The sequence below is a fragment of the Ruditapes philippinarum genome, unplaced genomic scaffold, assembly GCF_026571515.1.
Source record: "Ruditapes philippinarum isolate M1 unplaced genomic scaffold, ASM2657151v2 ctg2258_1_1_1_1, whole genome shotgun sequence".
Taxonomy (NCBI): domain Eukaryota; kingdom Metazoa; phylum Mollusca; class Bivalvia; order Venerida; family Veneridae; genus Ruditapes; species Ruditapes philippinarum.
Genome location: NW_026854154.1, coordinates 9,963 through 82,051, shown reverse-complemented (window position 1 = coordinate 82,051; position 72,089 = coordinate 9,963). Strand labels below are relative to the sequence as shown.

The following is a 72,089-nucleotide window of genomic DNA, read 5'->3' as shown; positions in this document are numbered from 1 at the left end:
GTGTTTTCAAGTAGGTGGGTAGTATTTTGAGGACAAGAGTAATTTGAAATGATGAAAATGCTTTTAGAGTAGGAAAACAAAGGCAAATGACATTACTTTTAGAACACCCCTCGTATAACAATATGAGACAATTTTTCTGTTGTTTTTTCTTCTGTCTTAAATTAAAAATTGTTTCTTCACCCAGGAAGCGTGACACAATTGTGTAAACGTAGATGGTGTACCTGCAGCATTATTCAGCGCATGGACAGCTGTAAACAAACGTACCTGGTTAAGTCCCTTCAGTGTACAGAGGGTCCAGGGGCGTAACTCGGCTTATTTTGAGTATACGCCGAGTTCAGGTCTTTGGTCGCAGGGTAGCTGTAACCAGGTTTTAAGGGAAATGAAATTAAATTGTACTTCTTTTTTCTTTATTATAGTTATCAAAAAACATCATGTACATGTATTGAATGTTAGAGGAGTCTAAAGTCTATACTGTACTGTGTAATGTGTAAAGTTCGGTTTTATTTCCTTTTTAGAAGTTTATTTCCGTGCAATGGCATACCTACCGAAACTTATATTGTCGATAATGTCATTCGCAAATAGCATGAACAGCAGAGGAGGACTAGGGTCTCCCTACTTCAGGCCCACGTTCGAGTCGAATGATTCCGAAAATTTGCCATTATATCCTACACACGATGTAACAGTCTTTTACATTGAATTAATAGCCTGAACAAATTTATAACTCACGTTTTCCATTAATAATTTCTTCAATAAAAAAGACCTATCAATTTTGTCAAAGCAGTTTTCATAGTCAATAAATACACTATAAAGTTTCTCTCCATTTTCATCCAACTTTGAGAAGTTTCAGCACATTAAAATCAGTTTTGATGGAAAAATCAACGCAAAATAGTAATTTTTGGCAATTTTGAGATGTCCCTACGTAACCATGGTAACAGGAAATTTAAGATTAAGTATGCTGTTAAAAAGGTTAAGGCTTAGTCAATATTTGTGCCAAGTTTGAAAAGTATTGAAGCCTTTTGTATAGTTTCATAGCAATTTGAACTTGTAACAGGATGCTTTTCAATGAAAACAGCCATTTTTCACAAAATGTTGAACTTCATGAAGTAATGGGTTAAGTAACGCCTGCAAACCAAACAACGAATAAGAGACTCCGCAATTAACAACATAAAAACATTTTTCTCCATTTAATTTTTATTATAAAAGTAGAGAAGATAATGTTTCTCCTTGCTTTACGCCCGTATGACTTTCAAAATGAGCTGATAGATTAGATCTTACACACATTTTCACTGGTCGATACATAACTTTTAACATATTTATAAATTTAGATGACATCTGATAATTCAACAACGTTTCTATACACGAGGTCAAATGCCTTTTTGTGCCCCCACTTTAGTGGCGGGCATTTAGATTTACCCTCGTCCGTCCGTCCGTCCTTCCGTCCGTCCGTTCACTTTTGTGTCGCACGTAACTCAAAAAGTATTTGACCTAGAGTCATGAAATTTTACAGGAATGTTGATCAGCATGTGTAGTTGTGCACCTGGGTATTTTCGTATGGATATTTTTAGTATTTTTTGAGTTATTGCCCTTGACTTAGTAAAATTTTGCAATTTTCAACTTGTGTCTCATGTAACTCAAAAAGTATTTGACCTAGAGTCATGAAACTTTACAGGAATGTTGATCAGCATGTGTAGTTGTGCACCTGGGTATTTTTGTCCGGATATTTTTAGTATTTTTAGAGTTATTGCCATTGACTTAGTAAAATTTTGCAATTTTCAACTTGTGTCGCATGTAACTCAAAAAAGGTTTGACATAGAGTCATGAAACTTTACAGGAATGTTGATCAGCATGTGTTGTTGTGCACCTGGGTATTTTCGTTTGGATATTTTTAGTATTTTTAGAGTCATTGCCCTTAACTTAGAAAATGTTTGCAATTTTCAACTTGTGTCGCATGTAACTCAAAAAGGATTTGACATAGAGTCATTAAACCTTACGAGAAAGTTGCTCAGCATATTAAGTTTTGCACCTGTGGTTTCGCTTGTGGATTTATCCAGTATTTGTAGAGTTATTTCCCTTGACTTAGTAAAAACTGTTTCATTATGTTGTTATTTGTTCCTTGAGTGCTTGAGTTAGAATCAACCAACTTTACAGGAATAATGATCAACATCACTAAAATACAGGAATAATGATTCACATCACTGTGAAGCTATGCACCTGGGACTTTGCATGTGGATTTTTTCAGTTTTGTTAGAGTTATTGCCCTTGACTTACAGTAGTATAAATTTGCAATTTTCAACTTGTTCATGCATAGCTCAAAAAGTATTTCACTTGTAGGCCTGAAAGTTTACAAGAATGTTGGTCAGCATATGTACTTATGCACCTTGGGGTCCGCTTGTGGATTTATTCAGTTTTTGTTAAGATCTTGCCCTTTACTTAGTAAAAGATTTTTAGTTTTCAAAAAATATTTGACCAAGAGTCATAAGATTGACAGAACAGTGGCGCGGTGGGGGCACCCGTGTCCTATGGACACATTTCTTGTTAAAATATACAAATGCACAATATAGTTTCTGTTTTTCGTGATGTAAGATTCTATATATCAAACTTATATTTGGATCTCCTTTTTAAGTACAGGGACCAATATGCCTTTGGTCCATAAGTCTGGGTACGCACAATAACTATACATATAATTAAACAATTTACATAACAAATGTGTGATAATATATTTAGAGTCTAAAGATATTTCGGAAATTAACATATCCTCTGGCGTTTCAAATTAGATATAGCTTTAATCACTTCATCATCTGAACATTTACCATCTAACTGGTTATAACATGTACAAAACTTTCATGATTAACAGTATTTTCCATATTTTGATTGCTAGAAATGTTAGTATCTGAAAAGAGTGACTTAAAATGTTCATAAAGATCATTAGCTGACAAATCAGTATCAGAATTACAATTTTTCTTCTTGTATTTACGTAGAAGATCCCAAAATGTCTTTGGGCTACTTTTTGAAGCATTATGCAATTCATCTTTTTGCTTGCTCTCAGCTTTCCATTTTACCCTTCTATAATACCTCCGTTTAACATTAACCACAAGATAATTTTTATGTGTCCTTAAACGGCGATACTATTTAACTCATGTCTGGCAGTTTTGCAATCGCTCGTGAACAGATTATCATGCTTTTTGTATTACAGTACACATGTTTGTTTACACCACAGGACATTGACATTCTTTAAGCGAATGATTAAAAAATAACGGCATATATACCCATGATACTATTATTTTTAATTGTTTGCTTAAAGAATGTCAATTTCCTGTGTTTACACCAAATACATGATATTCAGCATTATACAGTACATTACCAACACCCTGACTAATTGTGTTATTTGAGGAAATAATTTGGTTAACAATATCATTTAGTTTACTAAAATCATCTAATAGAACATAATTATAGTCATTTTTTTCAACTTTTCCTTTATCCCGAATAGGTTTGGGTACATTATTTTATTTAACATGATATCTTTTTTATACAATTAACTTTGAAATTATATGTACAGGAACATGTTGTGAAAACTTTTAATAATAATGTACAATAAAGTGAGATATGATATGAAATAAATATGATGATGCAATAGCGTAATCAATGACACTTTTACCGTTACTGGACAAGTAACCTCATCATCACCAATTCGTCCATTTACAATTTTTAAATCAGAACTACGACATATATCAAGCAATTTCAATCCAGAAGCGTTACAAATGATATATTTTTTTTCCTATTACTTAAAAGTAATGGACACTCTTCCGTATTTTGGACAAGTGTGTGAACGTATTTATCAAACACACTATATAAAACTATTTCTATCTGTAGTTCCGGCATTAAAATCACCGATGACACACATTTTATAAAGATTGTTGTATTTTCAAATATAATGTTCAAAATGGCTCTTTTAAATCATGCAGTATAAAATAAGAAGAATAATTTGGTGGAATATATGCAAAACATATACAAATATCATTTTCAGGTTAAAAAAGTCTTACATAGTTTTACGACTATAAAAAACAGTAATGTTATTTTGTATGATTTTCTAATAAAAAGACAAACAGCACCGTGGCCTCTATAAATTCGTCTGTTTGAAGTTACACTTTCAGGCCTAAACACACATATCGAAACATAATCATCAATACAATATTCATCATTTATGCCACGCTTTACTTGAACCATCAAGTCGAAATTTCTGACAAAGTTTAAGAATTCATTGTCCGTTAAACAGTGCTTTAGTCCTTCAACATTCTAAGATAGGATTGATAAGTCACGCTCTTCTCGTCCGTCCTACGTAGTATGGTGGGGATCGGGGGAGTAAAACATTGTTAATGTACAGCTTATCTCTAACAAGTTAAGTAATAGAAAGAGCACCGAAACACGAGGCTATCTGATTTGTACGAGGGGGCGTAGCCCCCGAGTATTAATCAGATTGCCGAGTGTTTTGGTGTTCTTTCTCTTTTGTATCATAGTCAAACATAAAAGGACGTTCCCTGTTGTCACAATATGAAACCCCGGCAAAAATAAACCAATGAACGAACATCTGAATATGACATTTCTGTCGCTTTCTCTTTCTCTGCCGTCACAATATGTAAACCCAAGCAAAAATGAGCCAATCAATGGGCATGCTCTGGAGTGCGGGTAACTAATACCCGCACTCCAGTTAACGCACTGTGCATGTATATGTATACGATTTAACCCTGACTCATTTTCAACAGAAAGGTCTCCAAACTATGATACAAGCAGTATTTTCAGCTTCGCGCGCTTCCTTCATCTTTGGAATGAGTTGCTTCCTGCGTGCTTGGACTTCTTTCAAAAAGGGATGTCTTTGAGTTTAGCAGATTTAAGGGCATCCTTAACTAAGATTTTTGAGTCAAATGCAAATGCGGGATCTAGCATCTTTGATATTCAAAACTTTCTCACAAAATATACATTTTATCAGAGCAATTTTCGGAAGCAGCAGCCCCTGCATATGAGATGGAGTTGTGTCCATCATAGGTAGCAATGTTTTCATTCCACTTTTCTTCAACCTCGGTAGGTTCAGGTAGTGGGTGTATTAGGCCTAGAGGGGCTCCGCCAATGGAATCTTGCAGCAGTTTTAGATGTTCAGAGATACCCAAAATTACCATATTGTCTGTCATAGAACGGCATCGGAGATCAGTGATATCATCTTGAAGTTGTGCATTTTGTTTACTTAAAGTTATGTTCCTGCCTGTCAGCATGTATTCATTGGATATTTTTATCGTGTATGATCGAGTTTTTCATGACTGTGTCATATTTGTCATTGATGAGAGTTTGACCCGTAATAATGTCTTTGATTTGTGAATTTGCTTCGGAAATTTGGATTCTATTTGTGGAAATATCTGTTTCAATTTTCGTGAGTCTGGATAAAATCATAGATTGTTTGGTTTCAATATCATTAAGTTTGGATAATTTACTGACTACATAACCGAGTTTAGCAGGTATTTCGTTATGATAGATCTAATGCGGGTCTGTATGATGGGGATGCTGTGCTTGGGAACCAACGTGAGTAACCCCAAACGGGTTCGAAGTTATGCTCCTCGTAGGGAATACGAATGCTGTAGCAGTTACATTTAGGGGAAAATTTACACTAGGCACAGTTTAAACACTTGATGGAGTACTATTTGGTACTAAGGTTTGCACTTTATTCTTAGATTTAGCTCCTTTTTTATTGTTGGTCGCCATTTTTATTTCCATGTCTTCAGTTTCACTTGAATTTTAACCAACCTGTACCTTCAGACATTTTCGTTCGTCGCCGCTTTGTTGACATACATACTACCTCATTTATACAATAAACACTTACAAACTTTTTTGTACTAAAATGTCTGCAAGTTTATATTATATTATTTTTATAAATGTCCGGTCAAAAACGAATGCGTCGACAGCCATTGTTGTTGTTGTTGTCCAAAACCGTGTATAATCGACTGAGACACTTTAAATATGTTTGTAGATAACGATTCAGTTAGTTCATGTATCACGTGATCGATCGGTAAACAGCGATCAGCGCGAAACAGTTTCATTGTTTAATCGTTGAAGCAAATCATAACTATAAAACAAGTCCTAAATTCGGGTACTTTATCTTCATCCCAAACGACGTTTATTTTCAGCCGTATTTTCTCTATTCGAATGTCTTTTTAACGAAAATATACTGATGCATGATTAAAATCTTCATTAAAATCTTGAATGGCAAAATGTGGTACATATCTAAAATCAATATATTGTAACAATAAATCGTCAAAGGTGCTACTACCCTTACTGAAAAAAAAACGTAATTTCACCCCTTTTTTTGATCCTCATATAGGCGGCCGTTCGCTATGAAAAACCAATCGATTTACAATTTTACAAGTGTTTAATCGACCACGTGGTCTTGATTTGCACGTGCTGTGATATCATTTTGGAAAATATAGGACATATTTCGATCTAAATACTTATCGAATACAATGAAATCATCTAAATTTGAAGTACGACTATTGAAATCACCGGACAAAACACTTTTCCTAGTAAAGAGCACTTAAGAATATTAATTTCTTATTGATAAAAAAAAACGAAATCTATAGAACTAGATACTTTTGAGTTAGTTAGTGGTTTATTTTCGGAGCAGCTAATGTTTGTTTGTTCCCCCGGATTAGCTGGGAAAAGCCTTAAATATTCTTGATTACAGAGTAAGTCTTATCTTTTATTTTCGCTGACTTTAGATAACATCCTTTGTGCGTTAGGCTTTAGACTTTTCGGGATTTTTCATTTAGACATTTAGGCAAAATTAAAACTGTTCAATAGAATTTCTATTAACTTGGCTGTTGTTAGAATATGATAATAGAAATATTTTAAGCGAAACAAATTTGAGGTCGACGTTATGAGTTCTGAGCGAGCTTTCTGCCTTGAATCTTATTTGAGGTTTTTCAAAGACAGATAACTTATACGTACATGCGTACATGTATGTTTAAAACATTTTGTTTTTATATTTAAATCATGTTGTTTGTTTTTGTTTTATTTTGTTAATCACAATACGTACATAATAATAGGTTATTCCATATCTTATTTCTGTAAAACATTGCCAGTTTGAATAAAGTTCTTCAAGTTGTGTAAAAATAGGCCATTTTGTTTTTTTTAAAAAAAGGTCACAGGTTTAGAAAACAAGATGAAAGACGCCAATCCACTCTTTATTCTTTATTGAAATTTTGCACATTCACTCAAAAAGAAGTTAACTGTAGAAAATAAGCAAAAAACAAGGTATTGTATACCTTCATTTTGAATTGTTTGCCCTTGATTTAAGCAAAAGCCCATTTCAGGGGCAGTTAACTAAATAACGATGACGGTTACCACCGAATTTCGTTAAAAAGTTCCTATTATCATATTTAAGAACATGCTAGGTTTTAGAAAAATATATTGAACAGTTTTAATTTTGCCTACATGTTTTTATAAAAAAAATCCCGAAAACTTCTTAAATTACGTAATGAAATAACTTACTTAAATATTTCGAATGAAAATTGAAAAAGTACTGTTGAGTTGAGAAAAGAAACTGTTAAAGACAGAAATTATTTTTCGTTACATGGACGCATTATACTGATTTTAAGAGACCTAAATGATCGAGAGATTGTGGATACAATACAATGTATTTATTTTTTTTTTCTACTAAAATATTTTATCGACTTACAGATCACCATTTAAGCATATTTTCATCGATTATATTTCATGTTAAGCTATGATGAAACAAAAGTAAATAACAAGGAAAGAAACTTGTTAAAAAGGAAATAAAACCGAACTGTTTAAGACAGTACACAATTTAGACTTCGTGCGATTCCTGTTACATTCAATTTATGAACTTGATGTTTTTGTGTTGTTTTTTTTTCATAACTTTATTAACATGCCATAATTTTTAGGCTTGATTGCGGGACACTTTTCATTTGAATGGGGGGAGGGGAATTGATCAGCAACCAAATGAGCCGTGACATGACATTTCCAAAATAGTCGCCAAATTTGACATTTTCAAAGATTCTCAAAATACGTTCTTTTCTGATTTTTTTTTTTTGGATACTGAAAACTTGATTTATAACGTTTCTTTGGCGTTAGTGACTACATCATTCAAAAAAGCTACGCTTCATGGTTTAAACTAAATCCTCGTTTTGCTTGACGTATACTCCTACATGTATCTTAATACGTAAAACGCATGCAAAAATAAATTATTGACAAGGTAGCTCACATTTTTTTATAATGACTTTATTACACAAACTTTGTTCAAGAGTACCGTAACAATTGTAACCTATCTAAAGTTGCGTGATCATATACTGTATACATTTATAACATATTTACATAAAAACTTGAACAACAACAATTTTTAAGCATGATGAATATTTTAATTAAGTCATAGGAAACAGACCCACGTAAAGAAAATGAAGTGAGACGTTAATCGGTTATGCGTAAACAGCGCAAAACAAACGAAGTTTATTATTTTAGCGCAGTTATTGTTTTTTGAATCAAGACATATCCTCTAAAAAACAAGATACACAAAATATTTTAAGACATTTACGGAATCATGAAATTATACGTAGCCCACAAAAATAGTTCGACAAAGCTTTGTTCAAAACGCCATGAGTGATATACTCTGAGTCATATGGGTTTTATCTCACGAATAAAAAAAAACAGACTTTCTCTTATTAGCATAAACTATTGCAACGTCTTGACAGAGTACATCTCAAATAACAATGCAAAATATTAACAAAATAAAATATCACCGTATGTCTACTGCGTGACTTATGCAGTATAGGGGCTATTTTGCACAAAGTAATTTACGTGAATTGCAAGTGCTGTATGGAATGTGTAAATTTCTTCTTTGGTACACTTCACAATATTTTACTAAAATATACAATTCCCTATTTGTTATGAAAATAAATATGAATCTTGAAGCATGCTGCTTACATTAAATTCAAGGAAATTTATTTTCCATAAAACAGGATGATATTTCAACAACTTCAAGCGGCTTAAGCACACATCCACTACAATAAACAATTGTCTCTCAATTACATACTATTGTTATGAGAATCAGTTTTATAAAACAATGATATCCATTGATTTGATATCTTCCCTGTTCTATTATATTGTCCTTGCAATAGAAAACACTTTCAGGGATTAAATTAAGCAAAAATTACATGTATTTTTTTTATGATTGTTATTGTTTTTCAAGGGTCAAGATGTTTTCCAAGTATTTCCATTATTGAAACATGTCGTGACTGATATGTATACATGTGTATATAAATTGGAATCATATATATTCCTTGACATTTTCTTCCTTGTAAAAATGAGTCATGTCTACCCATTTCTTTAAACTGCGGAAACTTAAGTGACGATATCAACATCAGCATATTTCAGGCAGTTCAAATGTTTATCCGAGATTGCAAACGATTTCCATAGTCTATGCTTCACTGCTTCTCCAATTTACTCCCGGAATAGATCCTCCTCTTTTCTTCTACTTATGAAATTCAGTTGGTTTTTTGTGTATTTGAAATTATGAAATTCTGAAACTTTATACAGTTATTAACACGACAATTATTGTGTTTAATCTATTAACCAATTCCTTAATATTTCATCTTCTACTTAATGCCCCTTTTCGTTTTGTAGGTGGCTAATTTGACTTAGTAACGAATCTTTTTCATTTTTTGAATCCAATTAACAGTTACTTTTCTACTTAAAATTAAATATTTCAAAAATTTTCAAAAAAAAGTCTTATTTATGGTAGTTAATCCTATGTCAGGAAAAGGCCCCTATAAGCATTTTATTCTTTCGGATCTGATCCTATTTCTGCAATGTATTGTGTTATTTCACTATTGTATGAAAATCTTGTATGAAATAGCAGATGCATAAACTTAACTGCGTAAAAACGCCATCATTGTGGTGAAAAAAATATTATATTATTGCAGTAACGAATTGTTTTTTGTTGTTTTTTGCTTATATACAACAGATGCGCGCACTGTTTAAAGCTGCACAGTTCTGACTGGAAAATCGCGCGTCGTATGATTAAAATAAAAGTGGCGTCAACTTCGACGTAACGTTTCAACGATTACGTCATTTGATCACTATGTTGAAAATGTCATGTCATTGCTCATTCATAGTTTCTAAAATTTACATAGTAGCATACAATCTATATAACCCGTATTTAGAGAATAGAATTGAGAGAAAACAGAATTCCTAAAGAAAGCCCAACACGGCAATATTGAAAATGTTGCAGGCTCGGTTTGATTGGGCCTATTATCTTTTTTATAAAGTATTGAGGCTTCGTAAATTCAGTCAGTCACAGAATAGTATAAAGCTATGTAAAGTAAGTACAATTAGCCATGTCGTTTCGTAAAAATAGCGAATCATGTACTAGTAGACTATATAACCTCATATTTAGATGTAATTTCACGGTGTTTGAGCACGAAGTGGAGAATATGATTGTCTGCAGGCGGATTCAACTTACGTTTTGGTGATTTACGTGGGTTGTAATTGCCATTGATAATATGTACATTGTTTGCTTTTGGTTACTTCACAATATTACACATTTAAATACATTTTCAAAATTTTCATGAAAATAAGCATGAATCTGGAAGCGTGCTGCTTTAATTACAGTTTATGACACATTATGACACATTTGCTAAGGAAGCCACAGGTGGTAAACTATTGTATATTGCAAGGCTGTATGGGGTTGATCGTTTCGTTATTTGCGTTCTGGAATAATTAATAATAATTTGATAGTGAGATTAAAGTATTTAAAATGTAAAATTTCTGGCTGCATAGTAGATTATTTCAGATTTTGATTTTTACTGGGACATAAATCATCTCCGGGACGCCTCCAGAACAGACATCTTATTTCTGGAACAGCCCCGGACGTTCGGGCCGTTATGGCATGTCTTTAAAAGACAATAGAAGTGCAATTAAATTTCATTTCATCGCATAGATATGGTTATAGCTGATGCAATACACTGGTTACCCTGCGGCCAAAGACCTGAACCCGGCGTATTCTCAAAAATAAGCCGAGGTACGCCCCCTGGCAAAACACTGACCCCCACTTTAAAAAAAAGAAAGTTTGTTTTCACCTGGGCCACCGCGCGAATAATTTCCCCAGGTTTCCCCCCTAAAGGGTTTAAAAAACAAGTGAGTCACGCTTCCTGTGTTGAAAAAACTGTTTTCAATTTAAAAAAGAAGAAAAAAACAACAGAAAAATTGTCTTATAATGTTATATTTTCAAATGTTTAAGCCATAATTTTATTTGACAACAGAACACCATTTTCACCAGAAAGATCAATCGATGCCGCATCCATAAAGGGCGCCCAACGGGGTAAATGTATATTTCGCATTAAATACTCATTATTGAAATAATATACGAAGTTTATTGTGCGTTTAAACACACCGTGATTGTTCGACTGATTTGTGGAAATGTCATTTCGGATACTTGATTAAGGTATTAGCACCCTAATGCATTACCTACGCGTTGAAGAGTATTCAAATAGGCTAGAACTACTGTTAACTACATTGAAAATGAGGGCCATGGGTTCAATCCCTAGAAGGGTCAACTTTTTTTCTTTCTTTTTTTTCTTTTAACATTATTTATGTATCTCTCATGTCCCATTTGGAAAGAAAAAAAGTGTTTTATTTTGATTTTTTAATTTATATAGATATTTATTGGCTGAATTAGGCTAAATCTAGTAATAAATATGATACCTGATATTTTCAAAGTGTAATATAATCAAAACTAGACGGTAAAAGTATTTCATATTTTACAAAATCAACCAATATACTTTTTTAAAAATTTAGGGAAACTTTGAAAACAGGCACTCATTTGGGTAAATTTTGAGAATTTTTTAAATTAGGCTCCCTAAGTAGAAAAATGGTCAGACACATGGTAAAAATGGGTGGGGTAGGGTAACATTTTTATACAGATTTCATAAATTTTATGTAGGAACCATAATTTTGCTTATGTGGATTGTTAGCTGAATGGTACTGTTTGTTTCTTACCAAAAATTAATGGGAAAACATTTTTCATTAGAAAGTTATTGCAGATTATTTAAAGGTTCCTCATTTCTAAAAAAGGCCTTCATAACATCCTAGCTTGAGTTCAGAAAAGTGGCCATAACTTGATTTCCGTACGGTAAACTTTGTTTAAATTTTGCATACAGGTTTACTTTAAGGTATACATCTGACCTATGATGTCAATTTTTCAGTTCCTTATAGTGCCCATTAGGGTCCTCATACCTTAATTCAAACATTTATTTTTTTTCACATGTAACAGGTATTTTTACCTTCAATGTCCCCACGGAACCGTTCAACATAATTGGAATAATTGAACACATTTAGTCCGCCATTTTGAAGACAGCATAAGAAACGAAACTGGAAATTATTGTGTTTTGACGAATTCAAACTTATGTATGTTCTATTTACAGGTACATAGAAGTGTAAGCAATGGATACGTTGAGGAAAACATTAACAGTTTTGTTTTGGGGCTTGCTAGCTCTAACAATCGTGGATGCTGGACCCTTTTCCTGGATGAAAAAAGATAAATTTGATGAAATAATGGACAAAATGACTGCAGTTACAGCAGAAAACTGCCACTCAAAACCACGGTCAGAGCTAGAGTTACCCAAGGAGTCAGTGTCACATGTACCCGTATATAACAAACTGCTCAGTAATGTGTATTTTGCCAATAGATCTATGCTTCTACACATGCATAATTTGGCGTTCAATCGAGCCTTCTATTACAGTTTTATTTATCAAAGAATGAACACATCAGATGACTTTGAACATCAGCCCGGTTTGATGTACCTGTATATGTCGGCTGCTGCCGATGTCTCTGCATCTCCGGGATGGGTCAACGGCTCATCATTACTTTTTGACAATAATTGTACTTACCCAAATTGGTATACAACAGTCGATTTTAACACTACTCTCTCTTTATTTGGTCCAAGAGCGTGGAGAGCTGATGATTATAATGAACCACAAAATTACTTACGTGAATCCACAAATAGAACAATTAATGTTGAAGACTACGCAACAGGTACAGTTCCAAACTACACAGATGAATCATACAAATACGCACCTTATACTCGATATGAGTACGACCCAACAGATGCGCGACAAGAAAAGCCACTTTTCTGGTGGCCAGATAGTCGTGGCTACAAAGACTCTTTACGTAAATTCACATACTCGGTTGGAATAAAATTTTCCAATCAGACAGGCAAGTTTACAAGAGATGACTTTGAAGGAATTCCATTTTTTGGGCCGCCACAACCAGGTCAGACTGATACTGATATTACATTACCTGTGCTATTCACAAAACCATACTTTGATTGTGGACGATCAAATCGTTGGATTACTACCATGTCTGCTCCTGTGGTTGACTTCACGCCTAGATACTCATCATGGATCCATCTAAGAAGACCTAGGTAATGGTTGTTTAACTTTAAGAAACATTAATAGATTTCTGTAGGCTTAAAACTTCGAGCAATCTATATTCTGATCTACAGGAACAAAATAAATACATATTCAAATTATAACATTAATGTCATGTCTAAAAATATTATAAATTATTAAGCTATAAATGTTTGTTGGAAAGTAGATGCACTACTGGCAATGGACTTTAATGTTTGATTTTGTAAATGTCCTGTTCATAATAGTTATTTAATGGTTTTTACGAGTCAATATTTGGCAGGGACATCTCTTGTTCTGATATATCAAGAAATGAAAAACTGTTACTTTATATGAAGGTGTACAACTACAGACTAAAATAAATAAAATTAAATGGTATGATGTCGCTTAATCGTTAATAATTATTTGTTTATATTATATGTGATTTATATAATGCAAGCTAATTGAAAGCCCATTGAAAATGTGAACGTCATTTAATTTCGTTATAAAATATAGTTGTTATGTTTCTAGACATCTACATAAAGTACCTTTAATATATATGTTAATTAATAGTAACAGCTACAATAATGTCATATACAAATGTTTATCAAAAACCATGCTCCATGCTTTATTTCTACAAGAAAAAAGTTGTTTTCATTGTGTATGTAACGTATTTACTTATACACAATAGAATACACTGCAGTGATAGAATTATTTTAATTTGCACAAACCATTGTATCATTTACTCATAATGATAAGGTTTGAAAATAGCCATAAGACAAATATAAAACAAGGATTTTTTTTCAAAAGCCATAATAGGAATTTAATTGTTGTAGACATGGTGATTAGTGACGGGAACGTAACAGTATTTAATCTGAAACTGTGTGCCAGATATTGCATAAAACAAGGAAGCTGTCCTTAAAGTAAAGAATCAACCTTTGTCATTTACAGAATCTTTTATTTTTGTGCCCCCGTTATTAGGGGTTCATCTGTCCGTTCGTATTCTTTTGTGTCGTGCGAAGCTCAAAAAGTATTTGACCCAGAGTCATGAAACTTTACGGGAATATTGGTCAGCATCTGTTGATGTGCACATTGGTGTTTGCGTGTGTTTCTTTTCAGTATTTGTAGCGTTTTTGCACTTAAGTAAGTGTAATTTGCAATTTTCATTTTTTGTCGCACGTAGCTCAAAAAGTATTTGACCAAGGGTCATGAAACTTAACAGCAATGTTGCTCAGGATGTGAAGTTGTGCACCTGGTGTTTTGCTTGTAGATTTGATCTGTTTTGTCAGAATTATGGACCATGACTTTTCGGCAATTTCTAGTTGGGTGGTCCCAATATTCCTACTTGAATAATGTTGAATCACCCTTAGGATATGTTGCCTGCTTTTTAAATTTGTCTTTTGACGTCTTATCTGTGATACGCAGGCTTCATAACCTCTGATCCCCTTTCAAAATTCCATTTTATTTAGTTCCGCCCATTGTTTTCTCGTTTAGGGCACACGCTTTTTATTAGTTGGGGACCATACGCCGCTTTTCATGGAATGGCACGGAAGTGTCACATTGAGGGTTCCATGATAACAGCCGTATGACCACATCTGCGGATGTTTCTAAATTCAAAATTTTACTATTTCTTTAAATGTTGAATTCTGCTTAAACCGGTGCTAGGGGGCGTGGACGGTAACTTGCACTTTCCAGTACCGTCCATGAACAGGCTCAATCAAACCGAGCCTGCAACATTTTCAATCTTGCCGTGTTGGGCTTTCTTTAGGGATTCTGTTTTTATCTATTTTTTAGTAAAAATGGCAATATTCAATTTGTGTCAGGCGTAGCCAAAAAAGTATTTGACCTAGAGTCATGAAAATTAAAGGAATGTTGGTAAGCATGTGAAGTTGTGCACCAGAGGTATGGTTATGGATTAACTTAGTATTTGCAGAGTTTTTGTCCTTGATTAAGTAAAAATTTACAATTTTCATCTTGTGTCCCACGTAGCTTAAAATTTTGACTTATAGGCACGAAACTTTACAGGAATGTTGTTAATTATATGAAGATGTGCACCTGGTGTGTTTCTTGTGGATTAATTCTGTTTTGTTAGAGTTATTGCCCTGACTTAGTAAAAGATTTCAAATGTTTTAATTTGTGTCGCTTGTAGCTGAAAAAGCATTTGACCCAGAGTCATGAAACTGTATAGGAATGTTGGTCAGCGTGTGTAGTTGTGCAACAGGGGTTGAGGATTTATTCAATATCTTTAGAGTTATTTCTCTTGACTTAAAAATTTGCAATTTCCAACTTGTGTTTATCTCCAAAGGTAATTGACTAAGAGTCATGAACCTTTACAGAAATGTTGGTTAGCATATGCAATTGTGCACCTGGTGGTTTGCTTATGGATTTATTCAGTATAGTAGAGTTATTGCCCTTTACTTAGAAGAAACCATTCTAAAGAATGTGTTATGTGTACCTTGAGTTCTTGAGTTAGAATCTACCAACTGGCATTGTTCAACATGCAATTATTTATACAATTCATTCTTCAAACAACTCAAGTATTACTATATCATAAGAGAACTGCATAATTTTTACATTATACAGGTTTGTAGCTGTGGTAGGAATAGATGGAGTGTTTGAGCGTATTGATATCAATCAGTGTCCTTTCTCAGAAGGAAATGATCCTCCAAACATGTTTGCTGGAACACATAGATGCAGGGAAACTACAATGGTAAGTCTATGTTACACTGATGAACACTTATGTTGCATGGGGTAAGTGCTGGAATGCAATGAGTATTTCTACATAGATGCTGTAAAACTCCGATGGTAAGTATTGGTTTGCAATGAGTATGTTACATAGGTGCTGTGATTCTAAAGAAAATTAAATGGCATAGCAACTTTTTTAATGATATGTATGTTCTAGCACATCCTTATAAAACCTATACTTTTTAATGTGAACAAACAAACTGCTATGAAAGAGTATGCCAATACTGTGTACTTAATTTAGTGGTTGTAAATAAATAAAAAACATATTGCACTACACTTGAGTGATTACATTTTTATTACATATGCGATGAGTTTGCTTATAATATATTTAACAATTAAGGATTGGTAATTTCGCTGATACACCTTGTCTTACATGAAAGATCATGGCAAAATGAATGCACCGTATAATGACGTGATTTATTATTCAGAATCAGCATGAAATTGTCAGTCATACTTCCATCTAAATGTTTCAATGACAAGTAAGTTCTGGTAAAGATACCCGACTTACCATTTCTAAAGAAAATTATATGGCATATCAATTTTTATAATAATATGTATGTTCTGGCACATCCTTATAAAAACCTATACTTTTTAATGCGAGCAAAACGATATTTGCTATGAAAGAGTATGCCAATACTATATACTTAATCTAGTGGTTGCAAATTAATAATAAAACGATTTTCATCATGAATTAAGAATTTTAAATGGAGAAAAGCAGGAAAATATTATAAAATACAAAACAAATAGAAATGTTAATTTTTATTGTTGATCAGGACATAAACTTTTTTGTACAAAAATAAAAGAATTCTATATGTGAGGTATTTAGGGCAAGTTATTCATAAACTACATTATGACTGACCAAATTATCAAGTTGTATATGTTAAATATATATCAGATCACTAACATATACTGTAATGTGCAATTTTTGTTTGGGTTACTCAGAATTATACATACATTGTACTTGTTTTTTTTTCACCAGTTTTAAAGTGAGGACTTTCAAAAATTATATAATTCTGTTTATTTGTTTTTGTTTTTTTTTGTGTACATACTGTGTTTTAAATTATTTTCTGCAAACAGTTTATGAATTAAAAATCTTTCATAAACTTTAAATGTTTGACATCATTTTTATTTGAATAAACTTACAGCAGAAGAATTTACATTTTATAAGGTAAAAATTCATTTGCAGAGATCAATAAATGGTGCTTAAATAAAGTACATAGAACTTCGTAATACATTTAAAATGTAACATTTCAGGGCTATTGGTAATGCTTACCTGACTGTATGGAAGCCTTGGAGGGTCACTTTTGAGTTTCGACTTATAGATTTATTTTACTATTTTCTTATGACTTTTGATTTATGACTTTTGATTTATGACTTTTGATTTATGACTTTTGATTTTTGACTTATGGATTTTGTTACTGTCCCACGTGCTTGCCTCATTATTTCCAAGGAAAATACGGCAGAATATGACAACGATTCAGACGAGGTAAGTTCATTTACCTAAGTTTCTTGGAGACTTATTTAAAAACAAAATATGTGGGTACATATGCAAGGACAGATGTTATTCTTATATAAGCCTTTTTAATTGATTAAGAAAAGAAAATATTTTGCTTGCATTGCATTGCATTTGGTATCCATTTTTTATTTTGATTTCCGGAACAGGGATATATAATCTCAAATTGACATACAGCGTATGAATCAAACGCTTTATTTTTTTATGTAGGTTCCAGTTTTAAATCCAAATCAGTCTCAAATTGTTGTTTGCTGCAGTTTCAATCGGTTTCCACCCGTAGTTCATTCTTCGTCCATCTTATATTGAATAGAGACCAAATTATAGGCCTTATTTTGACAAAGAAATTTGTAATTAAGAAGTTTCATGAAACATGGTATTTCAAAAACAATAAATCATACAGCTTTGAAACTTCACACACTTCAGACACTTAAGTAATAAATCTCTGAATTGCATTGTTATCAAAGTATGCCTCTTTTTCGACTTTGAATTTGTTGTTTAGAATTTTCATGAAAAATGGTTTCGCAAAAACTATTTTAGCGATTCCTTTGAAACTTAAAACACATTTTAAGTGTTGACATCTAAGGTCAATGACCAAGTTTCGTATGAGTGGCTCACAATTTGACATACTGATGCCCATTTTTAAAGCTAAAATGTTTTGTCAGAAGGTTTATGAAATATGGTCCCATAAACCAGTTTTGATATAATATTGAAACTTTATTATTCACTTGTTCAATATCAATAACTTAGGACAACTACTAAGTACAAAGTACATGTTATTTGTATATAAACTTTTGAATACAGTTATGTATTAAGGGATTTTTTGTATTTCATTTTGTATATATAGGTATTTCATTTCAATTGAGATAACACATACTTTTAATGTTTTCAATTTAAATTCTAGTAAAGCTACCTGTAGGGATTAAGGACGTGCTGTCGAATGGTTTCAACTACAAAGCAGTTGCAAGAGCATCAGCAATACATATTTGTCAAGTTTTCGGAGCCAGTTTAGAAGACTATGAGGTTTCATTGCAACACAGCGTTCGTTCCGAGTGGAAAGTAGTACAGTTTAGCAAATGCAAAATGTGCAAACACTGGTGATTTGGTTTTCTTCGTTATTGTCTATGGAAATATTCAGACATTTTCGGAATACGAGGGTTAACCTTTTCACACTTGTTTCAGACGCTCGACAACCCCACCATTTATTGTGGACGCTTATTGGAAACACACAATTCACGTCTCGCCACGTTTATTTTATATTGTCGATATCTCCAATATGGTATAAAACTTGTATCGATAGACAGGTCATCGTGAGACAAAGAAAGGTGTGAAAAATCATGAATTCATAATTCTGGCTTTCATAATTTTCAGTATTTGCACATTGTAAATTTTAAAACTTATATGAAAGGTATCGAAATCAAACTTTGCATGTTCATATAGCTCGGCGAGGCAGTAAGAAACATACTTCTTAGCTATCATAAATTTTAGAAAGTCTTGTTTTTTATTGTTTTTTTTTTTCATACTTAGATTTTGTTAAGCTCATAATTATCTCAAAAACTGTTGAAGGCATCAACTTGAATTTACTGGCAGATATATCTCGACGAGACAGAGTGCATTGTATTGTTAACAAAACTTTTGATTATAAAATTAAATCGTTCTCCTAAGTTAAAAATTCCCTTTTTTGACATGGACATGCCGTGGGTTGTGGGTATGCTCATTACGAAAGACTATGAGATTTCCTTTACATATAAAATTGGTCATACTTCGAAAAAAAATGTGGACGTTATTTAAAGTTAACTAGGAAATATTATGCGAGAGACTGTGTTTGTTTTTTCTTTCTTTTGAACATGTAGAAATGAAGAAATAACGCTCTGACAATGATTTTAAAAATCTTGACTTCAATAATAATAATAATACAAACACTCTAACGTTGCTAATTTACCTAATTTATCTTATGTTTTCAAACGCTTTGTTAAAACACTCATGATTTTCTTAGTTTTTCATCAGTAACGTATCACAATGTGTTGTTTTGTAGAAATATTGCATGCATATATGTCTTCTGTGACGTAAATACTTGAAGTTTTTGTTGATGGCAGTGTTCATTTTAAGCTGTTCCTTAGTGTTAGCTTTTAAGTAAGGCATATGTGCTATTTTAGAAAAAAATGCTAGCCTCTGTATTTCTTATCTCTCTTTTTTTTTTAAATTAAATATAATGAAGCTCAAATGCAGTTTGTTTTGCATATCTAATACATTTGTTTTCTTATAAGACAACAATTTTGTTAAACAAAATAAAGCACGGTTGTAGAATTAGAAATGTTTGTTGTTATCTGTTTAAACGCATTTATTCCAAAAAATTATTGATAGCTCTGCCAACCTGTCACGGTCTAGACCGTGAGGTAAAAAAAAACTTTGGTAACGTGGTCTCTCGGTAGAGGTATATTTAGGTGGTCTGTTGAGGGAGTTGGCTGGTTCCACACAGTTTACTTCTATAGTGATTGATATTCTATTTCTACTTTGCTCATTTTAACCTCTTACATATAATTTTAATGGAACATTGACTCTACATAAATAAATAAATTCTCTGTAACATTTAAATACTGTTTATTCTGATAGTAAATTGCAAGTTTATTTTGGTTATAACAAAGTTACAATAACACAATAATAAATTGTAAACAAATGAGGACAATGTATTTTTATCATTCATGACCAGATTAAATATGCATTTTTCTACTTACAACATTGGAAAATTGATATCTCGCTCGACCTTCGGTCTTGCGAGATATCATTTTTCCACCGCTGCTCGTAGCAATATACAAAGCCTTAAAAAGCTACTACTACATAATATTCCGTTTATATCTTCTTTAATTTAATGTATTATAATGCCTAACGCTTGTTCCCTCTTTAATAGTGAACACGGAAAAATAGCGTACCAGTCAACCGTGACTAAATTCAACAAAGAATTAAATAATCTTTTTCAAGATGTAAAATGTTAATGAAAAATTGTAATAAAGCTACACATCTAGAAAATAGCTCAGAACTGTTTAATCTGAATAAAAAATTCTTATTTATCAATAACAGTTTATTTACTTTTATACTTAATGCTGCAGACAGCACATATGAATGAATGTTCCGAATTAAACCTTCTATACATATGATTTTACAAAAACAATTGATGTTGATTCTTCACGTAAAAAAGATCAACTATCATATGATAAAATCATATGAATGCAATAATTCTAATGCAAAAATGAGGCTAGTGGCTAAATGTACTTGTAAACATTATATGACTTCAACACCACTCTCGGCTGATGTGCTAATTTGCTTATTTTGCACTAATCTAAAATCAAGTTAAACTAATGTTTATACCAAGGCAAAGAGTAACAGCAAATGACAAAAGTTATAAGTCAAAAGTCAAAAGATAAAAGTCATAAGTAAAAAGTGATAAATTATAAGTGAATAGTCACAAGGCAAAATTTAATAAAAAACGAGAAAATTTATTACAAAGATCAACTATTATTTTTGAAATAACAATCATATATTTTACATATAGTTACCATAATACATTCTATAAAGTATGGTTGCTATTTGTTGCGAATGAATAAGACGTTTAAATCTAATTACACATACTTGAAATTACACATATCACTTATATGTCACGGTACGAATCTATTCAGTAGATGATGTGCACTCTCGGTCGGGACAGAACTAGCCCTGTAAGGGGTTGCGGGTTCAAATCCCGGTATGGCTGCATATCTTTTTTCCCCTGTGGCATTTGGTATAGTGGAAAGTGTCCCTGCCAGTCACGCAGGAGACCGAGGTTCTATTCCTAGCCGGGCAGCCTTTTTGTAACCAGGGCTTGATATAGAACAGATACAGGTTGTGGGTTTGAAACCCATAGGAGCCAACATTTTTTTTCTTCGTTTTTTCTGTTAACAGTATTTTTGTATTTTTTCTAACTATATTTAGATCTAGATGGAAAAATATGCTCGTTTTCTATTATTATCATTTTTTACAGATATTCATTGCCTAATTAATGCTAAATATAAGAGCAAATACGACATATAACATTTTCAATGCTTTATATATTACAAACAAGCCGGTAAAAGCCTTCCATATTTCTCAGAATGAATCAATATACTTCTAGAGAGATTATAGCAAACTTTGATACAAGCCCTTTGACAAATGTAATTTCAGTGATTTTCTAAATTTAGAATGATATGATAGAAATTGTTCAAATGGGTGGGGTAGAGAAACATTTCCATGCATATTTCTATCGTGTCGAGAAAAGTCATGCATTTAACATGCATAGTTCATTACTAGAATGTTATTTTTTTTGCATCTAAACAAACAACACTTGCAAAACATGTTAAATAAGAAGATATTTTTTAGACTTTCAATACATGTATTTCTTTTTAAAAGCCTTTTTGATGTATATGTTCTGACTCATAATAATGCCTACAACTCCAAATCCGTACAGTAAATTTTGCTTAAATTTTGCATACATGTGTCCTTTAGGTCTATACCACTTAACAATGTTGTCAATTTTACAATCCCTTATAGTGAAAATTAGAGTGGTTATAACTTAAATGATAATTTACAAATATATTGTAATTTGCTCAATATTTACAAACCAATATCTTCAAACAACCATAAAATGAAGTGAAATCGTAGACTATCGTCTTTATGACTTTAAAACATCATTTTTTGAAACTCAACCTATAGTAATCTAGTATATATCAATAACACAAAAAAAATAAAAAATTAGCCGTTTCAAAGCGTATTTATATTAAATCTACTCTCAAAATTAAATCGTTCAACTCGGTACACAGTTGTAGTGCTGAACGGCGTCCAATGGCATCTGTAGATCTGGCTTCAGAAGGGGTGCTAATTCTACGAATTCCTCACATTGTCTTTTTGGGCGTGAATACATGTTCTTTGCAAATATATACGTCTCTCAAGTTAACTGCATTGCCGAAGTCGTGAGTTTCATACAGACCTGGTACAAAAAACAGTGTTTCAGGTTTACCATAAATAACAGAAGGTATGTTGCCTTATTTCATGTGCAATCCGGTCTAACTCGGTTTGTATGAGGTCCATAAAGCAAAATTTTAAGTTATCACATTGTATCTGGTCCAGATCATTAAATGCACATGTATCGCGTAAGTCTTTGAAAAAAATTAATCCACCAATGGATTTCATTTTGTCGTAATGTACACCACCACTTCTCAATGCGTTGGTTAGATGTGCTTTTTCCAACTACAACGCTTTGAGTACCAGCAATCGGATCTGTAGAATCGTGTCTGAAGTATTCCTGCAATAGTAAAGCAATGCAGTTTTCCGTACCAACATCACAACGTAGTATTGGGTGGGGGGACTTGGTATTGTTCATTAAAGGTGTCAAAAAGTATCTTGCAATAAGGCGTGGGTCGTTATTTGAGTCCGAAACCTCTAACCATATTATTTTTCTACTATACCTATTCACAGCATGTTTATGGTTTACATTTGTCTCAACCGTCCATATGTCATATAAAACTGGTCCCTTGGCGTAGTATACGCGTCAGCATAAGCGATGAGCTTTCCGCAACTCAATACCATCTGGATCAAGCACTCTAATCATTTCCATGACGTTATCCCCCTTGACGTACATGTTGTAATCCAGCATTAGCGTACGTCACATTGTACATTATCCTATGCATTGTCCACACTTGTATTTCTCTGTTTATAACACCAGACACAGTCTCAAAAGGAGTATATATTCCATTATACCGTTTTAAATTTAAGCGTTTAAAAATTCTATTCACTGTACTTGTATCTTGGCACGGTAGCTTTGGTAATGCCGAACAGTATAATGATGAAGACACAGATCAACATCAAGGTTTTCATCCTCGTTACCTTTTGTCCAGTAGTTGTGTCTGAAATAAGAGTTTATCTTTTATTTAAATCTTTATACATTCATAGTATATAAAATGGGTAAATCTTCTAGCTCCGTCTTTTAAAGATTGATAGGTACGAAAAAAAATAACATTTAAAATGATAGTAGGATATTTTGTTCTAACTTGTCCTATATCTATGTTTGTTCTTAAGTGTTTTTTTTCTCAATTGTTAAAATATACAACAAAATTAGACATTGATGCTAAATGCAAATGTGCCTCGATCACAATTATAACTTTGTACTTGTGTGTATGAACATAGCACTTGCTGTTCATTATGAAATTGGTTAACACTATCTAAGTACTTCAAAGAAATACTGATTCTGTGTTAGCTAAATAAAATGCTGAATTGCGATACATGTTTAATACTATGCACCATGCCATTTTAAGACGTAAAACTTGTATTCCCTGTCTACTTGTAAAACAGTTATTTGTTTGTTACTCATGGACAGATTTTGTGATGAGGACAAAAATGTGTAAGCACTCTAATATAATGAACATATTTAGAACATAGCAGATTGCAGAAAACACACAGTCACACTTGTGAATTAAAGTCTGATATATTACCACTATGGGATTATATCAAATAACATTAATTCACTCCTTAACACATCATCTCCTCCATGACAAATCTCAATGAAATTATTTAAAACGTTTAAAAAACATACCTGAAACCAAAGTTGCTGCTTTCAGCTTCTAAAAAACGTGTAAAATGGGTTAGCCATAAGTCATAAGACGTAAGTCACAAATCAAAAGTCACAAATCAAAAGTCAAAAGTCGAAAGTCAAAAGTTAAACATCCGTAAGTCGAAACTCAAAAGTGACCCTCCAAGGCTTCCATATGTCTGTGATAATATTACACTAGAGATTGTTTTATTTGTATTTAATTGATTTGGTTTTGATTGCTTGTTTATTTTGTCATAAACCACATGTATAAAAAGTATAAAATATAAGAGCCCTTATATAAGAGCCACTCTGTTAAAGTTAATTCTTACGGACTAGGTTTATAGAAATATATAGGAATCATTTGAACTGGTAAAAATTTAGTATTAATTCAATTAATCTTATTTGATATTTAGATGCTTTTTACTGTACAATTTTTTAATGAACCTTAAAGTCTGTTGTTTTTTTTTAACTGTAATTTTATGGTAATTGCTTTTCAGCTATATATATTACATTTTCTTGGAAATGTTTTTTAGCTTATTAAAGCATTGATTCCGATCATCTCCTGAAGATATGAGCCGCGTCACGACAAAACAAACGTAATGCGTTTGCGACCAGCATGATCCAGACCAGCCTTCGTATCCGCGCAGTCTAATCAGGATCCATACTGTTCGCTACTAACCCTATTACAAGTAGAGAAACTGATAGCGAACAGCATGGATCCTGATCAGACGGCGCGGATGCGCAGGCTGGTCTGGATCCATGCTGGTCGCAAACGCAATATGTTGGTTTTGTCATGACGCGGCTCATATAATGTTTGTAGAAATTGTTACTTTGGAAGCTTGTTTCTGTGTACCAAAGGTATAATTACATGAAATTATTTGTTTTATAATTGTAAGCATAAATTTGTTAATATGTTAATTGGACAAGATTTTAGTTATAACAGGGACATGAAAATGTTTTGATTTTGCTTAATAATTCATGTAAATTTAGGATTGTGAAAGTATCAGGTGTAATTGAAATAATAACATGTCCCTGTAGATAATTTTCTACAATTTCCCATCATTTATTGAGCTAAAGATGAAAATCGTGTGGTTTCCAGAAAGCAGAGTAATTATTAGCTCACCTGAGCATATGCTCAGGGTGAGCTATTAGGATCACTCTTCGTCCGTCGTCTGTCGTCCGTCGTCCGTTGTCCGTTCACACTTTTAAAACGACATCTCCTCTGAAACCATATGGCAGATCATAATGAAACTTCACAGGGATGTTCCTTGTGTGAAGCCTTAACAAAGTTGTTCAAAGAATTTAATTCCATGAAGAACTCTGGTTGCCATGGCAACCGCAAGAGAAAACTTTAAATATCTTCTTTTAAAAAACCCTAAGAGCTAGAGCTTAGATATTTGACATGAAACATCTTCTAGTGAGTTTCTACCAAGTTTGTTCAAATAAAAGCCCTGGGGTCAAAATTGACCCCGCCCCAGGGGGTCATTGATTTTCCCTATATGCATATAGTAAAAAATTAAAAAAAATCTCCTTTTAAAGAACTCAAAGAGCTACAGCTAAGATATTTAGTATGAAACATGTTCTAATGGGTGTCTACCAAGTGTGTTTAAATAAAAGCCCTTGGGTCAAAATTGGCCCGCCCAGGGGTCATTGATTTTCCTTATATGTGTATAGCAAAAACTTAAAAAATCTTCTTTGAAAAAAACCCAAATAGCTAGAGTTTAGATATTAAGCATGAAACATCTTCTAGTGAGTGTCTACAAAGTTTGTTCAAATAAAAGCCCTGAGGTCATAATTGGCCCCACCCCGGGGGTCATTGATTTTCCTTATATGTGTATAGCAAAAACTTAAAAATCTTCTTTGAAAAAAACCCAAACAGGTAGAGTTTAGATATTAAGCATGAAACATCTTCTAGTAAGTGTCTACAAATTTTGTTCAGATAAAAGCCCTGGGATCAAAACTGGCTCCGCCCCAGGGGTGTCATTGTTTCTAACTATATGTGTATAGTGAAAACTTAAAAATCTTCTTTTAAAAAACCCAATGAGTTAGAGCTAAGATATTTAGCATGAAACATCTTCTTATGGGTGTCTACCAAGTTTGTTCAAATAAAAGCCCTTGGGTTAAAATTGGCCCTGCCGATGGGGGGGGGGGGATCGTTGTTTTTCATTATATGTGTGTAGTAAAAACTTAACATTGTGAAACATCTTTTCATGGGTGACTCTTCCGAGTCTGTTCAAATAAAAGACCTGGGGTTTAAACTGGCCCAGCTTCGGGGGCCTATATACTGGTGAGCGACCTCAGGGCCATCATGGCCCTCTTGTTGGTTTAAAAAGGGTAGAGAAGAAAATCGATAGAGGAAATTGTAGCCTGTCACATTTAAAACGTTTTTCTTTTTAATGGAAAATAAGACGTTTAGATTTTAAAGTTTGTTGCAAAAAAAAATTAAGGAAAAAATAAGGTACTTGAGTATGTAAGATTTTTACCTTATTTTTAAATCATATAATAATATAAAGGAATTCATAAACAATTAATTCGGCTATTTAAGAATGTTATCAATATATTGTAAATCTTATCTAGATTTTCATTACTACAGTATGTTTTAACCCCTACCACACTTAATATGTAAAATGTATTTGTTCATATTTCAATATCATAAGTCAAGTTAATTAAAAATTAATCTTTTTTAAGGATATTTTCAAAATGTTATGTACTGACTTAGTAGCAAAAAGTGCAGACCATGATCAGCCTGTACAAAATTGTGCACCGTAATCTTGATCTACACTTGTTGCAAAGGCACCACTTGCAGGCGAATAGTTAAATACATGTTGATAATTAACTAAATAGCATAAATGAATTTTCAAGGCATTGTAAAATATTTGTAAATGCGTAAATACTTTAATTTAATTCGCAACATTCAAGATAAAGAAAGTTATGCATTGCTTATAAGTTTTTTTATTATGATATTCAGAATAGGGACAAATCTGTCATTTTTCATTATACTGACTTATTCATTTGGATGTCAATAGAATATTCAGCAATGACAGCCTGTTTTACAACTTTTAGTTCTTAATTCAATGTTTATATAATTGTTATCAATGTTTTATGACATTGTTGAGTTAAAAATGAGTGTTTTGAACAATTTGCTTTTTGCTGTTGAAACAAGTGGTTTGAAATGTGATAAAGTAATTATTTTATTGTCAGTGAAGAAAGAGAGGTACTTGTTATGTAATTGTGTTTCAGTGTGAGCCAATCAGTGGGTATGGGTTCCGTCGTGGTGGTTATCAGTGTGTCTGCTTACCAGGTTACTATTACCCTTCGTCGCATGATGGTCCGTTCCAGGGCTGGGAGATTGAACAAGCTACATTGGAAGAATATGAACATGGATTTGACTGTCTCAAAGCTGAAGGTAAGTTTATGTGGTTTATATCAAATTGTCTTACATTTCTGTCCTCTGAAATTTTTAAATAGTTTCAATTTTCAGTGTGATATTGTTATATAGGAGTAAGGATTTATGACTCTTTTTTTTTTTGAAAGGCTTCTAGGTGAAAGAATTAAGGTTTACTAAATAGCTTTGTTTGAGCTGTATATTAGATAATGGATTTTGATATTTTCAGAATTTTAAAGTCTCACTATTAATTTACTTGTACAAATGTTAATTTACAAACTTTTCTTCTTTTTATGTTAACTTATTTTAGTGTATGTTTTATCAATTGATGTATATTAACATTATTTTTTATGAAAGGGATGCAAGTTGTTCCAAATCAGATGCCAGAGTTTGTACGTAGAAAGAAAAGATCAACATTGTATACAGCAACTAAGAAAGATGAGTTTTTGCTACTAACCAGTCCAATGTTAGAGCAGTCTGCTTCTCCTAAACTTAGACTGGTTGCCAACAGAAAGCGTCGCAGTGCCGATGGTAGTGAACAGTATGTGGCAGCAACTTATAGAAAGCAGTTTGTAAAACGATATGATGGCGAGACAAAGAAATTTCGTAAGAAGAGAGAAGCCTTTGAGTACGATTCATGGGAAAAAATGTCAAACATTCGACAGAGGTTCTTTAATGTGACTAAAGAAAGCTGTAGGTCAAAGGAATGTTTTGAACTTTATTTACCTGGTGATGCTGGATATGGCGTGGAGAGACAGTTTGAGGCTCAAGGTAGAACTGCTCTACGTTTATCACATTTCCTTAGTAACTTCTTACAGAACGTTGATGAATATGAACAATTTGGTAATCTTAAAGGAGACAGAGGACTGAATGAGACCCATATATTTGGTGAAGTTTTGGCAACGGTTATGGGTGATTTCAAGGTCCTTGGTGCTGGTGCCTACTTTGACCAGTACAAGTTCCAAGTTTCCCCACCAGTTAATACTACAGATCCAAGATACTCTAATGCAATCACCAGAGAACTCTTTGGACCATTCTCATGGCGAATACAGAACCCTAGTGATGGTCTTGATGCCTTTAGAGCCATAGATTCAGCAGGAATTGCAGCTTATAGATACATAGATGAGCCTTGGTTTAGAAAAATGAAACAAAGATGGGCGACGAATTTCCACAGTCTGAAGAAGTTTATTGACAAACAAATGATACGTTCCAGTCCTAATTCAACAAGTTCCATCCGATTTGAACATTATCCAATCACATATAGCGCACCCAGCTATGAAGATGGTGAATGGTCTAGACCCGAGTTCAAGTGTGACGGTTATATTGATGACTGGGTGTCAACCTACACAGTTCCTTTCTTTGGTTTAAACAGCGACAAGTCACAGATAGAATTTAAGTAAGTTTCTGTTTGTATAGATGTTTGATTCAACACAGATTGCCAGAACATTAGACAAGGAAGTTAATATGTATACATGTAGTATAAGTTACTATTAAAACCGACCAGAAACGGAACAGAATTACCACACGGACTCCGCCCTGAATTACAGTTTAATTTGATACAAGAAATTCTAACATTAAAGTCAGATCAGATTTTTAAAAAAACAAACGTTTATTCATTTTAATTTATATTCTGTTAATGATTAAATTCGTTTCTTGAATGATTTGAAATTATCTGCAGTTAAATTTATTGATACGATGTGAATATAGGAAGAATTAAATTTAAAAATAAAAAAGTAACGAAAAAATCTACATGTATATAATTGAAATTTATTTTATAGATATAAGTGAACTGAAGCAGGCTTAAATTCACCAGAATGAGTTTGTAATATTGTGATATTTAAATATTACAGGGGAGTGATAAGAATTCACGTCAAGTTGAAATATCTTGACATTAACCAATGTCCAGCAGATATCTATGTGGCCAATACCTTCAAAAATACAGCAAAATGTGATTTCAGATCACAATATGTGAGTCCAAAATATATTTGTTCTAAAGTTTCTATAATATATGAATTGTTCATTTAGACAGTAACAGATGAATTGCCCATAATTTGTGATTTTTGAAGTTAAATCTCAAAAATGTCTTGTTATTGGGTATTTTCTTATGCACAAATGGATATAAGTGTAACTTTAATTGTAATTGTTTTAAATGAATGAGATTTAAATGAACATATATGTAGACAGACAAGATTTCTATATATATCAACATCTTGTTGTATAAAGGTAACTGTAGAGATATTTACACGTGTATTGATATATATCAGGGACTGAAAAATGTTTTCAGGAACACTTGTCCTGCAGGATACTAAATTCTATGAACAGGCTACATTTTCCTACTCAAACTGCTGCAAATTCTCTCAAATTCATTTATTAATACTCTAGTTGATGAGTTTAATTCTTGTATATAGATATGTCTATAAATATATACAAAAACATCAATAGTTATTATCTCCAATTTCTACATTCTTTTATCCATCCTGAACTCAAGTATTTATTACAGGTACTTTAAATGTAAATATTTTACAAATCCGATAGCAGATATATATACTGGGACAATCAGAGAACAAGAGTATACCACCAGTGTGCAGGCTAACACAGAAGAAAAGGGCAAGAGGGATTGAGCAGTCTTGTCTGCGTACTGGCGGATTATAGTCACGTAACTGCCACTGTGCTTGTTCTCTGATGTCAAAACTAGACTGTTGCTGTGGCAACATTACAGAAGCTTTAGATCATCAAGGAGTAACATACTGGACACCATGTGGCTGTTTATAACTGATTCTTGTGATAAAAACAATTATGCAGTAGTAACTTTTGGTGTAGATTTTATTCTTAAATAGTAAAGAGTTTTTAATTTCCTTTATATTATTCCAGTGTGTGCCTCTGCCAGGCAAAGGGTTTGAGCAAGGTGCTTACAAGTGTGTGTGTCGTCAAGGTTACGTTTATCCATTTACTGACCTCTCATGGTTCTTTCACGGTCAGACAATGGAAGAAGAGTATTCAAAGAAAAGTCTTGGTGAGCCGAACAGGTACATAAGTTTAAACATTTGATTTGTGTATGATAATTCAAAATTAGCATCAACAAAAAGTGATTTTGTTAGGGGAAAAACATGTATGCTCTAACTTTGAATCTATGCTTGTAAGATTGAAATCGTTTATGATCTTTGATATTACTGATAGGTGTTTAAAAAATAAAAGGAAGATATGATTAAATCCAATATATTATTGGCTTTTTTTTGTTTTTGCTCTATGATCTTTCTCTGTTTCTAATTAGTTTTTTTTTCATTGTGTTTATTAATAAAAAGGTATTGTGTTTTCATTAGGATGTCCTGCCCAAATACTTGTCTTAGATTAAAAATCTTGTCTATAAAAAATATTTAAACGAGTTTTGACACTGCAATGTTTAATGAAATGAAATCTGTCTTTTTTCAGATATGACACATTGAGGTGCAGAATAGCTGGAGCAGATGCTGCTATGGCAAATGTTGTCCTCATTGCTTTTACCACGCTGTCATTGTTGCTATGGAAACACTGAGAACATAACAACATCTTAGAACATTTCTGTAAATAATAGTTTATGAAGTAGACAGAAGTATAGACAAGTCTTCCTGTATATATAGACATTTTACACTGTGATTTCATTTTCATATTGTGCACAAATAAATCATGAAGATTGTACCTCGTGCTTGTTAATTAGGGGTATCATTTTTTTTATTCTCCTAAGTAAATTGATGACAGATTTTTATCTTACTCATTTAACATTTACACTTCCTTGATTAAATACATTATGGATTATAGAACTTTATGCTTACATATATCATTTTAAAGTGTTTTTAGTCCTGTCATTAGAGTGCCATTTAACATAATACAAATGTATTGTAAATATATGGATTATACAACTCAGAAGTTTGAGTGTATTTTATGTAATATTACTGAATTGCAATTTTACTATATAAACATAAGTTTCGAAACTCTAATTTGTGGCTTAAGATGTTCTGTTCTGTTCTATTTAGAGTACATCTTACTTTCATTTTGTGACATGATTCTATATTGTATTTATGAGCAATTATTTATTTGGATGGTTCCTGAATTTATTTGTCATGTATCATATTTCTGAGTGCTATATTGATGATATTGCACATATCGATCAGAGTTCAGTTATATATTCAAGACCTAAGTTTTGTGTAGTTAATTACATTACATGAATTACAAAGCATCTAAAATTTACAACAGCACTGCCGTCAAGATTGCAAATTGTTTTGTATTTCATGTAACCAGGCACATTGAATAATTGGTACATAATTATACGACCAAGTGAACAGGAGATATGATTTAGTGTGTCATTCCATTTTCTTTTTTTTTTTGAAAACTTTCTCATATAGCTCAACAGACCATTGTCTCTGTTTACCAGGTGAAAATAATATCATTATTTCATAGATCCTGCTCTGAGTCTGGTTTTGACTTTTGTTTTTATGCCTCCCTTCCGTCCGTCCGTCCGATAATCTTGTCCGCGCTTCATCTCCAAAATTGCTGGGGGAAATTCAGTGAAACTTCACAGAAGTGATCAGTACCGTCCCTAGTTGGGCATATCGCCAGCAAGTTCCGCTCCACTACACAGAATGGCGCCAGAGATATTAATAGCAATATCGTGTCCGCACTACTTCTCCTAAACTGCTAGGGGGATTTCAGTGAAACTTCACAGGAGTGATCAATATCATCCCTAGTTGTTCATATCGCCGTCAAGTTTTACTCCGCTGCACAAAATGGCCACCAGAGCTATTAATAGAAATATCTTGACTGCCCTTCATCTCTAAAACCGCTGGGGGTTTTCAGTAAAACTTCACAGGAGTGATCAGTATCCGTCCGTGGCCGAGTGGTTAAGGTCGTTGACTTCAAACCACTTGCCCCTCACCGCTGTGGGTTCGAATCTCGACATGGACTTTGGATTCTTTCACGAGAGGAAGCTATCCAGCTAGCTTACGGAATGTCGGTGGTTCTACTCAGGTGCCTGTTCGAGCCTGAAATAATGCACGGAAGGGCACCTGAGGTCTTCCAACGTCGCCAAATGACCTATACTGTGTCGGTGTGACGTTAAACCCAAAACAAAACAAAAACAAATCTGAGTTTCCTTTGTAAAAGAAAATCAATGGGCAAATAGATCGACATGTACCTACCAATTTTGAGTAAGACAAATCAAAGAAATAAGTGTAATTTCATATGAATATTTCAAAGAAATTGAACTTAAGTCTTAAATTGCTTTTTGAAGGAATTTCTTGTAGGAAATTTAGTTACTGATTTATGCTTTTGATTGCAGTTTACAAATTTAGTAACAATAAAATCATTTACTATTCAGGGAGAAAATAGGTAAAGGTTAATCTATAATTTTAGCAGTTTTTATGAAAGTTATATCATATACCATATATATATTGGGAACATGTCAGTGCATTGTAAATTTTAGTATGAAATTGTTTATATATAATTATTGTCGCCGAGGAAAGGATTTGAAAGAGTGATACTTTTGTATATAGTTTAATATGTTATATATATATTGTACAGCTAATATTTTTAAATACTTAATTTTTGAAATAAATATTAATCTAATAGGAAAGATTTTTTTTCTATTTGTATTATAAGAATTGTAGACGCGCTACAAGCAAACATTACCGTAATCCTATCTTTTGACACTTTAGTTCCTTTTGATGCTGTCCCTTACACAGATAATGTTTTATCTGGCAAAACTCTAAAATACAAACCAGAACAAATAATACAAAAAATACAACTAATTGAATTTTTTTGTTCACATTTTGCAAAATTTGTCATAAGATGTGTGCGTGCGTGTGCGTGTGTGTGTGTGCGCGTGTGTGTGTGTGTGTGTGCGTTTATACACTACATGTACTTACAATAAATTTGAATTGACAGAAACGATATCGTTATTTGTTACTAATGTCAGAGATTTTATGGTGACAAAATACCAACATTCAAATTCTATTTTAATTTTCAATATTCAAAGTTATAATTTTTACTAATAAAAAATTAGAAAAAAATAAGAATACCAACTTACACGAAGTCTAGGTCTAAGCACAAAGAAATTTACAAACTAGCTAATAATCAGATTACTTCATGCATCAGAAAAGAAAGAAAATTTTACAAACAATAACAACAAGGAACCACCAAGCATACAATACAAATCAAACAAACAAACAAACAAACAACCAAAAAGTACAGACTGACATTTATTTGACAAAAATCTACATACGGCCCTAAAAAATCTTGTAATACTTATCTTTTATAAACAAAACGAAATCTAATCGTTTTCATAGACTGTAATACTTCACTGGTTATTAAATACATTTTTTTTCGCAATCTTTAAAACTGAATTATTATATTTATCAGTAAAAATTTAATGAAAAACAGAGCATAATTTAATTACATTTTTAACCTGACATGGTGAAAAATACATGATGTAAATTTACATTGACATAATAACCAGTTTTCTGTGTGAAAGATGAACGAGTTACTTCTCTTTATGTAACTAATCGCGCGCTTCATGGGTACTGAACATGTGTATTACCAAAAAATGTACTGTTCATGAAATGAAATAATCTTTTTATGAATTAATTGAGAAATTAGTTAGATTCATAATGCTACTGAAGAAATATATAGACTAATAGCTAATGTGCAAATGAATATATGGATTGGAATTAATGTGCAGAATATTATAAACAGTTAGACAATATAATAAGGATACATCTGGATAAATCGTCTGCTCATAGAAAATCATACAGGTACGTTTTATTCACTATGCAGGTCATTCTTTGTAGTGTAACGCCCAGATCTGAATAACTCAATATGAATAAGTCAACACAATATCAAGTTTATGAACGTCAGATATATGTATTTATTTAATATAAGATATTATTCTATAAGATTTAGCATAATTTAACCTAAGTGAGTGAGTCTGTTTAACATCAAAAACTACACTGAAAAATTTATTATTTTTGCTAACCTTAAAAACTAAAATATTATACGCCTTAAACTTTATACCTTCATAATTCATAAATGAAAATATGCGTTTCCGGACAGCTAACAATTAAATAAACAATTATGTTTGCACGCTATAGGTATTGTTTGGTTTTATTAACCTGTCAATTACATACTGATAACACGGTCGATGCACACAGTATATTAAACTTCGGTAGATTTTCGGTAAGTTCCGTGAGATGTACGTTGTACGATGGAATTTAATTTAATTTGTAGAACTCAGCGTTATAGTGCAATAGGGTAAGGCACGGATGTATAATCTAACTGCCACACGTGTTTTAAGTTCGAGACCGCGTTGGTCCATGTTTTTTTTTCTTATTAATACTTTCAGCATTATTGATGCTATATATGATTATTTTATATTGTTCGTTTTGTTTTATTATGTTTTACTAAATTTTGTTATTCTAAACTCATTTAAATAACATGTTTAAGAATTCATGTTAAAAAATTAAAACGGATTAAAATCAATAACTGTCTTTCAATGCCGTAAAACACACTACAAATTTGTTCCATTAAAATATACTGCAAAAATAAAGAAAGAGTACTAGTGGCAACAGTCGGGATCGAACCACAGACCTCTCAATAATCAGGCATTCTCTTTACCGACTGTGCTATTGTGAATTAACGAAAACCTTCACATTAATTGATGTGACTTTCAATCCATGACTAATATACTCCACATTAATTCTCGTAAACTACACGGACCAAATCGAAGTGGGATCGAATATTTAAATGAGTCCTGTAATGTATTCATAATTGACAGGTCAATAAAATCAGACTATACAAATCCCCGCTTAGGTGATGACATGCCCATCAATTAACTAAACAAGAGCCATGTCAACATGGCCATTCCCGCCGAATGTGTTTGCTCATTGGAAGAATGTATTTGTAGTACAGCAGAATAATTCCATTTTAAGAGGTATTTTGGTAATGAAAACTGATGGCTATAGTGATTACAGATTTGAAACCTATGTGAATACTGATGGCTGAAAATAACAAAGGGCAATAACTGAAAAATAATGCAGGGTAGGTTATCATTCTTGTGTGCTGCATCCCTCCTCAGTAAAATCGATCCACCTATGAAGTTTCAAGATGATACCTCAAATACTTTTTTGAGAAAAAAATTGAATTGAAAAATTAAGTATGAAAAATAACAAAGGGCAATAACTCAAAAATTATAAAAAGGTAGAGTTATCATTCTTGTGAACTGCACACCTCCTGAGTTAGATCTATGCACCTATGAAGTTTCATAATGATATCTCAAAGGCCTTTTGAGTTATGCTCTGGACAAAAATTAATTTTGAAAAATAAAAAAGGGCAATAACTAAACAATTATGCAGGGTAGAGTTATCATTCTTGTGTACTGCACTCCTCCTCAATGAGATCCATTCATCTATGAAGTTTCAAGTTGATACCTCAAATACTTTTTGAGATAAGCTCTGGACAAAATAGCATGGAAAAGAACAAAGGGCAATAACTCAAAAATTGTATAGGGAAGAGTTATCATGCTTGTGCACAACATTCCTCCTCAATAAGATCTATCCACCTGTGACATTTCATGTTGATATGTCAAACACTTTTTGAGTTATGCTCCACTCAGGTGAAAAATTAAGTATGAAAAAAACAAAGGGCAATTACTCAAAAATTATGAAAGGTAGAGTTATCAATCTTGTGCACTGCACACCTCCTGAGTGAGATCTATGCACCTATGAAGTTTCATGTTGATATCTCATAGGCTTTTGGAGTTATGCTCTGGACAAAAATCAATTTTGAAAATAACAAAGGGCAATAACTCAAAAATTATGCAGGGCACAGTTATCATTATTGTGCACTGCACTCCTCCTCAATGAGGTCTATCCACCTATGACATTTCATGTTGATATGTCAAACACTTTTTGAGTTATGCTCCACTCAGGTGAAAAATTAAGTATGAAAAAAACAAAGGGCAATTACTCAAAAATTATAAAAAGGTAGAGTTATCATTATTGTGCACTGCACACCTCCTGAGTGAGATCTATGCACCTATGAAGTTTCATGTTGATATCTCATAGGCTTTTGGAGTTATGCTCTGGACAAAAATCAATTTTGAAAATAACAAAGGGCAATAACTCAAAAATTATGCAGGGTACAGTTATCATTATTGTGCACTGCACTCCTCCTCAATGAGGTCTATCCACCTATGAAGTTTCAAGTTGATTTCTCAAATACTTTTAGAGATATGCTCCGGACAAAAATGTCGGACGGAAGGACGGACGGACGGAATGACATTCGGAACTGCCTCGGCTATTATCTATAATAACCTCGGAAACAATACGGATTGAAAGTAGTTCTACCACGTGGTTTACAGATGTATAATGTAAAACGAATGTATATATTTGACATCTAATGTCTGTTCCGGTACTCTTCTGGTTGAAAATATGCCTGACAACAATTTGTAATTTAAATATGCCCACTGATGTTCAATTTTAAACAAATCCAACTAAATGTCAACAGGTTGGTTCTTTGTACTTTCGGTTTCTACATCCATATTAGTAAATATGTAAATATTGTATTGTTTGCTTTTTTACCTATGAATTCACTTATTTTAGGTGGACTTTAACTACATATATTGGAAATAAACTTGTCAACAACTCCCAGCATTAAATTACTATTTGTTTACATGTTTAGTTTCTTAGCGTAGGTTAGACCGGAATACCGCATCCGTTCTGTGTATTCTTACTATTGTGTTCGAGGTCCTTATCCGAAGACTGACGGAAAGGGACGAGTAGTTGCGATTGACGGAATGACGGAAGGTCGGACGGACGGACGGAGACTATTTCTATATCCCCCGCCGCCTTTTCGGCGGGGGATAATTAGGCATATCCTATTCGAGTGTCCGATGACAGCTCATTATATTTAGTATATCCGCCTATGTTTTATTGACTAATTACTGGCTAATTACCGTTATCACTGGTAGTAATACGGCTGAGTGATCAGCCATTATGTCAACAAAGGTCACTATGTAGTGCACTAAAGATTGTTTACATTTTTTGACATTTGTCAAAATCGGTTACTTATCACTAATTGCATTGATGTCATCCATGTTCATAATCTGTCTGCCCGTTTTTTCCCCGGTTACTTGAGCGTATATCTTACATCCGACCACCCATGTCTTTGTAACAAGGCCAGCCCGTTTAAGTTTTCTTGCCTCATAACCTAGATACTCGCGATATGGAGTCAAATTTTCCTGAACAAAAGTACCATCGCCTAATCTCTTCCTCGCGCTATAAACTCTCTGTCGAGCCTCAGAGTTTGTAAATTTCACAATAACCTTGCGATTAAAACTATTTACAGGCTTTCCCTTACGATGACATTTGTCAATATCAGGTTCGTTTAGGGCCAGGCCAACCTTCTTTGCTTGGTCTAAAAACTTCTTCTGAACATTCTCGTCCGGTTTGCCACTATCACCTGGAATTCCAGAGATATCTAAACACATCCTCCTTCCGTACTGTTCAAAATCGTCATGTTTTGCATGTGCAGATTTGACCTCTGATTGTAAATAATTAATTTCAGCTTTCAGTTTAGAAATTTCATCTCGAAATTCTTGTGTCTCTTTGTGTACTATTTCACGAATTTCGTGTCTAATTTCCTTCAGGACCTCTTCTTTCAGTGCTGATTTAAGGTCTTTTATCAATATAGGGGCTAATTTAGCACTCAGTTCATTGATATCCTCTTGGCTGAATTTCATATTTGCAGAATAGTTGATGTTGGGTGGGGTAATGGGTGGGGTATGTAATGATGGAATGTCAATATCCTCAAGAGCTTCAAAGTAGTCTGTCTTCTCACTATCAGCTGAGATATTACTCACGGTGTCTACTTTGGAAAGTTTGTATTTTTTGGTAAAGGGTTTTTGAGCCGGTGACGATTTCTGTCGCTTACGTCTTCCCATTGATGAATGGCGGTATGCCTTCAATAAGTCATTCGCTGACCGATGCTCAATAAGTACATGTATAATGGACAATACTGGTCAATACTGATCATCAATGAGTCTTATCAGTTCATTTTATGTGTACCTTTTACAAATTAGTCAATTATTTGACTGTTTCATACTCAGGAACTAGTTGTAAATGCGAAAAATCACATTATTTGTACAGCTGAAAAAAATTGCGCCATCTTGTTTTTACAGCAGTAGATCTAAATCCTTCAATGAATGAAAGAGTACTGTAGAGTTGAAATAAGAAACTGTTAAAGACAAAAATTATTTTTCGTATTTACCTGACACGCATTTAAATATCTTTTAAGAGACCTAAATGATCGAGAGATACTACATTTTGGTTGTGGATACAATTTAATTTTTTGTTCCACTAAAATATTTTATCGACTTACGGATCATTTTAAAGCATATTTTCATTGATTATATTTCATGTTAAGCTATGATGAAACAAAAGTAAATAACAAGGAAAGAAACTTGTTTAAAAGGAAATAAAGACAGTACACACTTTAGACTTCGTGCGATTCCTGTTACATTCAATATATGAACTTGATGGGTTTTTTTCGTAACTTTATTAACATGCCATAATTTTTAGGCTTAATTCCGGGACACTTTTCATTTTGAGGGGGGGGGGTGGAAATTGATCAGCAAACAAATGAGCCGTGACATGACATTTCCAACATAATCGCCAAATTTGACATTTTCAAAGATTCTCAAAATACGTTCTTTTCTGAATAATTAAAGACAAATTTTATTATTATTGGATAATGAAAACTTGATTTATAATGTTTCTTTGGCGTTAGTGACATCATTCAAATATGCTACGTTACACGGTTTAAACTAAATACTCGTTTTGCTTGACATACTCCTACATGTATCTTAATACGTAAAACGCATGCAAAAATTAAATTATTGACAAGGTAGCTCACACTTTTATAATGACTTTATTACACAAACTTTGTTCAAGAGTACCATAACAATTGTAACCTATCTAAAGTTATGTGATCATATACTGTACACAGGTGGCAGTATCAGTGTTTGGACACCCCAGCCCTATCTGCCCCTGGACCCCTACTACAACCCGGAAAAAAATAATTCAACACTCTAAGGCTTACAATAAGGTACAAAATACAAAACCACCGATGAAATTATATAAAAAAAAAATTTCCACTATCAAAATTATAGTTATAGAAAGGTAAAAAGCCTACTATATGTTCATTTGCCAAACAATGTGGAACACGGGAAATCGTCGTTTCCGTGTTCCACATTGTTTGGCAAATGAACATATAGTAGGCTTTTCACCTTTCTATAACTATAATTTTGATAGTGGAAAAAAATTTTTTTTTATATAATTTCATCGGTGGTTTTGTATTTGGTACCTTATAGTAAGCCTTAGAGTGTTGAATTATTTTTTTTCAGGGTTGTAGTAGGAGTCCAGGGGCAGATAGGGCTGGGGTGTCCAAACACTGATACTGCCACCTGTGATACTGTATACATATAACATATTTACATAAAAACTTGAACTTGACCCACGTAAAGAATATGAAGTGAGACGCGTACACAGCGCTAAACAAACGAACCTACAGCTTTTATTACTTTAGCACAGTTATTGTTTTTGAATCAAGACATATGCTTTAAAAAACAAGATACACGCTATTGTTGTTGGTGTTTTTTTTTCGAATTATAATAATAATAAATAAATTCGAGAGTTGATCTGTGTGTAACCAAACTAAGTGACAAACATTCATTTTGGAAAAAAAAGCTTATTTATCTGTAAAATATTTGTTCTGTTCTGTAACGATATTAAACATCTACTCCAAAACCGGGAGAGACCGGACGATGAACGTGTAATACTATTCGTCGGACACTAGTAAATCCCGGGAGAGACCGGGAATTACCGATAGGAGTACATCCCTCTAAAAATAGATTTTCGGAATGTTTAGGTCATCAACTCATCTTTCGGATAGATGTACAACAATAACATACCATAATAACCCACTGAGAACTACAAAATGATAAATAAAAAAACCCGAAGAGCGCTATTTATTGACGGAAAAGGTTATTTCATTTGAAAATGTTTGCATTGCGAAATTCTCCAGTTCGCTATTCATTGTATATATCGCGACATTTCACTTTTAATTAATAATGAAGCACCCTCGGAATGATCGGCTTTTATTATGACCGACTAAAAGGCTCGAGAAGTTGCTGTCGTCCTTTCTCATTCCATAAAGGGCGCCGCGCTTCGGCGCGGACGCCAATAACCTCATATTTAGATGTAATTTTCACGGTGTTTGAGCACGAAGTGGAGAACATGATTGTCTGGAGGCTGATTCAATTCATGCTGGCCAGTTGAGTCAAAATATTTCAATAAAATCAAACTTGAGAAAAATGTACTAGATTGTAAGGAAAAGTAAATGTTTCAATATTCCAGTAATACTTTACATATCATGTGCGATTAACGATGACTTTTCAGTATTTACAACTATATTCCTACTGCGTTTCTAACGCAGTAGGGCTATTGATGCATATTTTGACCACATTTTGGTAATTTACGTGGTTTGTAATTGCCATTGATAATATGTACATTGCTTCCGTTTGGTTTCTTCACAATATTACACATTCAAATACATTTTCAAAATTTTCATGAAAATAAGCATGAATCTGGAAGCGTGCTGCTTTAATTACAGTTTATGACACCTTTGCTAAGGAAGCCACAGGGGGTAAACTACTGTTTATTGCAAGGCTGTAACGGGGTGATCGTTTCGTTATTTGCGTTTATATATAATTAATAATAATTTGATAGTGAGATTTAAGTATTTAAAATGTAAAATTTCTGGCTGCATAGTAGATTATTTCAGATTTTTATTTTTACTGGGACATAAATCATCTCCGGGACGCCTCTGGGAAAGACATCTTATTTCTGGGACAGCTCCGGACGTCCGGGCCGTTGTGGCATGTCTTTATTGCGTTTTCTCAAAAATAAGCCGAGGTACGCCCCCTGGCAAAACACTGACGAGACTTAACCTGGGACGTTTGTTTACACCTGTCCACGCGCCGAATAATTCCGCATGTACGCCACCTACGTTTACACAAGTGGGTCACGCTTTCTGGGTTAAAAAAAAAACGGTTTTCAATTTAAAAAAGAAGAAAAAACAACAGAAAAATTGTCTTATATTGTTATATTTTCAAATGTTTAAGCTGTAATCTTATTTGACAACATTTTCACCAGAAAGATCAGTCGATGCCGCATCCATAAAGGGCAACCAACGGGGTAAATGTATATTTCGCATTAAATACTCATTATTGAAATAATATACGAAGTTTATTGTGCGTTTAAACACATCGTGATTGTTCGACTGATTTATGGAAATGTCATTTCGGATACTTGATTAATTCAAACATTTATCTTTTTCACATGTAACAGGTATTTTTACCTTCAATGTCCCAACGGAAGTGTTCAACATGATTTGAATAATTGAACACATTTAGTCCGCTATTTTGAAGACAGCATAAGAAACGAAACTGGAAATTATTGTGTTTTGACGTATTCAAACTTATGTATGTTCTAATTACAGGTACATAGAAGTGTAAGCAATGGATACGTTGAGGAAAGCATTTTTGTTTTGGGGCTTACTAGCTCTAACAATAGTGGATGCTGGACCCTTTTCCTGGATGAAAAAAGATAAATTTGATGAAATAATGGACAGAATGACTGCAGTAACAGCAGAAAACTGCCACTCAAAACCACGGTCAGAGCTAGAGTTACCAAAGGAGTCAGTGTCACATGTACCCGTATATAACAAACTGCTCAGTAATGTGTATTTTGCCAATAGATCTATGCTTCTACACATGCATAATCTGGCTTTACATCGAGACTTCTATTACAGTTTTATTTATCAAAGAATGAACACATCAAAGGACTTTGAACATCAACCAGGTTTGATGTACCTGTATATGTCGGCTGCTGCCGATGTATCTGCATCTCCGGGTTGGGTCAACGGCTCATCATTACTTTTTGACAATAATTGTACTTACCCAAATTGGTATACAACAGTTGATTTTAACAGTACTCTCTCTTTATTTGGTCCAAGAGCATGGAGAGCTGATGACTATAATGAACCAACAGATTGGTTACGTGAACCCACAAATAGAACAATTAATGTTGAAGACTACGCAACAGGTAGAGATCCAAACTACACAGCTGAATCATACAAATACGCACCTTATACTCGATATGAGTACGACCCAACAGATGCGCGACAGGGAAAGCCACTTTTCTGGTGGCCAGATAATCTTGGCTACAAAGACTCTTTACGTAAATTCACATACTCGGTTGGAATAAAATTTTCCAATCAGACTGGCAAGTTTACAAAAGATGACTTTGAAGGAATTCCATTTTATGGGCCGCCACAACCTGGTCAGTTTGATACTGATATTACATTACCTGTGCTATTCACAAAGCCATACTTTGATTGTGGACGATCAAATCGCTGGATTACTACCATGTCTGCTCCTGTGGTTGACTACATGCCGAGATACTCACCATGGCTCCATCTTAGGAGACCTAGGTAATGGTTATTTTAACTTCAAGAAACATTAATAGATTTCTGTATGCTTAAAACTTGTGTTTTGCATGTGGATTTGATCTGTTTTGTCAGAGTTATGGACCATGACTTAGTAAAAATTGCAATATTCAATTTGTGTCAGGCGTAGCCCAAAAAGTATTTGACCTAGAGTCATGAAAATTAAAGACATGTTGGTCAGCATGTGAAGTTGTGCACCAGAGGTTAGGTTATGGATTTACTCAGTATTTGTAGAGTTATTGTCCTTGATTAAGTAAAAATTTACAATTTTCATCTTGTGTCCCACGTAGCTTAAAATGTTTGACTTATAGTCATGAAACTTTACAGGAATGTTGTTAATTATATGAAGTTGTGCACCTGGTGTGTTTCTTGTGGATTAATTCTGTTTTGTCAGAGCTATTGCCCTGACTTAGTAAAAGATTTCAAATGTTTTAATTTGTGTCGCTCGTAGCTGAAAAAGCATTTGACCCAGAGTCATGAAACTGTATAGGAATGTTGGTCAGCGTGTGTAATTGTGCACCAGGGGTTGTGGATTTATTCAATATCTGTAGAGTTATTTCTCTTGACTTAAAAATTTGCAATTTCCAACTTGTGTTGTGTTTATCTCCAAAGGTAATTTACTTAAAGTCATGAAACTTTACAGAAATGTTGGTTAGCATATGCAATTGTGCACCTGGTGGTTTGCTTGTGGATTTATTCAGTATAGTAGAGTTATTGCCCTTTACTTAGAAGAAACCATTCCAAGGAATGTGTTATGTGTACCTTGAGTTCTTGAGTTAGAATCTACCAACTGGCATTGTTCAACATGCAATTATTTATACAATTTATTCTTCAAACAACTCAAGTTAGTACTATATCATTAGAGAACTGCATGATTTCTACATTATACAGGTTTGTAGCTGTGGTAGGAATAGATGGAGAGTTTGAGCGTATTGATATCAATCAGTGTCCTTTCTCGGAAGGAAATGATCCTCCAAACATGTTTGCTGGAACACATAGATGCAGGGAAACTACAATGGTAAGTCTATGTTAAACTAGTTAACACTTATGTTGCATTTCAGGCGTAAGTGCTGGAATGCAATGAGTATTTCTACATAGATGCTGTGAAACTCCGATCGTAAGTATTGGTTTGCAATGAGTATGTTACATAGGTGCTGTGATTCTAAAGAAAATTAAATGGCATAGCAACTTTTTTAATGATATGTATGTTCTAGCACATCCTTATAAAACCTATACTTTTTAATGTGAACAAAGAAACTGCTATGAAAGAGTGTGCCAATACTATGTCCTTAATCTAGTGGTTGCAAATAAATAAAAAAACATACTTGAGTGATTACATTTTCATTACATATGCGATGAGTTTGCTTATAATATATGTAACAATAAAGGATTGGTAATTTCGCTGATTCACCTTGTCTTACATGAAAGATCATGGCAAAATGAATGCACCTGATAATGATGTGATTTATTATTCAGAATCAGTATTAAATTGTCAGTCATACATCCATCTAAATGTTTCAATGACAAGTAAGTTCTGGTAAAGATACCCGACTTACCATTTCTAAATAAAATTTTATGGCATATCAATTTTTATAATAATATGTATGTTCTGGCACATCCTTATAAAAACCTATACTTTTTAATGCGATCAAAACGATTATTGCTATGAAAGAGTATGCCAATACTATATACTTAATCTAGTGGTTGCAAATTAATAATACAAATCATAAGGTTGTAAACCTTGTTTTGGATATTGACTATCAATAGTTAATGATGAGAATACTGAATAGTCTTAGAAACTTGATGACTATATAGTGATTGTTCTATATTTACCTGACCTCCCCTGCACAGGTAATGGCAATGGCAGCCCAATACAAGAAATGAGGTTTGCCTGTATCAATTTTTATCAAGATTCGAGTCTGTTGGTAGTTTAATATGATATATTTATCTAGCTACAGTTATGTACATATCTGCTGGGACCAAAATTGATATAGCCATCCGACTCTATACTGTTAGAACATTTTTAGATTATGATATTGAAATCCCTAAGACTTTAACATAAAGGATAAGCTCAACAGGGCATTAGTTAAATTCAACAGGACAACAAGAGCCACTCGAACCTCAAAGTTGAAGACATATCTTTTATATAGAATAAGTATTTATTTACTGGGTTATAATTGTAAATATAAATGAATGTAAACAATGTGATGATGTCAAAATATTAAATATTTCTGATTGATTTAACATTGTAAATGAATTCATGAAATCAGAAATATTTTTCTACCCCCACTTCAGGGGGGAGTGGGGGGCATTCAGATTTACCACTGTCCGTCCGTCCGTCATTTCGTCCGTCCATCCGTTCTCTTTTGTGTCGCACGTAGCTCAAAAAGTATTTGACTATATTCATGAAACGCCATAGAAATGATGATCAGCATGTGTAGTTATTGAGTTATTGCCCTTGACTTAGTAAAAATTTACAATTTTCAACTTGTGTCGCACGCAACTCAAAAAGTATATGACCAAGTGTCATGAAACTTAAGTTACAGGAATGTTGATCAGCATGTGTATTTGTGCACCTGGGTATTTTTGTGTTGATATATTTAGTATTTTTAGATTAATTGCCCTTTACTTAGTAAAAATTTGCAATTTTCAACTTGTGTCGCACAAATCTCAAAAAGTATTTGACCTAGAGTCATGAAACCTTACAGGAATGTTGCTCAGCATGTGTAGCTGTGCACCTGGGTTTTGCTTGTGGATTTATTTTGTTTTGTAGAGTTATTGCCCTTGATTTAGTAAATATTTGTAATTTTCAACTTGTGTCACAAGTAGCTCAAAAAGTATTTGACCTAGAGTCATGAAACTTTACAGGAATGTTGATCAGCATGTGTAGTTGTGCATTTGGATATTTTCGTGTGGATTTGTTTTGTATTTTTAGAGTTATTGCCCTTCACTTCGTAAAAATTTACGATTTTCAACTTGTGTCGCACGTAACTTAAAAAGAATTTGATCTAGTGTCATGAAACTTTACATGAATGTTGCTCAGCATGTGATGGTGTGCATCTGGCGTTTAACATGTGAATTATTCTGTTTTGTCAGATTAATTGCCCTTGACTTAGTGAAAACCGTTCCATTATGTTGTGTTATTTGTTCCCCGAGTGCTTGAGTTAGAATCAACCAACTTTACTAGAATAATGATCAACATCACTGTGAAGCTATGCACCTGGGGTTTTGCATGTGGATTGTTTTCAGTTTTTTTCAGAGTTATTTCCCTTGACTTAGTATAAATTTTGCAATTTTCAACTTTAAAAAATATTTGACCTGTAGGTCTGAAAGTTTACAAGAATGTTGGTCAGCCATGAACGTATGCACCTTGTAGATTGCTTGTGGATTTATTCAGTATTTGTAAAGTTCTTGCCATTGACTTATAAACAAATTTTAGTTTTCAACTTGTGGCACATGTAGCCTAAAAAATATTTGACCTAAAGTCATAAGATTGACAAAACAGTTAAGTGTGGGGGCACCCGTGTCCTATGGACACATTTCTAGTTTATACTGAATTATGCGGTTTTGAAGAGAACAATTTATTACCCCATGCAAGCTATCATTGAACCATTTGTTGTAAATGATTTTTAATGAAGGAAGCTTTGCATTTCAGTTTTATTGTTCATTGCTTTATGAGTTGGGACAAAAAGATTGCATGTACTGTTCTAGTAGAAACTATAAATGTACATTTATGGCTGAAAACAATCTGTTGCCATCATTTTCTCTAATAAGATCTTGCCTGTGTAAAACGATTTTCATCATGAATTAAGAATTTTAAAGGGAGAAAAGCAGGAAAATATTATAAAATACAAAACAAATAGAAATGTTAATTTTTATTGTTGATCAGGACATAAACTTTTTTGTTCTATATGTGAGGTATTTAGGGCAAGTTATTCATAAACTACATTATGACTGACCAAATTATCAAGTTGTAAATGTTGAAGATAAATATAATTATATATCAGATCACTAACATATACTGTAATGTGCAATTTTTGTTTGGGTTACTCAGAATTATACATACATTGTACATATTGTACTTGTTTTTTTTTCACCAGTTTTAAAGTCAGGATTTTTAAAAATTATATAATTCTGTTTATTTGTTTTTGTTTTTTTTGTGTACATACTGTGTGTTAAATTATTTTTTGCAAACAGTTTATGAATTAAAAATCTTTAATAAATATTAAATGTTTGACATCATTTTTATTTGAATTAACTTACAGCAGAAGAATTTACATTTTATAAGGTAAAAATTCATTTGCAGAGATCAATAAATGGTGCTTAAGTAAAGTACATAGAACTTCGTAATACATTTAAAATGTAACATTTCAGGGCTATTGGTAATGCTAACCTGACTGTGATTATATTACACTAGAGATTGTTTTATTGTGCCCCCACGTTAGTGGCGGGCATTTAGATTTACCCTTGTCCGTCCGTCCGTCCGTCCTTCCGTCCGTCAATCCGTTCACTTTTGTGTCGTACGTAACTCAAAAAGTATTTGACCTAGAGTCATGAAACTTTACAGGAATGTTGATCAGCATGTGTAGTTGTGCACCTGGGTATTTTGGTCTGGATATTTTTATTATTTTCAGAGTTATTGCCCTTGACTTAGTAAAATTTTGCAATTTTCAACTTGTGTCGCATGTAACTCAAAAAGTATTTGACCTACAGTCATGAAACTTTACAGGAATGTTGATCAGCATGTGTTGTTGTGCACCTGGGTATTTTCGTCTGGATATTTTTAGTATTTTAAGAGTTACTGCCCTTGACTTAGTAAAATTTGGCAATTTTCAACTTGTGTCGCAAGTAACTCAAAAAGTATTTGACCTACAGTCTTGAAACTTTACAGGAATGTTGATCAACATGTGTAGTTGTGCACCTGGGTATTTTCGTGTGCATATTTTTAGTATTTTTAGAGTTATTGCCCTTGACTTAGTAAAATTTTGCAATTTTCAACTTGTGTCGCACATAACTCAAAAAGTATTTGACCTAGAGTCATGAAACTTTACAGGAATGTTGATCAGCATGTGTAGTTGTGCACCTGGGTATTTTCGTGTGGATATTATTAGTATTTTCAGAGTTATTGCCCTTGTCTTAGTAAAATTTGGCAATTTTCAACATGTGTCGCACATAACTCAAAAAGTATTTGACCTAGAGTCATGTAACTTTACAGGAATATTGATCAGCATGTGCAGTTGTGCACCAGGTATTTTCGTCTGGATTTATTTAGTATTTTTAGAGTTATTGCCCTTCACTTAGAAAATTTTTGCAATTTTCAACTTGTGTCGCAAGTTTCTCAAAAAGGATTTGACATAATCAATAAACCTTATGGGCAGGTTGCTCAGCATATTTTAGATTTGCACCTGGGGTTTCGCTTTTGGATTTATCCAGTATTTGTAGAGTTGACTTAGTAAAAAGATTGCCAGAACAGTGTCGCGGTGGGGGCACCCGTGTCCTATGGACACATTTCTAGTTTGTATTTAATTGATTTGGTTTTGATTGCGTTTTTTTTCATAAACCACATGTATAAAAAGAGCCCTTATATAAGTGCCACTCTTTTAAAGTTAATTCTTACTGACTAGGTTTATAGAAATATATAGGAATCATTTGAACTGGTAAAAATTTAGTATTAATTTAATTAATCTTATTTGATATTTAGATGCTTTTTACTGTACAATTTTTTAATGAACCTTAAAGTCTGTTGTTTTTTTGTTTAACTGTAATTTTATGGTAATTGCTTTTCAGCTATATATATTACATTTTCTGGGAAATGTTTTTTTAGCTTATTAAAGCATTGATTCCGATCATCTCCTGAAGATATGAGCCGCATCACGACAAAACCAACGTAATGCGTTTGCGACCAGCATGATCCAGACCAGCCTTCGTATCCGCGCAGTCTAATTAGGATCCATACTGTTCGCTTCTAACCCTATTCCAAGTAGAGAAACTGATAGCGAACAGCATGGATGCGCAGACTGGTCTGGATCCATGCTGGTCGCAAACGCATTACGTTGGTTTTGTCATGACTCGGCTAATATAATGTTTGTAGAAATTGTTATTTTGGAAGCTTGTTTCTGTGTACCAAAGGTATAATTACATGAAATTATTTGTTTTATAATTGTAAGCATTAATTTGTTAATATGTTAATTGGACAAGATTTTAGTTATAATAGGGACATGAAAATGTTTTGATTTTGCTTAATAATTCATGTAAATTTAGGATTGTGAAAGTATCAGGTGTAATTGAAATAATAACATGTCCCTGTAGATAATTTTCTACAATTACCCATCATTTATAGAGCTAAAGATGAAAATCATGTCTTTTCCAGAAAGCAAAGCAATTATAATTAGCTCACCTAAGCATATGCTCAGGGTGAGCTATTAGGATCACTTACGTCGTTCGTTGTCCGTTCACACTTTTAAAAGACATCTCCTCTGAAACCATAAGGCAGATCATAATGAAACTTCACAGGGATGTTCCTTGTGTAAAGCCTTAAGAAAGTTGTTCAAAGAATTTAATTCCATACAGAACGCTGGTTGCCATGGCAACCGCAAGAAAAAACTTTAAATATCTTCTTTTAAAAAACCCTAAGAGCAAGAGCTTAGATATTTGACATGAGATATCTTCTAGTGAGTGTCTACCAAGTTTGTTCAAATAAAAGCCCTGTGGTCAAAATTAGTCCCGCCCCAGGGGGTCATTGATTTTCCCTATATGCATATAGTAAAAACTTTAAAAAAATCTTCTTTTAAAGAACTCAAAGAGCTAGAGCTAAGATATTTAGCATGAAACATCTTCTAATGGGTGTCTACCAATTTTGTTCAACTAAAAGCCCTGGGGTCAAAATTGGCCCCGCCCCAGGGGTCATTGATTTTCCCTTTATGCATATAGTAAAAACTTAAAAAATCTTCTTTTAAAGAACTCAAAGAGCTAGAGCTAAGATATTTAGTATGAAACATGTTCTAATGGGTGTCTACCAAGTTTGTTTTAATAAAAGCCCTTGGGTCAAAATTGGCTACGCCCCAGGGGTCATTGATTTCCCTTATATATGTGTATAGCAAAAACTTAAAAATTTTCTTTGAAAAAAAAATAGGTAGAGTTTAGAGATAAGGCATGAAACATCTTCTAGTAAGTGCCTACAAATTTTGTTCAGAAAAAAAGCCCTGGGGTCAAAACTGGCCCGCCCCAGGGATGTTATTGTTTTTAACTATATGTGTATAGTGAAAACATAAAAATATTCTTTTAAAAAACCCAATGAGTTAGAGCTAAGATGTTTAGCATGAAACATCTTCTTATGGGTGTCCACTGTCAGGAGAAATGTCTGCCTTGATGTTATTTAATCTAAGGAAAGATTTAGTAATAAATACTAGAAGCAATTTCCAAGATATGGGAGCTGGGCAGCACCGCCTGACATAAAAGTGAAATATTCTCAGTTGGAAAACTAGCATGTAATTGTTTAGTTAACACTATTTTTTTAGGTATTTTTATCTTTTTCTATCTCAAATCAATATATACATTTAAACAACAAACTCTGATTATTATTTACACCCAAAACAAAGAACTTTGATCATTATTTACACCCAAAACAAACACACATCATTTATCAACCACTTATACGTAATATCTTTTCACGTATACGTCTTTTATAACAACAACAACAACACATCTTTTATTCACTCAAACATGCATACAACATGTAATATGAGGATAATGTCAAAAAAATTAACTAGGCATTTATACAAATTGAGATCAGAATATAATTACTAAACAATATCAACATATCTATTACATATTATTAAATTATATGCATATTTTGCTTAGGAAACAATTTTTTTTTACTTATTAAGAAAATGCAAACCTGAATTTTACAACATTCAAATACTGCTTGAACAAAATGTAAGATATTTATTACTAGGAGAATGTAGCTATAAATGTGATATAATTTGTCATAAAAGTTGTAAAATAGATAAAGTAATATTTTAACTTCCATACAAAATGCTTATTTACTATACTTGTATTTATTTCTAAAATGCAAATTTTGAAATGAAAGATGATTCATGAAATAAACCAGTGATTAATCGTTTAATACTATAAAAGTACAGCAAAAACTTAGTCTTAGGAGAAATGAAAAAAAAAGTATATGTGAGGTATAAAGGACATTTGCTGTATAGTAAGAAAGTGGTAAGTGAATATCATTAAAACAAAACTATATCTCAGAACATTACAATAACAACTGACTTTAAATTGAAAACATAAATATTTGATTACATTCTTACATTTCTTATAATAATCATTAAGAATTTGCATAGTTTATAAAATGCAGGCGAATCTTTCATTGTAAAAAGTTGTTCTAATTTATACATATTAGGACGTCTATAAAAATATGGTTTTATAAATTGTCTTCTTTCATTAGAAAATCTATTACATTCGAAAGATAATGAAACTCATCACCGATTATATTTCTACAAAAAATGCACGAATACGAAACAATACTAGACACCTGGCGAGCCCAAGCTCTAAACAACTTATGACCAAACAAAACAATAAAATCACCACAAAATGAAGAACACAAAAAATGAATATTTTTACAACTCTAAGATACAGTATAAACCACAAACATTCATCCAACAATATTAACTTCACACAATCTAATCAGCATCAGAAAACAACTTAAACTAAAGCACCCAATATTTACATATATATCTTGACCAGACATTTTTTACTTTCAACCAATATCAACCAATTATATCTTCACAAACAGATATAACTCAACAACCAAAACAACTAATTACAACCAATAAACCCTGATCAATAAAGATCACCACAATTATATTCAACCAACTTCAACAAACCAACAAAAATCCCTTCAAAACAACAAAATTCTCTTCTCAATAAAAAAATAACCGCTACACACTATCAGCGTGATGTAAAATCTCTCTCAAAACGCGCATGTTTGCTAGCTTTAAACAGCGACTGGTTTAAACATGATATTTACACTCTATTCAAAACAAGTAAAATGGTTTCCTGCGGTGAACATTTTAATGATGTAAATATATTTCATTTAACTATTTTCAACATTATTGGGAGGAGGGATAAATAAACGTTTGTATCAGGAATATAGTTGACAATTGAATAAACGATCAATATAGAAGAAGGTGACAGTTGAAGATCGGAGAAGGTCGAACATAAAACAATTATTTCTTTTTAAGAAAATGATTAAATAGGCCTACCATTTTATGAATAATTCCGAGCAAAAAATAAATAAAGTAAACACACAAGTTTACGTAGCAAATATCTCTATTTATTATGGCAGATGCCACTACGAATATTTTAATTTTGTAGATTTTCAGTATAAACAATTTATTGTTTGCAAAATTTGAGATAGATATTAAAGATACATTGATAATTTACAAACATTTCCACCTTAAACGGTAAAATAATTATAGAAAATTAGAAATATCACGTATTAGTTTTTTTGTTTTTAATACACCCATATGAACTAGGTAAATAACCGAGGTGTATCGAGTGAAAAAATACGAGTTAATTCCCTTATCTTCGAGTAAAATTGGTATCTCATACGCTAAAACAATACAATTTAAGCCATTTTTAAACCGCCAGTTTGTTGTGATTAAATGTCCGATTTTAAAAATTATTACATCAATGGAAAGCTTGGGATCTTAGCTTTGTCACATATAATTTTTCATATCTTTTGACACCAAAGTATATAAATTAACTGTTAAACCTACCATATCAGCCCATTTTACATACGATTTATATAGTGAGATACACAACCGGTTATCTTTAGGGGGCAGGGGACCTAAAAATGAAAAATTTTGTATTTCAGTGTGACCAGAAACACAATTCCAAATATTTCAAAATATGTTTCACAGGCAGATAACCAGTTGCACAGCATTATTCAATGATATATGACAAACATTGAAAAAAATAATAGTTTGTATGCATTGCTCCTTCAAAAAATGACTGACAGCAATTTATATTTACCCCCACCCAGCCAAAATCACACCTAAAATATACCAATATGGACAATCTTCATGAAGGTGCAGCATACTCCGGAATCCGCCTGATTCCTTTAAAAATATCAGTAACACGCAGTCGTGCCATGGCATTTTCAGAAATGACAAATAAAGTGTCTGTCATACGTTTAGATTTTTCACAAAATTTATCTGAAATTTCTTACTTGTTTGGCGCCAACTGTCAAAGCTTGATTTTTAACTTTTTCACCTCCATTTGGAGAGTCAGAAATACATACAAAGCTACCAAAATGCTTAGTTTCGGGTAAAAACCCAAAAATATATCTCATTTACTACACACAAACAAGAAAGAATTACAATGACAGAGAAATATCAGAAGTTATCAGTACCTTCAAAAAACCATGTCTGAGTTATTAAAAAAAATGACCGGGGCCATCATTCGAATATGTCCCCTGCCCCCTTACTCGAAAACCTACTGATAAGAAAAGTCGGTCGTCTGCTAGTTGGGGAAAGTGTTTATCGGTTTAATTCGGACTAAGTCCCTACATGTAAATCCGTAACGTACCGGCAAACGATATTTAGCTAGGTTTTCGAAAAGGTCAATTAACCAATCATGTACGGTTTACAGATCACATGCTCCTCAATGTACCGAAAACAGGTCACGTGCTCCTCCATGCTTCAAAAGTTAAACGCGTACCAATACCCTGCGGTCTCCAGACCGCAGGGAACAATGTATCACTGTAAAGAAATATTAACTCGTTGTTTCATCTACAACAATATATCACTGTAGGAATCATCTACAACAATATATCACTGTAGGGAAATATTAACTCGTTGTAAGATACATACATGTATCTTGATTATTCTGACATCTACCAAGTTTGTTCAAATAAAAGCCCTTGGGTTAAAATTGGCCCTGCCAATTGGGGGGGGGGGGTAAGATCGTTGTTTTTCATTATATGTGTGTAGTAAAAACTTAACATTGTGAAACATCTTCTAATGGGTGACTCTTCCGAGTCTGTTCAAATAAAAGCCCTGGGGTTTAAACTGGCCCAGCTCCGGAGCCTATATACAGGTGAGCGACCTCAGGGCCATCATGGCCCTCTTGTTGGTTTAAAAAGGGTAGAGAAGAAAATCAATAGAGGAAATTGTAGCCTGTCACATTTTAAACGTTATTCTTTTTAATGGAAAATAAGACGTTTAGATTTTAAAGTTTGTTGCAAAAAAAAATTAAGGAAAAAATAAGGTACTTGAGTATGTAAGATTTTTACCTTATTTTTAAATCATATAATAATATAAAGGAATTCATAAACAATTAATTCGGCTATTTAAGAATGTTATCAATATATTGTAAATTTTATCTAGATTTTTATTACTACAGTATGTTTTAACCCCTACCACACTTAATATGTAAAATGTATTTGTTCATATTTCAATATCATAAGTCAAGTTAATTTATCTTTTTTAAGGAAATTTTCAAAATATTATGTACTGACTTAGTAGCAAAATGTGCAGATCATGATCAGTCTGTACAAAATTGTGCCGCCTAATCTTGATCTACACTTGTTGCAAAGGCACCACTTGCAGACGAATAGTTAAATACATGTTGATAATTAACTAAATAGCATAAATGAATTTTCAAGGCATTGTAAAATATTTGTAAATGCGTAAATACTTTAATTTAATTCGCTACATTCAAGATAAAGAAAGTTATGCATTGCTTATAAGTTTTTTTATTATGATATTCAGAACAGGGACAAATCTGTCATTTTTCATTATATATACTGACTTATTCATTTGAATGTCAATAGAATATTCAACAATGACAGCCTGTTTTACAACTTTTAGTTCTTAATTCAATGTTTATATAATTGTTATCAATGTTTTATGACATTGTTGAGTTAAAAATGAGTGTTTTGAACAATTTGCTTTTTGCTGTTGCAACAATTGGTGGTTTAAAATGTGATAAAGTAACTATTTTGTTGTCAGTGAAGAAAGAGAGGTACTTGTTATGTAATTGTGTTTCAGTGTGAGCCTATCAGTGGTTTTGGGTTCCGTCGTGGTGGTTACCAGTGTGTGTGTTTACCAGGTTACTATTACCCTTCGTCTCATGATGGTCCGTTCCAGGGATGGGAGATTGAGCGAGCTACACTGGATGAATATGAACGTGGATTTGACTGTCTCAAAGCTGAAGGTAAGTTTATGTGGTTTATATCAAATTGTCTTACATTTCTGTCCTCTGAATTTTTTAAATAGTTTCAATTTTAGAGAGATATTGTTATATAGGAGTAAGGATTTATGACTCTTATTTTTTTGTGGAAGGCTTCTAGGTGAAAGAATTAAGGTTTACTAAAAAGTTTTGTTCGAGCTGTATATTATATAATGGTTTTTGATATTTTCAGAATTTTAAAGTCTCGCTATTAATTTACTTGTACAAATGTTAAATTACAAAGTTTTCTTCTTTTTATGTTAACTTATTTTAGTGTATGTTTTATCAATTGATGTATATTAACATAATTTTTTATGAAAGGGATGCAAGTTGTACCAAATAAGATGCCAGAGTTTGTACGTAAAAAGAAAAGATCAACATTGTATACAGCAACTAAGAAAGATGAGTTTTTGCTACTTACCAGTCCAATGTTAGAGCAGTCTGCTTCTCCTAAACTTAGACTGGTTGCCAACAGAAAGCGTCGCAGTGCCAATGGTAATAAAGAATATGTGACAGCAACTTATACAAAGCAGTTTGTAAGACGATATGATGGCGAGACAAAGAAATTTCGTAAGAAGAGAGAAGCCTTTGAGTACGAGTCATGGGAAAAAATGTCTAACATTCGACAGAGGTTCTTAAATGTGACTAAAGAAAGCTGCAGGTCAAAGGAATTTTTTGAACTTTATTTACCTGGTGATGCTGGATATGGTGTGGAGAGACAGTTTGAGGCTCAAGGTAGAACTGCTCTACGTTTATCACATTTCCTTAGTAACTACTTACAGAACGTTGAATATGAGCAATTTGGTAATCTTAAAGGAGACAGAGGACTGAATGAGACCCATATATTTGGTGAAGTTTTGGCTACGGCTATGGGTGATTTCAAGGTCCTTGGTGCTGGTGCCTACTTTGACCAGTACAAGTTCCAAGTTTCCCCACCAGTTATTACTACAGATCCAAGATACTCTAATGCAATCACCAGAGAATTCTTTGGACCATTCTCATGGCGAATACAGAACCCTGGTGATGGTCTTGATGCTTTTAGAGCCATAGATTCTGCAGGAATCGCAGCTTATAGATACATAGATGAGCCTTGGTTTAGAAAAATGAAGCAAAGATGGGCGACGAATTTCCACAGTCTGAAGAAGTTTATTTACAAACAAATGATACGTTCCAGTCCTAATTCAACAAGTTCCATCCGATTTGAACATTATCCAATCACATATAGCGCACCCAGCTATGAAGATGGTGAATGGTCTAGACCCGAGTTCAAGTGTGACGGTTATATTGATGACTGGGTGTCAACCTACACAGTTCCTTTTTTTGGTTTAAACAGCGACAAGTCACAGATAGAATTTAAGTAAGTTTATGTTTGTATAGATGTTTGGTTCAAAATAGATTGCCAGAACATCAGACAAGGAAGTTAATCTGTATAGTATAAGTTACTATTAAAACCGACCAGAGACGGAACAGAATTACCACACGGACTCCGCCCTGAATTACAGTTTAATTTGATACAAGAAATTCTTACATTAAAGTCAGATCAGATTTAAAAAAATACAAACGTTTATTCATTTTAATTTATATTCTGTTAATGATTAAATTCGTTTCTGGAATGATTTAAAATTGTCTGCAGTTAAATTAATTGATTTGATGTGAATATAGGAAGAATTAGATTTAAAAATAAAAAAGTAACGATACACTCTACATGTATATAATTGCAATTTATCCTATAAATATAAGTGAACGGAAACAGGCTTAAATTCACCAGAATTAGTTTTGTAATATTGTGTTATTTAAATATTACAGGGGAGTGGTAAGAATTCACGTCAAGTTGAAATATCTTGACATTAACCAATGTCCAGCAGATATCTATGTGGCCAATGCCTTCAAAAATACAGCAAAATGTGATTTCAGATCACAATATGTGAGTCCAAAATATATTTGTTCTAAAGTTTCTATAATATTATATGAATTGTTCATTTAGACAGTAACAGATGAATTGCCCTTAATTTGTGAAGTTAAATCTCAAAAATGTCTAGTTTTTGGGTATTTTCTTATGTACAAATGGATATAAGTGTAACTTTAATTGTAATTGTTTTAAATGAATGCGATTTAAATGAACATATATGTAGACAGACAAAATTTCTATATATATCAACATCTTGTTGTATAAAGGTAACTGTAAAGATATTTATCAGGACACGTGGATTAATTTATATCAGGGACTGTAAAATGTTTTCAGGGACACTTGTCCTGCAGGATACTAAATTCTATGAACAGGCTACATTTTCCTACTCGAGCTGCTGCAAATTCTCTCAAATTCATTTATTAATACTCTAGTTGATGAGTTTAATTCTTGTATATAGATATGTCTATAAATATATACAGAAACATCAATAGTTATTATCTCCAATTTCTACATTCTTTTATCCATCCTGAACTCAAGTATTTATTACAGGTACTTTAAATGTAAATATTTTACAAATCCAATAGCAGATATATATTCTGCGACAATCAGAGAACAAGAGTATACCACCAGTGTGCAGGCTAACACAGAAGAAAAGAGGGATTGAGCAGTCTTGTCTGGGCACTGGCAGATTAATTATAGTCACGTAACTGTCACTGTGCTTGTTCTCTGATGGCAAAACTAGACTGTTGCTGTGGCAACATTACAGAAGCTTTAGGTCATCCAAGAGTAACATATTGGACACCATGTGGCTGTTTATAACTGTTTCTTCGTTGTGATAAAAACAATTATGCAGTAGTAACTTTTGGTGTAGATTTTATTCTTAAATAGTAAAGAGTCTTTAATTTCCTTTATATGATTCCAGTGTGTGCCTCTGCAAGGCAAAGGGTTTGAGCAAGGTGCTTACAAGTGTGTGTGTCGTCAAGGTTACGTTTATCCATTTACTGACCTCTCATGGTTCTTTCACGGTCAGACAATGGAAGATGAGTATTCAAAGAAAAGTCTTGGTGAGCCGAACAGGTACATAAGTTTAAACATTTGATTTGTGTATGATAATTCAAAATTAGCATCAACAAAAGTGCTTTTGTTAGGGGATGTTATGCTCTAACTTTGAATCTGCTTGTTGTAAGATTGAAATCGTTAATGATCTTTGATATTACTGATAGGTGTTTAAAAAATAAAAAGAAGATATGATTAAATCCAATATATCATTGGCTTTTTTGTGTCGCATCTACGGAGTAGTAGCGACATATAGGGATCACTTCTCCGTTGTATGTCTGTCCGTCCGTCTGTCTGTCCGTCCGTCCGTCACAAAACTTGTCCGGACTACTCCTCATAAACTACTGGTGCAATTTTATCCAAACTTTACAGTAATGATCTAGTTGTGCATACTATCAGCATTTTCCGGTTTGAACAATGATTTTTGTCAGAGTTATGGCCCTTTAATAATTTCTATTTTTAAAGTTTGTCCGGACTACTTCTCTTATACCACTAAAGCAATTTCAATGAAACTTTACAGGATTGATCTGTAGCTCAAGTCCTTGCGCATATTGCACGGGTTTTGCGGTTGAATGTTTTTTGGCCGAGTTATGGCCCTTTGATAAAAAGGTCTTTTTTTCTGTGTGTTGCCAGATATGCAAAAGCTTGTCCGGACTACTCATAAACTACTGGTGCAATTTTATCCAAACTTTACAGGAATGATCAGTACCAAGTCTACTTGTGCACTGTCCGTCTGTCTGTCCGTCTGTCACAAATGTTGTCCCAACATGAAATTGGCCATCATGAGGCGACACATGTGATTACTGATCGCTCTTGTGTTTTTGCTCTATGATCTTTCTATGTATCTTTTTTTTTTTCATTTTGTTTATTAATAAAAGGTATTGTGTTTTCATAAGGATGTCCTGCCCACATACTTGTCTACTAAAAATATTTGAACGAGTTTTGACACTGCAATGTGTAGTGAAATGAAATCTGTCTTTCTTTCAGATATGACACATTGAGGTGCACATCTTCTAGAATAGCTGGAGCAGATGCTGCTATGGCAAATGTTGTCCTCATTGCTTTTACCACACTGTCATTGTTGTTATGGAAACACTGAAAACATAACAACATCTTAAAACATTTCTGTAAATAATTGTTTATAAATTAGACAGAAGTATAGACAAGTCTTCATGTTTATACCTGTAGACATATTACACTGTGATTTCATTTTCATATTGTGACCAAATAATTCATGAAGATTGTACCTTGTGCTTGTTAATCAGGGGTATCATTTTTTTCATTTTTTTTTTCATTCTGCTAAGTAAATTGATGACAGATTTTTATCATACGCATTTAACATTTACACTTCCTTGATTGAATACATTATGGATTATAAACTTTATGTTTACATATATCAATTTAAAAGTGTTTTTAGTCCTGTCATTAGAGTGCCATTTAACATAATACAAATGTATTGTAAATATATGGATTCTACAACTCAGAATTTTGAGTGTATTTTATGTAATATTACTGAATTGCAATTTTACTATATGAACATAAGTTTCGAAACTCTAATTTGTGGCTTAAGATGTTCTGTTCTGTTCTATTTAGAGTACATCTTACTTTCATTTTGTGACATGATTCTATATTGTATAAATAAGAAATTATTTATTTGAATGGTTCATGAATTTATTTGTCATGTGTGCTATATTGATGGTATTGTACATATCGATCAGAGTTCAGTTATATATTCAAGACCTAAGTTTTGTGTAGTTAATTACAAAGCATCTAAAATTTACAACAGCACTGCTGTCAAGATTGCAAATTGTTTTGTATTTCATGTAACCAGGCACATTGATTAATTGGTACATAATTTTAAGGCCAAGTGAACAGGTGTGTGATTTAGTGTGTTATTCTAATTTTTTTAATCACATATAGCTCAACAGACCATTGTCTCTGTTTACTAGGTGAAAATAATACCATTATTTCATAGATCCTGCTCTTAGTCTGATTTTGACTTTTGTTTTTATGCCTTCCTTCCGTCCGTCCGTCCGATTATCTTGTCCGCGCTTTATCTCCAAAATTGCTGGGGGAAATTCAGTGAAATCAGTACCATCCCTAGTTGGATATATCGCTAACACGTTCCGCTCCGCTACACAGAATGGCGCCAGAGATATTAATAGAAATATCGTGTCTGCGCTCCTTCTCCCAAACTGCTAGGGGGATTTCAGTGAAACTTCACCGGAGTGATCAGTATCATCCTTAGTTGTGCTTATTTCGGTCAAATTTTACTCCGCTGCACAAAATGGCCGGCAGAGCTATTAATAGAAAAAAATTGACTGCCCTTCATCTCTAAAACCGCTGGTTTTTTTTTTTTTTTTCAGAGTGATCTGTATCATCCCTAGTTGTACATATCGCCGTCAAGTTCCGTCCCCGCTGCAAAAAATAGCCGCTAGAGCTGTTAAAAATAAAATCTTGTCTGGCTTTCACAGGTTAAACTTATGGTCCGATTTCAATGAAATTCTCAGAATATTGCCGGCACGTTCCACTCCGCTGCACAAAATGGTGACCAGAGCTATAAATAGTAATTAACATCTTGTTGTAAGCAAGTAAGCATAATTTGTTTAGACTATTTCTCCTACACTTTAAATGGAATAAATGAAATTTTAGAAATGATATTATCAAAGGCGGTCGGTCGTATATTACGGGTATTATGGCATGTTTTGTGGATTTTATGTCAAAGCTTCCTATCGCGGGGTCATCAGTCACTTTTTAGTGACAGCTCTTGTTTCCTTCTCATTTATACATTTTTAATTACCACCTTTATAACTGTATATAGTTAAAAAACAACATTTATATCATTTAAGCATATATATAGCATTCGATTTATATCTGATCTGTACTTACTCATAGATATGTATGTTAGCTGATTTTTTGTAGTGTTTAACACTGCTTTGTACTTGATTCCAAATCTGAGGGGAGTGGTTAAGGTCGTTGACTTCAAACCATTTGCCCCTCACCGCTGTGGGTTCGAATCCCGACATGGACTTTGGATTCTTTCACGAGAGAAAGCTATCCAGCTAGCTTACGGATCGTCGGTGGTTCTACTCAGGTGCCCGTTCGAGCCTGAAATAATGCACGGAAGGGCACCTGAGGTCTTCCAACGTCGCCAAATGACCTATACTGTGTCGATGTGACGTTAAACCCAAAACAAAACAAAAACAAATCTGAGTTTCCTTTGTAAAAGAAAATCAATGGGCAAATAGACCTTCATGTACCTACCAATTTTGAGTAAGACAAATCAAAGAAATAAGTGTCATTTCATATGAATATTTCAAAGAAATTGAACTTGAGTCTTAAATTGCTTTTTGAAGGAATTGCTTGTAGGAAATTTAGTTACTGATTTATGCTTTTAATTGCAGTTAACAAATTCACTAACAATAAAATCATTTACCATTCAGGGAGAAAATAGATAAAGGTTTATCTATAATTTAAGCAGTTTTTATAAAGGTTATATCAATATATATATATATATATATATATATATATATATATATATAATATATATATATATATATATATATATATATTGGGTACATGTCAGTGCTTTGTAAATTTTAGTATGAAATTGTTTATATATAATTATCATGACATTATGGAAAGGATGTGAAAGAGTGATACTTTTGTATATAGTTAAATATGTTTTATATATTGTACAGCTAATATTAATAAATATTAATCTAATAGGAAATACTTTTTTTTCTATTTGTATTATAAGAATAGTAGGGGTTATTTTAGTCACATTAGTGTCAGAGTCCATGCTGTTCGCTATCAGTTTCTCTACTTGTTATAGGGTTTGTAAGCGAACAGCATGGATCCTGATCAGACTGCGCGGATGCGCAGGCTGGGCTGGATCCATACTGGTCGTAAACCCATTATGTTGGTTTTGTCGTGATGAGGCTCATTTATCGAGTAAACACTTGATCAGTTATTATTGCCTTTCTTAAGGTTTACAACCAACCAATGAGCATGACTACTGTGCTTATGTTACAATGACTATGTATGCTATATTTTTCAATTTCAGCTAATGAGAACAGCTCTGATTCATGAATGTATCAGCTGATTTAGTTCAACTACATTGTCAACCTCTGTTCAAACAGATAATTGATCAGTCTTTAAAATGTAAATAAAAAAATAAATAAAGAAAACAAAAGCATGTTTGAAGTTTATTTAACTTGGATTTCTTTAATTGTTGATAACAATACAAGACAAAAATAACATTTCCCCAAGTGTGAAAATAACATTTACATAAAACAATCTTGACATCTGCTAAAATAGTGTTCAACAAAACAAGATGTTATCGGTAAATAATTCTTTCAAACAAATCTTTTTAAGTAATTGAACAAGATAGAATGAATTTTGACAAAATATTTACATGCAGACCAGAGTATAAAATTTATCGTTCCTCTTATCTATGAAAAAAAAACTAAACAAATTTGTTTTTTATTTTTTATTTCATTAAATTTTTCAAGCAATGCTGCGTAACATACACAACTGCATTAGAGAAATTAAAATGTTACAATGTCTTTAACCAATAATCCCAAACTACTTTAAAAATGACACAATCTTAAGATATAAACAAGGCATTCTGAAGGACAGCTAAATCCTCTTCCACAGCGGACAGGAATGTGAAGGTCTTGACCTTTAACCAACCATGGCAGAACAGAATATTTATTTTGACTTAAGCATATACAGCTTATCATCAATCATGAAAATATGATACATGTACAATTGTACATTCAGACGCATGCAAATGAAAATGGCAAAACAAGTTGTCAGTTGCATAGAAGGAAGATTATATACAATGTATTAAAATCAGTAAGCATAAAATAAAATTGGCAAATATATATTACACACAGGCCAACATTTGATATTATTAAACTTCAAGATTAATGTGATTGTTTCTTACTTTCAGAGCTCTTGAAATAAATATTGACAGTCTACATAATATTTTGAGATTATTACAATCTAACAGTTCAATAAACTTAAACATGTTAGGACGATTTCTGAAATAGTACGGAATATATAATTTTCTCAAGTCCTTATACTTCTCACATATACACACAAAATGAAATTCGTCTTCAATATCGTCTTTGGTACATATAACACACTTTCGTTCACTTCTTATCTGGTTTCTATGGCGACCCTGCTCTATGGCTAAACAGTGCGAAGAAAGTCTAAATTTAGCCAAGACATTTCTGAATTTGTTATTATTAAGTATTGTCAAGTATTCAGACATTCCAAAAGTTTGTTTAATTTCTTTATATAGAGTCAATGCCGTTGAAATGTTTACTGCCTCTCTCCACTGTCCTTTATAAATGTCTTGAAGCCTAAGCTAAAACTGTGTAATAAAGCACTCTATGTTAACAACAGATGCAGGAAAACACCAGATATCATTTAACCCCGTCTCTTGCAACATAATCTTGACTTTTGATAACCAATTGTTTTGTAAATCATGTGACTCAAATAGAAAATTATAAACAGAATATAAAATACAATTCTTATCATGTGAATTTAATAGTTTGAAAAAATATTTTATTATTTTTACTTTTCTGTTTAAAATTAACGGAAACCGTCCCGTTTCACCATAAAGTGCATAACAGTTCGTACTCATTTTTACATCCAATGTCAATTTAAGATATTTTCGATATAAGTCGCTCTAGTCTTTCTGCTTGACTAAATCTAGTCCAACTAATTGTACTCCGCGACGAGATATTGTGCTATTTTCGTGTCCTGGCAATATCTCGCCTCTACGTTAAAGCGAGATTCTGCCCCAGAACGAAAATATCTCAGAATCAAGCTTTGTCACGTCAATATATTTTGACTACAGAACAGTATGACATTATAGATGTTACATAAGCATCAAAAAAGGTTAAAGTTTATATGTAGTGGTATTTGCATCCCTCGAGTGATGTTTTTGAGAGTTAAGAGCTTTATCTGCTAATGCATCTATTCCTTTTCGAAATGAACCACCACTGCTCATTACAAAGCCTTGGTAATTAAAGCTTTTAACAATGTCTATGGTCTGGCCGTTATTTGTCCAAGCCTGACTTCTTGGTAATTGCATGACCACTCTTTCGGAATACCATAATTTTAGTCTTTTCAACGTTAACTGTTAGGTGTCATATCTTACAATACGGGTCTAATTGGTTAAGATTTGTTGAGCTTCAGGGGTTTCACTAAGCAATACACTGTCGTCTGCGAAAAGGATTAAGTATATAGAGAACTGGTCTAAAGATAATCCACAGTCTATTTTTCCTGTAGACATACTTTAAGGTCATTCACGAAATGGCAGAATAGTAATGGCGAAGTTAGCTCCCCTTGGAATAGTCCATTATCAATTTTAAAGAAGTCTGATAGGGAATTTAGGTGTTTAACACAAGATCGTACGTCCTTAACAATTTAAGCAATTTTCCATCAAAACCTTCCTTTATTAGCTTGTACCAGAGACCGTTTCTATATATAGTGTCAAAGCAGTTCTGATAGTCAACTAAAGCAGCATACACCTTTCTATTTTGTGAAGTATACTTCTGTATGATAGTAGATAAATGAAATTATTTTCGTTTCGAACAATACGCAGTTTATGGTATCTGTTATATCTATAGCAAATATTTATGATTTTACGTTAATTCGATTTACTCTGTTGCACATTCCTTTATCATTTTGAACGATTTTCACGTGCGTGTACTGTATATAAGGGAGTATATGTGTAAAAGCGTCACTCGAGGTCTGTATTTGACAGAATACAATTCGTAAAATGACAGAAGAAAGCAGTTCAGATTTAAAGAGGGCTCTTATTGGAGAAATGCAAGAAATTTTCGACCAGAAGTTTTCAGAATTGAAACACGATTTGAAAGCAGAAGTAGACTGGACAGCTGAAACTTCAAGAAAGAAGGTCAGACTTAACAATTCCATATCTTTCTCCAATGCTGGAATTAAGAAGCAATTTGATTTTAACTGTGAAATTTTAAGCTGTTAGAGATTTGTGATAGAGCAGTTAGTAAAAGAGATGCTTCAAAAGCTAAGCAAGTTTTGAAGGAAGCAAGAGAAAAATTAGAGCATAGAAATAAAATTATTCGTATTGCTGATAGTTCCTCAGCTGGGTGGGGTACAGTTAATGAGTATGAGTTGTGTGACTTTGCCTCTGATTCGGATGATGATAGGCGTATTAGAAAAGCAGAGGAAAGAGCTATTAATAAGATTGAAAAACGTAAGAAAGCTGTGTTTTCTGATATTTTTAGCCCTATTGGGCAGTCTTCTTTTCGCAGCTATAGAGGAAACAACCCCTATTCGAGGGGACCAATGGGGCGGCGCTTCGTGCAGTTGGGGGAGGTGGTACGCTATAAATGTGGAGAAATTGGACACCTCGCATCAGGTTGTGCCACCGAATACGGAGTCGCAACATCTAGAATCGGATCTCGTGGTCGTGGAGCATTGGGACCAGTCGCCACACCCTCTTCTCAGTTCAGCCCGCAGCAACAACAACAACAACAATTCATTGTGGACTAAGGCATGCAACAACAACAAACAGCAAATAGAAAGTGATTCTGATAAGTATTGGACTTTTGCTAATAGTTACTTTTTTGTAGCATTAATTATCATTCTTTTATTGCAAATCAATTTGAAATCTCTTGCTCAATTTCTGACTTATCTGTTAAAGGAAGATTAAAAAGTTTTCTGCAATATTGGACTGATATTATTCAAGTAGATAGAGATATATTTGTCTGTTATTGAAAATGGTAATGTTATACCATTTTTAGTTAAACCTCCGAGTTATATTATGAAAAATAACAAGTCAGCTATAGATCATTCGGATTTTGTTGAATCAGCTATTATTTATTATTAAAAAAAAAAAAAAAAAAACTGTTTGAAATTTCAACGTGCAAATGATGCAAAATCATTTCTTGAATTCCGGAGAATCATATTAAGTTCTCCTTTTCAGAAATCTTTATTTAAAGATTATGTACCGGAAGTGTTCATAATTATATGCTAATGCGTCAGCGGTTGCTGGTGCTGCATATATTGACTATGATGGTTTTGTGGCACACAAAGTATGGTCAGATTATGAACGTTGTCAGAGTTCGACGTATAAGGGACTGTTAGCGATTCAATTTTGTTTGGATAGTTTTATTTCAAAATTTAAAGGTAAAACAGTTCAATGACATACATATAGTAAGAACTGCGTAAGCACAATAGAAAAGGGTAGTACAGATTTAGTGTTGCATAATTTCGCATTTAAAATGTTTATGTCATGTGCAGAAAATGATCTTAAAATGTTATTTGGATTAACAGGTCGCTGAATAAGACGGCAGATAGTTTAAGTCGCATTATTGTGTAATTATTAACACAAGTGATAGACTTTGGCAAAGACATGGTAGATGGAAAGTGCGACTGCTAAAAGATGGTATTGTGAATGATTCATCGAAAAACACATTATCAGTATCTTTAAATTTAGATTTATAATATATGATTGTATTGAAATTTGATGATTTAAAAACATTCATAGTGCAAATCTTTTTAAATAGTAATCAATTTATTTTAATTTGTTTTATACAAAAATAATACATCACTTTTTATTTTGAGATAAAAGCCCTACTTTTTTATCATTTATATGCAATTATACTGCAATCTTGCAATTGTGGAGACGATAGTAGTTAGGGTTCGAACCTAGACTCTTACTTTAAAATTTGTGATTACATGCTAAAAGTTATTTATGTTATTATTTCTGTTTTAGTTTCTATTATGTACAATACTAGAAATTAAGCAATTACATATTTTTAATATTTTTAAGAGATATTTGCTATTATATATATTCAGATGAATATTTTATTACGTTTAAGAGTCTTGTTAATTTATCTAGAAAACTGTTAAAATGAAATCACAAACTTCTATAAAAACACAGGATAAGGCCAGGGTAGTTAAGTCAGTGTGTTACATTCAGATGCCAGCATATCTGAATGTAGTCAGAATGACTAAAATATTTGTCAAGATTACTTTTGTAGACTTTTGGTCAGGATGACCGTTGTATAGGCCAGGATGGCTGAATGTTCTTGTTTGGTCAGGATGACCGTTGTATAGGCCAGGATGGCTGAATTTGGTCAGGATGACCGTTGTGTAGGCCAGGATGGCTGAATTTGGTCATGATGACCGTTGTATAGGCCAGGATGGCTGAATGTTTTTTTTTGGTCAGGATGACCGTTGTGTAGGCCAGGATGGCTGAATTTGGTCAGGATGACCGTTGTATAGGCCAGGATGGCTGAATGTTTTTGTTTGGTCAGGATGACCGTTGTGTAGGCCAGGATGGCTGAATTTGGTCAGGATGACCGTTGTATAGGCCAGGATGGCTGAATGTTTTTGTTTGGTCAGGATGATCGTTGTATAGGCCAGGATGGCTGAATGTTTTGTTTGGTCAGGATGACTGTTGTATAGGCCAGGATGGCGGAATTTGGTCAGGATGATGACCGTTGTGTAGGCCAGGATGGCTGAATTTGGTCAGGATGACCGTTGTATAGGCCAGGATGGCTGAATGTTTTTGTTTGGTCAGGATGACCGTTGTATAGGAGCAGGATTGCTTCATTTGGGTTAGGATGACTGGTGTGTGGGCAAGATGACTGAATCTCGTCAAAGATGACTGCTGTTAAAGCCATGATGATTGATTCTGGTTGATGATTGGATCTGGTCAAGGTGATTAAAGTTAAGACAAAGAATTTTCATTCAGGCGAGTATAGTATGTTCTGTTTTTCTTTTGTTGGTCTTTAAATTAATGTAGTTATAATTTTTTGAAATTTTAAATTTAATGGTTGTAATGATTTGTGATTTTCTTCAATAGTGTTTTCTTTATGGAGTTGTTTTTCTATAATTATTTTTCTCTCTTTGTTTGCTCGATAATTCTGTCAAATACAACGACCTAAACCTATAATGTTTGTTGTTGTTTTTGTTGTTTAGAAGTATTTGAGAATAGAAAATAATTGATTTACTCACGGTTTAGTGAGTAAATGAAATTATTTTCGTTTCGTACAATACGAATTTTATGGTATCTGTAAAAGTGTTACAGCTATAGCAAATATTTATGATTTTACATACATTCAATTTACTCTGTTGCATTTGAACGATTTTCACGTGCGTGTTCGGTATATAAGGGGGTATATGTGTAAAAGCTTCACAGGAGGTCTGTATTTGGCAGAATAAAATTGTTAAAATGACAGAAGAAAGCATACATATTCCCGTCCAAGCCACCCTATTTATGTTCTGTTTATATTTATTTTTACACAGCTTTTTCTTAGTTTCAGATATTTTCAGTTGTATTCATCATGACTCCGCCGAAATTCGAGACAGCCCTCATTCTTGCAATAGACTAAATTAAGAAATGATTGTTCTTGGAATGTATTAATTCTGTCAAATACAACGACCTAAACCTATAATGTTTGTTGTTGTTTTTGTTGTTTAGAAGTATTTGAGAATAGAAAATAATTGATTTACTCACGGTTTAGTGAGTAAAACAAAAACAGCGTCAGTAGTACTGTGACCCGACTTGAACCCAAACTGTGCATCAGAGAGCTTGTCATGATTTTTGGTCCAGACTTTCATTCTCTCATTTATTATTCCTGTAAAAAGTTTACACAGACAACTTAGTAGCGTGATTCCCTTATAATTGTTTGCAATGTTAGATGGTTGTTTTTTCAAAATAGGTATTATTAATCCCTCTGACCACTGACTCGGGAATTCACCTGCGTCAAGAATTTTGTTGAATATTAGTAACAACGGTTCGGAAAGGATGTCAAGACACTCTTTAAAATATTCATTTATCATATTGTCTAACCCAGCGGCTTTGTTTCTGTTTAAAGAGTTAATCAGCAACTTTACGTAATTCATTCTCCGTAATTGGCATGTCTAATTCCTCGAATGTAACTTCTTCCGTGTTATCACAATTATTGTCAAATTCGCATAGAAACTCTTGTACATCGTCGTTATCATCCACTTTTGCGTCCAGAGATTTAAAATGATTGTAAAAGTCATCTAAAGTAACACTTTCATCGACTGGGTTATTGCCCTGCATAAACATTTTCCAAAATTCTCTTGCCTTTTACGCCGCATTTCATTCATTTGTCTCCTTTTGTCTATATTATATAACGCTTTTGTTTTTCGTACGAAATATTTGAAGTCTTTTTTAAGGTGTTGAAAATTTTCGAAATTTTCTGTGTTTCTATCACAATTGTACCTTTCAAGGGCCTCTCTATATCGCTTCCGTTTATTTTAGCATTCAATATTAAACCACTTTTTTCGCTCGGTCATTTTACTGTCGAGAAATGTCGAGTTTTTTACCTTTATAGATTTCTTAAACAATGCTTTTGCCTTTGAATCAATGTCTGTGAACATTGTAACAGTCCTACCAAGTGCTTCTTTCCCTTGTGCATCACTATTTTTTAAAGAGTTTATTAAATTGTTCATTCCACTTGCCAGTTCCGCTTTGAAGAGATGTTTCTCATTATCATTCCATTTACAAAAAGACCTTGTCTGATTTTGACTTATACTACAATGCGTACAAACATCTATTTTGAACGTTATTGGAGAATGATTAGATATGCACTTTAAAATCTTTAATGGACTGAAAACTACTATAAGCCGTTATCACGTTGTCTATAACACTTTCGCCGTTATGCGTATAGCAAGTAAAATAACCCAAATCACTGCCATTCGCCGCTCTTCCATTCATAATACAAATATTTAATGACTTAATCATGTCTATTAAATAATCACCATATCTATTACTATGGTTATCCATTGAAATTCGACGATTTGGGGTACTGTACGTTTAAAGTGTCGGTAAGTTCAATGCCTGTAATACGCTCGTGTTCAATAAAATCAAGTTTTTGACCTACCCGACAGTTAAGGTCACCTATCCAAAACGTCCGACCTAATTGTGAGAATTGACGTATTTCGTCCTCGAGTTTGTTAAACATGTCAATATTATATACGTTATATGCCGGCGAGCCTTCAGGCGGTATATAAGTCGCCGCTATATACCAATCATTGGCTTGGGGCCTCCGTGGCCGAGTGGTTAAGGTCGCTGACTTGATCTCATGTCTCTCACCGCTGTAGGTTCGATCCTCACTCGGGTCGAGATGTTTCATGTGAGGAAGCCATCCAGCTGGCTTACGGAAGGTCGGTGGTTCTACCCAGGTGCCCCCTTGAGCCTGAAATAATGCCCGGAGGGGCACCTGGGGTCTTCCTCCACCAATAAAGCTAAAATAAAATCGACGAAAAATCTCGGCGGGACGGTCTAGGATGGCCCGACTTGAGTGTACGATCGCCCATATGGGCTTTCCGGCGGCGACCTTAAATAAACGCATTAAAAAAAAATAATAACCAATCATTGTCAGTTTGAAAAAAGTATTTATCTAGTTTAATCCGAACAATGCAATCAATATCATTTCGTATCAGCTTAACACCATTTCTAATACTGTCCTTTATATAGATAATAACACCACCACTTGCTCGTTTCGCCCGCCTATGTTGAAAGCTTTTAAATGAGTGCATAGGGTTGCTATAACCACTTACCGAAATGTTCGTGTTTCTACTGGTGAAAGTTTCATACAGACATATGACATCGTATTCCGATATAAAATTTGTGAAATCCTCGCAAGATCGTTTCGCTTTGGTTAATCCTTCCGCATTCCAGGATATAAATTTAATGCCATTTCCGGTTAAACCCTAGACTTGAGGTCCTGGTACAAACTCTACATAGTTAATAAACCGCCTATCGTACCTAAAATATGCCTTCTTCTTTTCATCCTTGGCCTTTTTAAAAGCCCCGCGTAAGGCCTTACGTTTGTCCGCGATGTCTTTCGGGAAATGTGGTGCGACACCAATTGCCGTGTTCTTTAGATTTGAACAAGACTTACGCACTTTTTTACGGTCATCGAACTTTTCAAATTTCACTACGACGGGCCTTGTATTTTCTGACTTGAAACGCCCCATTCGCTCAACGCTTGCTAACAAAATGTTTTCTTCAGCATATTCGATTTTCATTTTATCTTGTAGAATATCAAAGATAGACGATTTGCAGTCATTTAGGGTCTCCTCCTCAGAATCGGGAACCTTAAAGAACAAAAGGTTGTTTTTCAAAGGATCGAACTTTAGTTCGTTAACCATATCGTCACAAGTTGACCGCTCCGATTTCAGCTTCCCAAGGCACTGTTGTAAGCTGTCAACCTCCTTCTGCTTTTCCGTGCTCGCATCGACGTTCGTAAAGTCAAAAGATCGACTTGTCTCCAGATCCGTTAATCTCTTTTCAAATGTAATGATCTTTTCATCCACGTTGTTTAATCGCCCCATCTTAACGTTAATTGACGATTGAATTGAATCTAACTGTAACAGTTTATTTCCACCATGTCAAGACGTTGAAGAATGAGGGAAATGGGTCAATGTGTGCTGTTGATTGTTGTGAGATAGATGTACTTGGCGTTATCATGGCCCCTTGGGGCGTGCACTGACCATACACAGGTGAACCTGAATTTTGCATCATATTGCCATTATATGTAAAATTTCCAGAATTGATAAAGTTCTGACCTGTATATGC

General features: G+C 33.3%; 2 protein-coding genes across 2 annotated transcripts; both read left to right on the top strand.

Annotated features, from left to right (window-relative positions):
- The first annotated feature begins 6,605 nt into the window (after positions 1-6,605).
- On the top strand, positions 6,606-31,539 carry LOC132739151 (uncharacterized). The gene is made up of 8 exons (XM_060726805.1): positions 6,606-6,725; positions 12,477-13,475; positions 16,021-16,147; positions 27,528-27,693; positions 28,030-29,068; positions 29,523-29,640; positions 30,544-30,698; positions 31,102-31,539. Exons 2-8 carry the CDS (start codon positions 12,496-12,498, stop codon positions 31,202-31,204), a joined length of 2,688 nt encoding a protein of 895 aa, XP_060582788.1. The 5' UTR covers positions 6,606-6,725; positions 12,477-12,495; the 3' UTR covers positions 31,205-31,539.
- A 2,663-nt stretch (positions 31,540-34,202) lies between these two features.
- Positions 34,203-61,053, top strand: LOC132739152 (uncharacterized). The gene is made up of 8 exons (XM_060726806.1): positions 34,203-34,454; positions 42,256-43,248; positions 44,155-44,281; positions 55,323-55,488; positions 55,825-56,860; positions 57,310-57,427; positions 58,335-58,489; positions 59,456-61,053. Exons 2-8 carry the CDS (start codon positions 42,275-42,277, stop codon positions 59,565-59,567), a joined length of 2,688 nt encoding a protein of 895 aa, XP_060582789.1. The 5' UTR covers positions 34,203-34,454; positions 42,256-42,274; the 3' UTR covers positions 59,568-61,053.
- Positions 61,054-72,089: the final 11,036 nt, after the last annotated feature.

Excerpts from the sequence above, each read along its gene's own strand:
- LOC132739151 (XM_060726805.1), top strand. The coding sequence starts at position 12,496 with ATGGATACGTTGAGGAAAACATTAACAGTTTTGTTTTGGGGCTTGCTA. Across the intron at positions 13,476-16,020 it reads ATCCATCTAAGAAGACCTAG|GTTTGTAGCTGTGGTAGGAA; the intron begins GTAATGGTTGTT and ends TACATTATACAG. Across the intron at positions 29,641-30,543 it reads GTGATTTCAGATCACAATAT|TGTGTGCCTCTGCCAGGCAA; the intron begins GTGAGTCCAAAA and ends ATATTATTCCAG.
- LOC132739152 (XM_060726806.1), top strand. The coding sequence starts at position 42,275 with ATGGATACGTTGAGGAAAGCATTTTTGTTTTGGGGCTTACTAGCTCTA. Across the intron at positions 56,861-57,309 it reads AAGTCACAGATAGAATTTAA|GGGAGTGGTAAGAATTCACG; the intron begins GTAAGTTTATGT and ends TAAATATTACAG. Across the intron at positions 58,490-59,455 it reads AGTCTTGGTGAGCCGAACAG|ATATGACACATTGAGGTGCA; the intron begins GTACATAAGTTT and ends TCTTTCTTTCAG.